The 71,480-nt window shown below is 37.2% G+C and overlaps 7 protein-coding genes, 1 long non-coding RNA gene and 1 pseudogene across 10 annotated transcripts; 1 reads left to right on the top strand and 8 right to left on the bottom strand.

Annotated features, from left to right (window-relative positions):
- Window positions 1-1,114: 1,114 nt before the first annotated feature.
- LOC131300851 (uncharacterized) lies at window positions 1,115-2,115 on the bottom strand. Its single transcript, XR_009191083.1, has 3 exons — window positions 1,518-2,115; window positions 1,278-1,440; window positions 1,115-1,202 (listed from the first exon to the last, which is right to left on the bottom strand). It is a non-coding gene; the product is annotated as an uncharacterized LOC131300851 (long non-coding RNA).
- A 2,208-nt stretch (window positions 2,116-4,323) lies between these two features.
- On the bottom strand, window positions 4,324-5,480 carry LOC131299770 (uncharacterized acetyltransferase At3g50280-like; the record flags this gene model as incomplete). The annotated part of the gene is made up of 1 exon (XM_058325347.1): window positions 4,324-5,480. A coding segment is annotated over one exon (1,107 nt), but the record flags the coding sequence as incomplete, so codon positions are not given.
- A 9,861-nt stretch (window positions 5,481-15,341) lies between these two features.
- On the bottom strand, window positions 15,342-17,045 carry LOC131300844 (uncharacterized acetyltransferase At3g50280-like; annotated as a pseudogene).
- A 4,756-nt stretch (window positions 17,046-21,801) lies between these two features.
- LOC131300845 (SUPPRESSOR OF GAMMA RESPONSE 1-like) lies at window positions 21,802-28,500 on the top strand. 3 transcript variants are annotated; one of them, XM_058326853.1, is made up of 6 exons: window positions 21,802-21,944; window positions 23,805-23,946; window positions 25,786-25,972; window positions 26,557-27,041; window positions 27,543-27,792; window positions 28,113-28,500. In XM_058326853.1, the coding sequence occupies exons 1-6, from the start codon at window positions 21,937-21,939 to the stop codon at window positions 28,163-28,165; spliced, it is 1,125 nt and encodes a 374-aa protein (XP_058182836.1). In that variant the 5' UTR covers window positions 21,802-21,936; the 3' UTR covers window positions 28,166-28,500. The 3 variants fall into 3 exon arrangements, with proteins under 3 accessions (XP_058182836.1, XP_058182834.1, XP_058182835.1); XM_058326851.1 differs by having other exon boundaries at window positions 27,543-27,965; XM_058326852.1 differs by having other exon boundaries at window positions 21,807-21,944; window positions 27,543-27,956.
- An 8,426-nt stretch (window positions 28,501-36,926) lies between these two features.
- Window positions 36,927-37,444, bottom strand: LOC131300849 (small polypeptide DEVIL 4). Its single transcript, XM_058326858.1, has one exon. It carries the CDS (start codon window positions 37,294-37,296, stop codon window positions 37,156-37,158), a length of 141 nt encoding a protein of 46 aa, XP_058182841.1. The 5' UTR covers window positions 37,297-37,444; the 3' UTR covers window positions 36,927-37,155.
- A 4,287-nt stretch (window positions 37,445-41,731) lies between these two features.
- Window positions 41,732-42,289, bottom strand: LOC131300848 (small polypeptide DEVIL 4-like). Its single transcript, XM_058326857.1, has 2 exons — window positions 41,941-42,289; window positions 41,732-41,908 (listed from the first exon to the last, which is right to left on the bottom strand). Exon 1 carries the CDS (start codon window positions 42,163-42,165, stop codon window positions 42,022-42,024), a length of 144 nt encoding a protein of 47 aa, XP_058182840.1. The 5' UTR covers window positions 42,166-42,289; the 3' UTR covers window positions 41,732-41,908; window positions 41,941-42,021.
- A 2,779-nt stretch (window positions 42,290-45,068) lies between these two features.
- LOC131300847 (small polypeptide DEVIL 4-like) lies at window positions 45,069-45,591 on the bottom strand. Its single transcript, XM_058326856.1, has one exon. It carries the CDS (start codon window positions 45,469-45,471, stop codon window positions 45,331-45,333), a length of 141 nt encoding a protein of 46 aa, XP_058182839.1. The 5' UTR covers window positions 45,472-45,591; the 3' UTR covers window positions 45,069-45,330.
- A 7,940-nt stretch (window positions 45,592-53,531) lies between these two features.
- Window positions 53,532-54,101, bottom strand: LOC131300850 (small polypeptide DEVIL 4-like). Its single transcript, XM_058326859.1, has one exon. It carries the CDS (start codon window positions 53,976-53,978, stop codon window positions 53,841-53,843), a length of 138 nt encoding a protein of 45 aa, XP_058182842.1. The 5' UTR covers window positions 53,979-54,101; the 3' UTR covers window positions 53,532-53,840.
- Window positions 54,102-59,679: 5,578 nt separating this feature from the next.
- On the bottom strand, window positions 59,680-66,634 carry LOC131300843 (serine/threonine-protein kinase STN7, chloroplastic). The gene is made up of 10 exons (XM_058326850.1): window positions 66,130-66,634; window positions 65,941-66,027; window positions 65,086-65,208; window positions 64,863-64,961; window positions 63,483-63,651; window positions 63,309-63,402; window positions 62,609-62,702; window positions 62,458-62,514; window positions 60,254-60,667; window positions 59,680-59,983 (listed from the first exon to the last, which is right to left on the bottom strand). The coding sequence occupies exons 1-10, from the start codon at window positions 66,556-66,558 to the stop codon at window positions 59,822-59,824; spliced, it is 1,728 nt and encodes a 575-aa protein (XP_058182833.1). The 5' UTR covers window positions 66,559-66,634; the 3' UTR covers window positions 59,680-59,821.
- Window positions 66,635-71,480: the final 4,846 nt, after the last annotated feature.

The raw sequence follows: 71,480 nt of genomic DNA, 5'->3' as shown, positions 1-71,480 counted from the left end.
GTAAGTATTATTTCTTGATTCGTAGGGGCGAAACTGTGCAGTTAAACAGTTTCGTCCCTACAAATCAAGAAATAATACTTACCGATATTCTTTGGAGCTGATTTTTACAGGGTCCCATAAAATATTATTCTAAAATTTATGGACATTTTTCTGTATGTTTTTGAGAGCCGGGGTGAGCCTCATAAAAAATATAGTGGATGGATGGTAGTATATGTAGCATCTCTTTTTTTTTTTTTTTTGTGTGTGTCCTGGAAGTCATTAATTACCGTAGTACAATTTTGTTTCTATATATACTGTATGAAGTTGGGATAGTTCATTGGTGAAATGACTGAACAATTTTGTTTCTGTATAAGCGGACAAAAATTTAGATATATACAAAAACAATGTATGCAATATAGGTACACTAGCGAATGTTTGTGCCAACACATTTTGAAGACAACTAAAGTTACTGGTCGAACAATGAGCAAAAGGAGGACATGATGAAAAAAATGGGTAGGAACAAACTAAACTTTAGTATATGTGTAGGACAAATCGAGGTGCAAATAATATTCAAGTTTTACACAAATTTTCAAAATCCATAAATCATGTACTCAACACACGTAATAAAAATTAACTACTGTCAAACCAAATATATTTTTCTAAAACTTAACCTCACAAATAAAATGTCATTATGAAATTTCCAATATCTTAACGAAGCTCTTATCACGATGACCTCATTATCTCTTTGTTAGTCTTCGACTTTCCTACATAAATAAGATTAAGAATTATTAAATTCCTTGCAAATAAATATGAACTGGCAATGAAATCAAAACGACAACTTATCATCCCTACAATAAATTTTAATCGTTTATAACTTTTGAAAATGTGTCAACATTCTTTTTACCAATCAATTTTAATAGAAAAGTCACCATAGGGGTACAATGGTCAAGGCATCCAAATTTTGGAGCAAGAATAATAAACACGTATGGGCATTCATAAAATTGAGAAATATAGTCTTTGAGCATTTGCACCACATTATCCTGACAGAACATCACAAATAAAGATATTACTATATTATTTTAATTATATACAGTGTGATTTATATACAGCTTTTTAATATTTACCTTTAACATTAACATTGTAAGATGAATTCTGCCTTCGTATCCTTTACCAAGAGTTCCATTGAGCCAGTGAAGTCTTTCACGACTATCTTTACATTATATCTTCAATAAATGCGAATTTAAACCATTTTAGATGTGTTACATATAAGTTGTAATACTCATTATAAAAATGATTACCTGGTTACAGTTTGCACATTTTCTTGTCCGCAATGATTACACATAAACCAGCTGCACTGATCTTCAAATTGGTTTATTGGTTATAACATGTATTGCATAAATCAATCCATAGGTGTTCACCATTTATTTTTTCAATGCGGCCAATAAAGCGATAATAGTTTACCTACGATAAAATTCCAAGTGTAGGTATGTAATGATGCCAAAATATTAACCATGAAACCATGTAGGGGAAAATCTTACATTGGCCCGAAACGCAAATTGGTTTATTCGAATTCTCCTGGCATTTGAAATTATTTATGCCTGTGGGAGCGAAAATCCATATATGTGTGCGGTTCCATGCTATCGACTTTTGTACATTTACGTCTTCTACAAACCTAGATGAGCACGATTTTTTTAGAATAATTAATCGAACAAAAAATACTAATCTCTATCTAGTGAAAGACTAAAAAACATAAAAAAAATTGATTCGCTCAATATCCAACTTACCATTCAAGAACCTCGTCTGTACAAATTGTGTGGTTAACATATAATTTGCTCTTCTTGCAAGTACTAAGGTATGGACCTAGAAGTAAAAATTTCAAAATTATTAATCAAGTTTTTAAATTATTATTAAAAAAAATTCACACGAGTTCAGAGAAGTATTACCATGAAAATCATCAACCTTCAACTCTGTAGCAAACAAAACATTATTTTGGTGCAGAGTTTCAAACAGACGCATCTCATCTCTCATTGCAAATTCATTTCACAAAGTAAGTCGAACAAACGTCATACTGTTATTAATTTGCCAATAAAGAATAGAGATTAAATTCAAATTATTGTAATAGATTTTACGCGCACAAATGATAAGACCACATCTCTCACATATAGCTAAGAAAAAAAAAATTAACTTATTGGAATTAAAAATTGGTGGACTTTTATTTGCTCAGTATTCTAGGTGTAATATGTAAGTAATATAGCCATAGAATAACGTAGCTATCAATTGCACATAGTTGTTGGCAAAATGATAGATATCTTGTAATCTTATACTGTAAGCCCAATGAAGGGGTGTCCTATCACATGTGATATATACATATTCTACTCTTGTATCATTAGTAAAACATATTTTGTAGTGGTACGGTACTAGATTGAACTTCTCATTAGTTGGTACAATACTGACTCATTTAAAAAGGTAATACTGACTCATTTAAAAAGGTAGATCCTACCCTCGTAAAGATGCTCCCTGGAATAGTATACTTTTTCGGGCCCTACACTTGCCTGCATAGCATCACCTTATAGCAGTAATTTTTTTTAAAATTACACACATTATAATAAAAATTTAAACACATTAAGATATTACTACTCATTAATTGCCTTTAATAAGATGTTATATTACCTGGTCATCAAGTAAAACCAATATCAGCATTGCATGGGGTAAAAGCTGATCAAACACTTCTACCATTCTTACCAATTGACTTTTGACTATCCATGTAATTCCATTTAGATGAAAGTCAGCAAAATGAGAATAAGCAACAATTATATCACCTACACTCCATCAACATTTAACAAAATATAGAAATGAACAAAGCGATATTTGCAAAACATGAAAGAACAAAACTGCTACTAACAAAATATACAATGCTTACCATTTGATGAGCTACTATTTAAATTTGACACTCCACTTAATCTTTGAGCTTCCCTTTGTGACTAAATAATTTTGGGTGGCAGTTGCAGATTATTTTTTCACACCTATGTGCAAAACAATTTGGGTTTAATTAATTTTATTGTCTATATATATATATATATATATATATATCGGGATGGTTCAAGAGACACCCAAAAAAACACCTAAAAAAACACCTCAAATCTAAATCTCATAGTTCCCAATCAAATTTTTATGATCCGAACCGTTCAATGTGTGCAGAATGTGATTTTAAGGGTGCCCGTGAAAAATTAGCAAAAAAAATGACCGGGAAAGGCTTCATTTGAGCAGTTTTTTTTGAACCGTTCAATAAAAAACTGTTCGAAACTGTTCGGATCAAGCCCTTCCCGGTCATTTTTTTTGCTGATTTCTCATGGGTACCATTAAAATCACGTTTTGATCACATTGAGCGGCTCGGATCATCAAAATTTGATCGGAAACTATGAGGTGTTTTTTTAGGTGTTTTTTTGGGTGTCCCCGGAACCGCCCTATATATATATATATTAAAATTCAGGTTAAAATGAATATATTTTTAGGCATGGTGCAACGTGAGATTTAATTTAATTAGTGACAATTGGGTAATTAATATTGTTTGAGAGAGAGAGAGAGAGGGAGAGGGAGAGCCATAGAATTTATGGGGTAAATCAATAATTAAGATTTATAGAGAGATAAGATTCAAAAAACATTCTCTCTTATGTATAAATTTACTTCTATCTTGAGCAAAAAATTATTTCCACCTTAGGTGGAAACTCTATGGTTTCCACCATGCATTGCGGGTTCCGCCGTGTATTTTTTTCAATAATCTAAACCGTTCATTTTGTAGGGCTCACAAAATAGTACATATTCACAAAAAATTAGCTTTATTAGACATGCATAGGTATATAAAAAATTAAATCTTAATTTATAAAATAGACGACTATGGATAGTTTAACTTTAAACTTATCTACCGTCGACTTTTTAAACCAAACTTCAAATTTTTATATACCTATCCATGTCTGATAAAGTTAATTTTTTGCGAAAATGTACTACTTTGTGAGCTCTACAAGATGAACGGTTTAAATTACTATAAAATATGCATGGTGAGACCCCCAATTGATAGTGGTGGTGGATGGAATTTACACTCCTAATATTTTAGTTTATTTTGTTAGCTATTTATTACTCCTATCTACGTGACTGTTCAATCACTCTGACTTCGTACGAGAAAATTCAATGTAGACTATTCACAGTTGCTTGTGGGTGAGATGGGGTGGGGTCGATTGTGACACAGAGACCGTCAAGTTAGCTGCAGCTGGTTCTAAGGCACCATCCATCCATCCAAATATCTGCATATCTTCCGCTATTTCCCCGTCAAACAAGTAAAACGGGGAAATAGTGAAAAGAAACCGGATCAAATGGTAGTAACAGCCACCATAAACTCTTTATACATCCTCCCCCATTGAAACCAACTTCTCAGGAGCCAAGCAAACTTCAACGTCGATACTCCCTACCTCCGCCCCCGGAAAAAGCGTCCTCATCCCATCAATCTTTTTAGCGGAGCCACTCCGCACCGCCACCGGTTTCCCCCATCCGAAGTCATTCCCGTACATGTCGAACCGCGGGGAACTACTGGTGACCAAACAATTCTTCGGGAAAGCACCCCATTTCGGCAGCTTCGGGTTTTCCAGCCAACACTTCCAGAAATTCCTCACTTGGTCGCTTGTTTGCAATGCGATTGCCTTGTTCATTTCCAAAGCTGCCCAACCAACTCCCTTCTCGAGCAACTCACCCGCCGTGATGGCGATAGTCGTCGGATGAGCCTTGTTCCCGAAATACCCTTCTGGTAGTGAGGGATCTTTCAACCTCCCCCTTGCACTTATTTGAAGCGCGTACGTCACCACCTGGTCAGAGGGAATCGATCGGCATTGAACCACAGACACCCATAGATGAGCCAATAGTGCCTGGAGGGAGGAGATAGTACTGGTGCCCGCCTCCGGATTGGCTTTGGCTTTCTGTGCTGCGATTTTCGCTTTCGTGAAATGGAAAACCCTCTCTTTCAACGACGGTGGGATTCGTGGGAAGTAGGCGTCCTCCATTTCCTTCAAGGTGAAAGGGATGCGGATAGGGCGACCAACGCCGGTGGGAAACCAACGCTCGTAAACCGAGGGTTGCAAAATGCTGCTTGAACCACGGGAAATTGCCGACCAGGAATTGAAGAAATGCCAAAAGGATAAACCGTCGACGACTGCGTGGTTCATGGTACAACCGATGAAGAAGCCGTCGACGAGCTTGGTTACTTGAACCGCAAGCAAGGGTTTGGAGATACCTTCGTAGTTAGGAAGTCCATTGATGAGGGGGAAGAAAGAGTGGACAATCCGAGGCACGTGTATCGGATCGAGGACATCGCTGAAGGTGACATTGTCGACGATTGCGTGGATGAAATCAGCTCCAGCGTTGTTGCAGTCAATGAAGAACGATGAGGTGCTGTAGTCGAACACGGTGAGGCCGAGGTGGCCGGCGAGGGGAGAGAAGAAGTACTGAGCTCGGGAAAATTAGGACTTGAGATGATCGACGATGGTGGTGATGGTGGTACTTCGCAGTAGTTGTTGTTCTTGTTGTGATGGTGTGGGTTTGAGGAAGAGAAGGCCAAGAGAGGGGAACCGGAGATCCCACGGAGTTAACTCAATCCTATCAACTGATTCACCAACGGGACTCGCGGTTTGGACTGTAGTTGTAGAGATGGACCGAACTTCCGCCATTTTTGGTCACTCTTAAGCTTCTACGGTTGATACTTGATACAGAGCTTGTGTTTCCTTGGTGTTTTGTCCAGCTAACAGGGCAGCCAAGAAATATTCTACCATGCAAAAAAAAGTAATGATTTGATGGTTTATTGGGAGGAAAAATTATTTGGTGGTATTGAGATATCGCTAGCTGGTACTCCAACATTTTTATCCATCACACACTTTCGTGAACACACTTGGCGGCATTGCCCTAAGACCACTAAATAAAAAAGTTGTGCTAAAATTTTTGGACTTTTTCTTGCTTTGTCTTTATTCAAATATTGTTAGTCTTTGTTACATTTGCGCTTAATTTTTGTGAACTATTGATTTGTCTCGTTAAAATTAATTAAAAAATAAAAAATCATGAATTTTACAAAAATATTTTTTGAAATAATCAAAATAAAGTCCAAAAAATAATTGAACATGTATGGATTATCCAAAAACGGACCCCTTTTTTTAAATAATCAAAATAAAGTCAAAAAAATATTTGAACATGTTTGGATGATCCAAAAACAGACCCCACACGGTCCTGTCATTGGGCTCTTATGTTTTTCAGGCCCCGTTCTCTTGAACTTAACTTAAATTTGGGAGCTTTGTTCTTATTTGAATTTTTTTCGCATTTGTTAGTTTTGCGCTAAATTTTTGTAGATTATTAATTCGTTTCAACGAGAGGAATCAGAAAAGTAAATTGTTTTTTACTTTTACCCAAATATTTTGAGAAATAACCACTTTTATTTTTTGCCTAAAAAGTGATTATTTCTCAAAATATTTGGATAAAAGTAAAAAAAAATTCTTTTCCGATTTCTTTTGTCGAGACGAATCAATAACTCACAAAAGTTTGACGCAAAACTAACAAATACGAAAAAAAAATTCAAATAATGACAAAACTCCCAAATTTAAGTTAAGCTCAAAGGAAAACGGTGCAGTGTCAAGAACCTTGGGAAAGGTGCCTGTATTTCTCAAAAACCTCGAAGAGAGTAGAGCAATTAACTGTTCCATTTAATGAAACAAAATTTATGGCCAATTTAGCAAAATGATTGTTTTTTGGGGAACATAAAATGGCGATGCAGAATAAAAATATTATATTATTTAAGAAAAAAAATATTTAGTTTTCATTATTTTTGCTGTAAATTCTTGTAGGAGATTCTAATTAATTGCCATTTGTTTTGGCAAGTTTTATTTTATTCTCTAGTATCCAGATTTTTGATTTTCATAATTATTGAGTTAATTAGCGATTTATTGGGATTCAGCTTCCTGTTTTGCTAATTCATTTTCGGTCTTAGTTTTCTAGAATAAAATAAGTTGTAGGTTGATATTAAAATTTAGTTGTTATATTGAATTAAAGAAAAATGCAGAGTTTTCTCATTATCGTGTGTTCGAAGTGGGAGTACCTCTATTTCGTACCCATTTGCGTTTATATTTCAAAGAGAGAATTTTGAGCATAAGCAAGTTCATGATCTCTTCTTGCAAACTCTTTTGTAAAATGAGTTTGCGCTGCTTCACTCATTTTGTTGTTTTTACTTAACTATTTTTGTATATTATTTATAGGTTTTTGGGTCAAATTTTCGTAATTATAAAAGTATAATTGAAACATCATAAAAGTATAATTGAAAGTCAAAAAATTTAGTCAGCGAGAGACACAACATTTATGACGTGCACACGCAACTAACATTTTTTTTTTGTTAGTGGAGGAATACAATACTCCTACTAATTTCACGGTGGTTTTCTAACTTTTGTTAGCGTGACTGATCTTATTAAATAACGATGGAATTAAGTTCGGTTGACGTACTCAGAGCAGCAAAGGTTTCTATTGAATACCTTATTGATTTTGATAATAACAAAACATAATTTATTAGAATGAAATATAATTAATATTGTGATATTTGTTACTCATTTGAATTAATATTTTTTATGTAGGATTTGGATGAAGTACACATGGAAAAATTCTACACCAATATTCCTATCTCCAACAGTCAAGATTAAAATTAAAAGGAGAAAGATTAAGAACAAATCTTCTCCTAATGTGTGATTGGCTATAAGAACTTCTATGGAATGCAAATATCAATAAAGGAGGAAGCTAGAAGATTTCTTGGAGCTTTATTATTTTTAACGGCTAATTGAAGTCTTGATTGAAGTTTGTGTGAAGAAGGTTGATTGCTTATATATTGAAGATAGAATTGTTTGGAAAGGCAAGATTGGAGGGCCATCTTTCAAACGGCTAGTGGAGCAAAAAAGGGATGGATTTTTGCAGTTAAGAATTCATGCAATCAATGCCATATTGTATTGGATAATCTTCCCAATATGGTGAGTGCTTCTAACGTTCAATTTGTAAAGAATATATACAAGTGAAGGGAGAAGAAAAAAACAGAGAACTCTGGAAGACAAATTGCCGTGAGCCGTCAATTGAAAATCTATCAGTCATACTCAATTTTTCATCTTGATATCTATACTCTTGTGTGAGAGAGTTCTTAGTTTGAACCTTATTGTAAAAGGGATTATTTTCTAGTGATATATGCTTTACAAATATTACAAGCTTGATTTTTATATCATTTAACAGCCTTATCTGTTCCTGTTGCTAAGTTCTAGTCATGCAATTGCTATTTCTTTCTGCCCGTTTAATTCTTTGTTTCTGGCGCGTGTCTACTAGCTAAGGAATCAGTTTTGAAGTTGCTTCGAAATGATAAATTCCTTCCTCTTGATGCCTTTTGTTACAGCTACGAAATTCCTGGTTGTTATTATTTGGTTGTGAACTTTGCAGACCATCATGGTTGGTTGACAGCAATAGATTTGCAACAAAAATCAAAAGTGCATCTGGCTCATGCGATCCTGAAAGCGTGAACTGGAAAAGCAACCCTGCTAGAGCTTGCCCTAATTGCCACTATGTCGTCGACAACAGTGACGTAAAATTTCTCTCCTTTAATTTGGTCTTAAATTACTTGCATGTGGGTGCTGATGGTCATGAGATTTGAAATGTATACGTGAATTTGGATATCTGCATAGCAGATGTACATGTTGTTCTTTTTTTCTTTTTCCTTTTTTCATCTCACTTTAACTAGGAATGTTGGAAAGTGGTCAAAAAATTTTAGTTGGTATCTGTGAAACGCATACACATTAAGGAGGTGGCTGTAAGTCCATGATTGACATCTGTGCTGAGCACAAATACGACGAATGGGAGAGAGATTGAACGTTCTAGCTAAGAGAGAGAGTGGCAGTTGAGTGTTGTTAACAGCATTATAGAGTTGTGTAGGCGATGTATGGTAAAGCTTGTTTGATGCAAGGGGTAGTTTGTTCTAATTATAGAGGTTTGGTTATGTGCCAGAAAAAAACTTTGTTGAAATATTTCACCCTCTTGTTGGTTATTGGTCAGTGGTCACTAGTCAGAATGAGATCGGGTAGTTAGGACATAACTCATGAATTTATTGGATAGTGTTCTGTCTGGTTGTGTGGTCTCTTTCTTAGTAGGTCTAGCTAATCGAGAATTATGGCTAAACCTGTCTGTGGCCTCTGAGCCAGGAAAGCTCGAAGTGTCATGGGGCCAGGGGTGAACCCATCACAGGGCACGTGGAGTCACGTGTACTCACGCTCTTAAATTTTTTTTTCCGATTATATATATATATATATATATATATATATATATATATATATATATATATATATATTATTTATGTTAAATGCATGTAAGTAGTTGTTTGTTAGTACAATGGTACTATAGTGCTCCCTTTCTAAACAAGAGGTTGTGGGTTCGAGACTACCCCATGCTCTCCTGCAAGGTTTTTTCCCAAAAGTCTACTGAAAATGTGTGTGTGTGTGTGTGTTTTTTCCCAAAAGGCAGTAGAAAATGGTAGTGCATACCTTGTTTTTTTATATTATTCGTGGCTTCGAGTCTACCGCACATTGCATTTGTATACTTTTTGTCCCCAAAACTGTAATAGTAGAGTTAGTAATAGAAAAATAGATGATGGACATGTGATAATATTGTTTTAATGCATGTAGTCAAGGTGTGCAAGTTTGTCCAAATAACTAATTATTAAAATACATATATACTTTAAAATTATTAATTTATCATGAATGCTAAGATTATTTTGGAGTAAATGTATTTAATTCTTGGGTCCGCCACATCATGGGGCTCATGAGTTATGTCAAAGGTTCTTGCACACCTTGACGGTTAGGGCCCTTCCTTTTTGAAAAATCCTAGCTTGCCTAGGTATATAAATATTTGCTATTACTATTTTTTTAATTAATTAATCCACCAATCGATAAATAAATCAATCGTACGAACGAAAGCAATATACAGAGAACGCCAAGATATACGTGGAAAATCCCAAACGGGTAAAAACCACGGGAATGAATCAAAGCACTATACTCAATGTGTAGTTACAAGTAATTTTACCTACGATTTGAATCCTCACAATCGCCCTAAGTCCTACTTGCCGAATCGCTCGCTCACTACACCCAGTGCTTGATTGCCGCTGCCTTGAATCCACAAGCCTTCCACAAACTTTCGGAAATCCACCGAAGAATAACTCTAAGTTTGTTTAAATAGAGTTGTGATTACCTCTTGGAGTTTCAGTGTAGCTTGAACAATTGAAGAGGAACTCCAAGATTCAAAGATAAAGAAACCACTTGGTTGATTGAGGTTTAAACCCACGCATGCATGTTGCCTGCCGCTTTCTCTCTATTTTTCTCAAACCCCAGGCCCATATCTTTTGGCTGCTCTATTCCTCTTTGTAGTCTTAGGAGACCACATGTCCTCAAATAAATTACACCTTCTAGGCAATGTAAATCTCGTGCCTTAAACAGATTATTGCTTAGATTAAATTCCGATTGGTCGGTAAAGTCAAGCCTTGCAATTACCGAATGATCTTTTCCATGTGCGGCAAATCCTTTCTTCTTAAGAACAAATCTTTCCTTTTCTACCTATACGAAACACTCACTCTCAATTACACAAAATTGATTTCCTTCCACTTCCTAAACAGACACTCTATAAACAAAAATAAAATACAACTCGATAAATGGGGATACAAATAAATATGTGTTTTGTCGTGGAATTTGCCAACACTGATAGACCATAGCATATGGTCCTAACAATCTCCCCCTTTGGCACTTTCATGACAAAACACATTTGACAAGAAAAACCTATCCCCTAACAGATTGCGGCCATGTCTGGTGTGAAGCTGCAAAATCACTAAAAAGCTCAATATGTTATAGTCAACAAATTTCTCCCCCTTTTTGTCATGGAAGGACAAGGGCAAAGTAATCAATAATAGAAAAAAAAATATCAATAGAAACGTATCATTCCAATGAATCAGCCAAGAAAGCTAATGAACTAATAGCATAATAAAACGCAATGGAACGAGCATGAACCAACATCATATGTAAGCTAATGAACCAGCAACCCGAATAAAAAACAATGAGACAATAATAAGTTACTACGCATTAGGTAAACTGGACTCAGATATTCGTAACCCAATAGAGATAGGTCCAGATCGAAAACCATTAGTAATGCAACTTCAGACACGTACCAAAACAATATCTTAATTCTATCCAAACTCCAACTAACCCTTATAGATAAGAAGGGGGCAACTTCTCAAGCATAACAAGCAACAAGTTGAAAACCCAATAAAATTTAAACCATGAGAAAATATCATCCCGGGAAGCAAAAAATGCCAACTGAATGATAACAAAACCATATATTACAATGTGACATACCAGCGAGGACATGTTTTTGGATATGAGTCTCAATGAATATGATTATTCTTAAAAATGCATGAGCAGATTTTCATGAAAATCAACCATGGATTAATCTAGAACTAATTTGCAACATGCAACATGAGTCTAAGACAATGTGAGTGTGTGACACATCATAAGAAATTAAGATCATCAGTCAAGGATTAGAGAATTCTCGTGTAACCCTGGATTGTCAAACACTCTCCCCTTTATGAAGTCAAACCATGCATATCAATACGTCCCAAGAATTAGGTACAACTCCCCCTAATGAATGAATACTCCCCCTCAATCAATTAATCTCCTTTTTTTAATGATAACAACAATGTATTCTTTTTTACCCCACTGCCATTTGACGCAAATATTGAGAGTAAGAATACCTTATACGCAATGTCTGGTTACTAAGCAAGTGGTCCAATAAGGATGCCTTCACAAGGTCTATCCATTTTTTGACCCGAACGCTCAGAGAGAGAATACCTCACCCTAATTGTCCGGTTACTCAATGAATGCCTGGATAAGCATTATAGTCCCACGCATAACACATGTATATATATTTTTTAATCAACTGAACGTATCCACACAACTATGCCAAAATGGTCAATCATTGAGGGAGTGCATGAGACATGCCCAAGTACAGGAGAATCAACTTGCCTCTAAAAAAAAATCTTGCTAACTTTGACGCGTAGAGGGAGTGCATGAGACATGCCCAAGTACAGGAGAACCAACTTGCCTCTAAAAAAAAATCTTGCTAATTTTGACGCGTAGAGGTGGGGATCACAGAATCATGGAACATGCCACATTTAACTTCCAAATACTTCGCATGAATGTAATCATGAAAGGATGTGCATGCATTGTTTAAAAAGAACGCTCATATGAATGAATCTCATAGCCAATAACTAAAATCCTCAAGGCATGCCCAAAGCAAAGAAAAGGAAAATCTTTTTGTTTTTTTGTTTTTTTAAAGTAAATAGGCCAGAAAAATAATTCAAAAAAAATCTTTCCTTTTCTTTAAAAAAAAATGAAACAAGCTAAGAAAGCAAGACCAAGCTTTTAAAAAGCGAGGTTAACTCCTCCAGATAATCCATTGTCATCAAGAGGATTGGAAGGCAAATCTACATGAGTTTTCAAGTCCGTTCTTCTCACCCAAATAAGTCTAGTTTTGACCTTTTCAATTTTTCCAACTTTGGGCACATGTTTAGGAATCACATTGGTAATCTTTCTATAAAGGATCACCCTACGCCTAGGTTTTTGACTTCTATCACAACCATAACCGCAAAATTTGTACCTACCCTCATTGTTATTAACAGGATGACAATTAGGAGGAGCATTAGGGTACCCATGAAGTTTAAAGCAATTTCGCCGAATATGACCCTTCACACCACAAAAATGACACATAGGCACATGCTTATCATGATAATCATGAGAATACGCTACATGTGTGTGTGAAATATTTGGTGAATGCAACTTTCTACAATGAGGTCTAGATTTCATGTGAATAAGATGATCATAATTATCCCTATTGTGAGAAGCATGAACATGATTAGTGACGGGATAGCCATGCAATTTGAAGCATTTAGGTCTAATGTGGCCTCTAGCTTGACAATAATGACATGTAGGAATGCATTTAGCAGTATTAGCCTTTTTCATATTATTGGGCTTAAACTTAAAAGAGTTTACCTCACCACGCTTGGTGGTGGTATTTTTAACCGTTGCACTTTGCATGTTTGCCTTCGGAGAATTTGGCTTTGGCTTTATGCGAGCATCTTCAACATTATTTTCTTTGATGGGCAACTTTCCTTTATTTGCCACGGGAGGAATGTGAGTAGTGCTATTTGGCTTAACAAATATCATTTTTTCTCGCGCCTTTGACGACAAAGCCTTCTCCACATAACCAAGTCCACCTCCATCCGATGTCACCTTTTGAGATGCCAAAACTTCATCTAAAATTTGTGAACCTGCATTCAATTTCTTAAAAGTAGCATTGGCCTTGTCAAGTTTAACTTGCAAATTTGCTACCTTTGATTCAAGAAGCTTGTTAGTCTTAATAAGGCTAGCCATATCATTTTCAACATTCATTTGTTTTCGCTTAAGCACACCAAGTTCATGCAACGCATCAATTCTCTCTTTCTCACATTGTTTTAGCTTTGTGGCTAACCCTAAATCAGGTTTTTTCTTAAAAGAACGTTTAAAACTTTTCATAACCAAAGCCATAGCTTCCGTATCATAGTTATCTTCTCTATCGCTAGTTCGGTTAGTCTCATCCTCACAAAAAATATTACTGGTACTCTTACTGTCAGATAGAACACTATTATCACCGGGAAACATAGTTGTAGCACATGCTACATATTTGGAACTGTCAAAAATCGGAGGTTTGATCATAAATTTTCCTTCTCTTGGTGAATCAATAATAGCAATTTAAAAAAAAATAAGGATCCGATCTAGGAATAAACCTAATATTACGAGCGACCTGCTCTGATACCAATTGAAAAATCCTAGCTTGCCTAGGTATATAAATATTTGCTATTACTATTTTTTTAATTAATCAATCCACCAATCGATAAATAAATCAATCGTACGAACGAAAGCAATATACAGAGAACGCCAAGATATACGTGGAAAACCCCAAACGGGTAAAAACCACGGGAATGAATCAAAGCACTATACTCAATGTGTAGTTACAAGTAATTTTACCTACGATTTGAATCCTCACAATCGTCCTAAGTCCTACTTGCCGAATCGTTCGCTCACTACACCCAGTGCTTGATTGCCGCTGCCTTGAATCCACAAGCCTTCCGCAAACTTTCGGAAATCCACCGAAGAATAACTCTAAGTTTGTTTAAATAGAGTTGTGATTACCTCTTGGAGTTTCATTGTAGCTTGAACAATTGAAGAGGAACTCCAAGATTCAAAGATAAAGAAACCACTTGGTTGATTGAGGTTTAAACCCACGCATGCATGTTGCCTGCAGCTTTCTCTCTATTTTTCTCAAACCCCAGGCCCATATCTTTTGGCTGCTCTATTCCTCTTTGTAGTCTTAGGAGACCACATGTCCTCAAATAAATTACACCTTCTAGGCAATGTAAATCTCGTGCCTTAAACAGATTGCTTAGATTAAATTCCGATTGGTCGGTAAAGTCAAGCCTTGCAATTACCAAATGATCTTTTCCATGTGCGGCAAATCCTTTCTTCTTAAGAACAAATCTTTCCTTTTCTACCTATACGAAACACTCACTCTCAATTACACAAAATTGATTTCCTTCCACTTCCTAAACAGACACTCTATAAACAAAAATAAAATACAACTTGATAAATGAGAATACAAATAAATATGTGTTTTGTCGTGGAATTTGCCAACACTGATAGACCATAGCATATGGTCCTAACACTTTTGACCGAGGTGCATGAAAGGAGCCTATCACACTAGCCATGGTCCTATGGTTTGTCCCTTGTAATTTCATTTCAGTTTCAGATTTTGTGATGGTGCAGACGAATGTGATTTTCTTTTCTTTGGATAGTGAACAGTCAAACTGTCAGTTCAAATGCAATGTGAATGTTTTGCTCGAAAGCAGATGGAATTTAAGAAACTCGTCAAGACAACTGGGCACGGCTATGAACTCTTTTCTTATATATGACAATCATATATGCATTCATAGGAAGTATAGTGATGGGCGATAGCTATGTAAAGTTTGACATTTTGCTGACATAGAACGGTAAAAAATAGTTTTTAGGTCTTCCAGATGTAGTAGGGTGAGTTTTTGCAAGATTTCCTATATGCATGAAGCCTGCAGGTTCCGGAAATCTAGTATTTGTGTGATTTTAAGGTCTGGTTGTGGCCATAGGTTTATTCTAAGGGTTTAGTTTTACTTCTTCCAAAATATTTCTGAGATTCTGAAAGACAAGCGCGCATAAGGTCCAAAATACTTCAAACCAAGTATTTTACACATTTTATGAAAGCTGACCGTGAGTTTTTTTTTTGGAGTTCCGGATATACAATAGTAGCTTATTAGTCTCTTCTGCTTTGATCCGTAGGTATCTCGAATCACTTTGCTCAATAGACTCTGGTTTGGGCATATGTCCAAGTGTCGGACTAGCCCAATTCTTATGCTAATTCCTCGATCGAGGCGAATGTTACAGTTTTGGCTTCAAACAGACACACAAGTAAACGAGAAAATAGTGAAACGAAACCAGATCAAATGGTAACAGCCTCCATAAACTCTTTATCCTCCCCCAAGGAAACCAACTTCTCAGGCGCCAAGCAAACTTCAACATCGTTACTCCCTTCCTCCACCCCCGGAAAAATCGTCATCTTCCCATCATTCTTGTTAGCGGAGCCGCTCCGCACCGCCACCGGTTTCCCCCACCCGAAGTCATTCCCGTACATATCGAACCGTGGCGAACTACTGGTGAGTGGTGGCCAAACCATTCTTCGTGAAAGCACCCCTTTTCAGCAGCTTCGGGTTTTCCAGCCAACACTTCCAGAAATTCCTCACCTGGTCGCTTGTTTGCAATGCGATTGCCTTGTTCATTTCCAAAGCTGCCCGACCAACTCCCTTCTCGAGCAACTCACCCGCCGTGGTGGCGATAGCCATCGGATGAACCGTGTTCCCGAAATACCCTTCTGGTAGTGAGGGATTTTTCAACCTCCCCCTTGCACTTATTAGCAACGTGTACCTCACCTCCTGGTCAGAGGAAATCGATTGCCATCGAACCACAGATACCCATAGATTAGCCAATAGTGCCTGGAGGGAGGAGATAGTAATGGTGCCCGTCTCCGCATTGGCTTTTGCTTTCAGTGCTGCGATTTTCGCTTTCGTGAAATGGAAAACCCTCTCTTCCAATGACGGTGGAAAGAAGGTATCCTCCTTTTCCTTCAAGGTGAAAGGGATGCGGATGGGGCAACCAGCGCCGGTAGGAAACCAATGATCGAAAACCGGGGGTCGCGAAATGCTATGGGAACCGCGGGAAATTTCCGACCAAGAATTGATGAAATTCCAAAAGGATGATCCGTCAACGGCTGCGTGGTTCATGGTACAACCGATGAAGAAGCCGTCGACGAGCTCGGTTACTTGAACTGCAAGCAAGGGTTTGGAGATACCTTCGTAGTTAGGAAGTCCATTGAGCGGGAAGAAAGAGTGGACAATCCGAGGCACATATATCGGATCGAGGACATCACTGACGGTGAAGTTGTCGACAATTGCGTGTATGAAGTCAGCTCCGGCGTTGTTGCAGTCTATGAAGAACGACGAGGTGCTGTCGTCGTGTTGGGTGATGCCGAGGCGGCCGGCGAGAGGAGGGAAGAAGTTTAGAGCATGGGAAAAGGAGGACTTGAGATGATCGACGATGGTTGTGGTGGTGGTACTTCCCAGTAGTTGTTGTTCTTGTTGTGATGGTGTGGGTTTGAGGAAGAGAAGACCCTTTTGGCTTGGGCCAAGAGAGAGGAGCTGGAGATCCCACGGAGTTAACTCAATCCTATCAACTGATTCACCAACGGGACTCGCGGTTCGGACCGTAGTTGTAGAGATGGACCGAACTTCCGCCATTTTTGGTCACTCTTAAGCTTCTACGGTTGATACTGGATATATACAGAGCTTGCTTGGTGTTTCTTACGTGTGTTAGAGCATGTACACCAACTAAATGTATTTCACCTACCAAATAATCTATTTTTTTAATTTTATTTATTCAAATTTCTCTCAACCCCACACCAATCCTCATCCTCTCTATTATTATCTCTACTTTTATAAAATAATATAAAGTATTCTATAAACAGTAAACTAGAGAGACCGAGGGGGAGAGAGAGAAAAAAACAATAAATTAATGTATAACTACGAATAGTTCCTCCGTAGTTTCCTCGAGCAATTCCACCAAAGGTATTTTACCTACCAATTTTTCTATTCTGCTGCAATTGATTTTTTTGGGTTTGGTTAGGTATTTTACCTATTTTATCACATATAGCACATGCCCCTATCCATCCACCTAACAGGGCAGCCGATTGAGACCTTCCGGTGGTAATCTAACTAAACTAGCTGACATACTAGCTAACATTCTACTACCATGTACAAAAAAAAAATAATAATAATGATTTGATGGTGCTGTGGGAGGAAAAATTATTTGGTGGTTGCTGGGTGGTATTCCAACATCTTTATTCACATTTTTGTGGGTCACACTTGGCGGCGGTGCCCTAAGACCACCGAATAAGGTTGGGTTGTTCAGCTAAATAAGTAAAGTGACTTATTTTTTTGTTCTTATTTAAATTTTTTTCGCATTTGTTAGTTTTTCGTCAATTTTTTTTGGAAATTATTGCTTCGTCATGACGAGAGGAACCTAAAAAGAAAAAAAATTATGATCAAAATCTAATTTTTTTTAAATAAAGACGAAAAAATTGACTTATTAGCTTATTTTTGTCTTTATTCAAAAAAATTAGGTTTTGATCGTAATTTTTTACTTTTTAAATTCCTCTTGATATGACGAAACAATAATCCTAAAAAATTGACAAAAAATTAACACATGCAAAAGAAATTTGAATAAGAACAAAAAAAAAAGTCACTTGGCTTATTAGCCGAACAATCTTAAAATACTTGGGATTTTTTCTTGTTTTGTCTTTATTCAAATGTTGTTCGCCTTTGTTAGATTTGCGCTTAACTTTTGTGAATTACTAGTCTCCTCAAGACCAATTGGAAAAATAAAAAATCATCAATTTTACAAAAGTATTTTTTGAAATAATCAAATAAAGTCCAAAAATAAAATTGAACATGTTATCTGGGTGGGATCCAAAAACGGACCCCACACGGTCCCGTCGTGGGGCTCTTGTTTTTTAAGGGAAAAAAAACGGTGCAGTTTAAAGAACCTAGGGAAAGGTGCCTGTATTTCTCAAAAACCTCGAAGAGAGCAGAGCAATTAACTGTTCCATTTAATGAAACAAAATTTACGGCCAATTTAGCAAAATGGCTTATTTTGTTTGTTTTTACTTATTTTTTGTCTTTATTTGTTCTGGGTCAAATTTTTGTAATTATAAAAGTATATTTAAAAAATTAGAATAATTGAAAGTAAAAAATTCTAGTCAACGAGAAACACAACATTTATGTCGTACTCAATGGGGTGAATACGAGCCGAACTGAGTCGAGATTTGGCGAGCTCAAGCTCGGCTCGTTTACCAAACTAGCCAAACAACTCGAGTTCAAGCCTTAACGAGCCGAACTTAGTCATTTATTAAACGAGTCCCATCGAGTCGAGCTTTCCTTAACGAGCCGAGCTTTTGTCGAATAAGCCGAGCTTCAGGCTCATTTAGTAAATGTGCTGAAAACTCGAGCTTGAACTCAACTAGTTTACTAAATGAACCTAGCCGAACTCGCAAGCTGCTCGATTCGTTTATAGCGCTAGGTCACTGCTCTTACAACTAACTTTTTTTATTATTATTAGTGGAGCAATACAATACTCCTACAAATTTCACGGTGGTTTTCTAACTCTTGTCAGTGCGACTAAACTGTGATCTCTTATTAAAGGGAAAATTTCACGTAGGCACCTGAACTTTCATACAAATCACACATAAATATTTGATTTTTCTTAAATTTCATATAAACGCCCGAGCTTTCTAAAAACTCATCATTTCAACACATGACCTTTCCTAAATTTCATATAAACACCTGAGCTTTCTAAAAACTCATCAATTCAACACCTGATCTTTCCTAAATTTCATATAAACACCTGAGCTTTCTAAAAACTTATCAATTCAATACCTGCCGTCACCCCTTCGTCTAAAACCAAACGGAAAAAAAGTTAAGTGCTCCAATTTTTTATTTGTTTGAACCTGTGCGAAGATCTTATTTTTCTGATCATTTTATTCTAAAGAATCATAATTAATTTTTGACTCTAAAGTTCTCGTTAGTCGGCCCTAAGAAAGTCGTAGAATCAAATATCTCTTAAAGCTAACTAACGAGAGCCTTAGAGTCAAAAATTAATTATGATTCTTTAGGATATAATTATTAGAGAAATAAGATTTTCGTACTGGTTTAAACGGATTGAAAATTAGAGCACTTAATTTTTTAACCATATTTTTTAATATATAAACGATCTATACATGGTTGAAAAATTAATTGATCCAATTTTCAATTTGTTTGAATCGATGTGAGGATCTTATTTCTCTGATCATTTTATTCTAAAGGGTAATAATTAATTTTTGACTCTAAGGCTCTCGTTAGTTAGCCCTAAGAGATATTTGATTCTACGACTTTCTTAGGGTTGACTAACGAGAGCTTTAGAGTCAAAAATTAATTATGATTTTTTAGGATAAAATAATCAAAAAAATAAGATCTTCGTACCGATTTAAACGGATTGAAAATTGGAGCACCTCATTTTTAACCATATTTTTTTAATATATAAACGTCTATACATGGTTGAAAAATTAATTACTCCAATTTTCAATCCGTTTAAACCAGTGCAAAGATTTTATTTTTCTGATAATTTTATACTAAAGAATCATAATTAATTTTTGACTCTAAGGCTCTCGTTAGTTAGCTTTAAGAGATATTTGATTCTACGACTTTCTTAGGGCCGACTAACGAGAACTTTAGAGTCAAAAATTAATTATGATTCTTTAGGATAAAATGATCAAAAAAATAAGATCTTCGCACAGGTTCAAACAAATAAAAAATTGGAGCACTTAACTTTTTTTTTGTTTGGTTTTAGACGAAGGGGTGACGGCAGATATTGAATTGATGAGTTTTTAGAAAGCTCAGGTGTTTATATGAAATTTAGGAAAGGTCAGGTGTTGAATTGATGAGTTTTTTGAAAGCTCAGGTGTTTATATGAAATTTAGGAAAGGTCAGGTGTTGAATTGATGAGTTTTTAGAAAGCTCATGTGTTTATATGAAGTTTAAGAAAGGTCAGGTGTTTATGTGTGATTTGTGTGAAAGTCAAGTGCTTAAGTGAAATTTTCCCCTTATTAAATAACGATGAAATTAAGTTCGGTCGACGTACAATTTTAGAATGTAATCGGTTATTCGTCACGATGAAATTTACATATCTCGCAGCAACAATCATAATTCAAGATAAAACAGGTAATATGCAATCAGGGACGGAACCAAAATTTTACCCTAATAGTGGCGAAATACAGTATATACAAAAAAATAAAAATACGCATTACAATATAAATAGTCGTCGACTCTACAAAAAATTTAAAATAACATAAGAAAAATTATAGTAAATGATATTTGTCATTTGCACAAAGAGTATGAAAAAATACTAACTTTATTTTATTAGGTTAAAAAGTTGTTTTAGGGTTAAAGTGTGGAGTTTTTTTGTTTCCTTAATTACACCTCGTCCTTTCTATTATTTTATTTTGGCCTATTAAATTTAATTTTGAAATACCTATTGTGGGCCTCCTTTCTTGAAAAAAAATAAAAAATATAGGACTAGTACATAACAAAAAAATAAGGAAAAAAAATCTAACGGTAACGAGATTATATAAGTTGGGGATAATTTTTTTTATACACATAATAATTACGATTTCTAAAATTCTTGTAGTGGCGACCGCCACCACTAGACCCTCTAGTTCCATCCTTGATCCAATACATTTCGCATACCGCTTACTAAGATTATTCTTTTTTCTTTTTATAATAATAATAATCTGTTAATACTCACTTCATCCCATCAAGTTTATTGACAAATTGTTATTGTAGCGTTCCGCAATCATGATCGTATGTTTGGTTCAAAGCCATTGAACAGATTGACCACCATACAAATTGAAAGAATTAAAAAAAAAACCCAACAATTGACCCGTAAATACCCAGGTCCCAAAAGTACTAATACTGCGGCCATGTGCCGATGATGAGAATTGAGAAGGGACCCCACAGAGGTGCAAGAGGTCAAGGTGTTGTTTCACTTACTTTTAAAATTTTTAAGGCTTTTTTTTTCTAATTTTGTTCTTACACAAATTTTTATTGTGTTTGTTGGTTTGCAAATCACTTTTTTGATTTTTCAATTCGCCTTTACGAGGTGAATTGAAAAGTAGAAAATTATAAAATTCAAATATTATGAAAAACAACCATTTTTTGGCAAAAAAAAGTCAAAAAAATTAATTTTAAGTAAAAAAATTATTATTTTTAATTTCTTTCGTCAAAATAAATCAATAATACGGAGTACACAAAAATTTGGCTCCAAAGTCCAAACTAAATAATGTCAAAATTTCTTTTTTTATCAAGCGGAAAATCAATGTGAATATTTTTTGAATGATAACAAAATGTGCTAAAAATTAGGCGGGTCTGAATTCTTCTTCTACTACCGCCACCCCCACCCCGAGGTAATGAAGTCGCTTCTCGTAGAGTATTTTGCTTGGCCGTCACTTCGCCTTGAAGTAGAACCGTACCAGCACGTTTTCAAATTTTAAAACCAATCGTGACAAGGATAAACGTGGGAAGTTCCTAAAAAATACTCGTAGGGAAGCAAACCTCTGGTAGACGATAGACGGTTCTGATGATCTAATCGCATCTCTCACTCTGTCTCTGTCATGGCTAGGTATGCACTTCTCTGTCTCTCTGTGTGTGTGTGTGGGGGGGGGGGGGGGGGGGGGGGGAAAATATGTACGCACCTTTGCGATGAACCCGTTTTGAATGCTATATTCGTGTATCAAGAACGTCAAGACGCACTCTTACTCAGTTCTGAGTCGAATGCTCGAATCGCTGCGCATTTGGTTCATTGGGTGGGCTTGTGGTAGTGTAGAAGAAAATAGGAGCCTTTCTGTGCATGGGTTTGACCCATCAATAATCATCAGTTAAGCTTCTATTAAAGCGATTCTGACCCTTTTGTTTAATGTAGTAGACCAGATGGTTTATGGGTTTGAATCACGTTCCAAGGGTTTTGGTTTGGGTTGTGATTTTAAACATACAAGAAGAATAGTGCACTCAAGTATACACTTTTCCCTATTGATACTAACTTGGTTAACTTTTATTGTTTATTTGTCGCTTTGTTTTGTATATGTACGCACCTTTGCGATGAACCCGTTTTGAATGCTATATTCGTGTATCAAGAACGTCAAGACGCACTCTTACTCAGTTCTGAGTCGAATGCTCGAATCGCTGCGCATTTGGTTCATTGGGTGGGCTTGTGGTAGTGTAGAAGAAAATAGGAGCCTTTCTGTGCATGGGTTTGACCCATCAATAATCATCAGTTAAGCTTCTATTAAAGCGATTCTGACCCTTTTGTTTAATGTAGTAGACCAGATGGTTTATGGGTTTGAATCACGTTCCAAGGGTTTTGGTTTGGGTTGTGATTTTAAACATACAAGAAGAATAGTGCACTCAAGTATACACTTTTCCCTATTGATACTAACTTGGTTAACTTTTATTGTTTATTTGTCGCTTTGTTTTGTACATGGGTGGCATCCCCTTGATGCTTCACAACAACAACAACAATAGAACCCATCTAGTCCCCAATCATTCTCGGTATGGGCGGGAGAGGATTAGAGACGGACCTAACCTTTGGCAATTCATCCCCTTGATGCTTGTTTAATAAAATTTTATTACTTAATTAAAACAGATGCTAACTTGGTTAATGCACTTAGTAGCTAGGTCCATATTGGTTAATAGACTTGATCTTTGCGGTATGTAGGAGCTTTTTTCTTAGGTTTGAACTTTGAACTGAGTCAAGGTTGTTTTGCTTTTATCGTTATCATGTTCTACTTTCAACAAGGTCAGGTATCTTGAGTTTTAGTTTTGGGATATCATGTAGCCTGTTTAATAATGTGACTTAATAATATTTCAAATGTCCTTTCCCCCTCTAAAGTAAATAATATGTTATAATCTCTTAATTAGCTCATTCTTTTTCCATTCTTTCTGATGACTGGAAAAATTTTAATCTGTTATTGTGAGATTATATGCAATGGCAGCACTGCTCTGCCTTAAGGCTTTGGCATAAAATTGTTCTTTTCACCAATTGTCTTTCTCCTTCACCGATCAGGCGATCACCATCTTATACTCTTAATAGAACTGTAAAAACGAGACCCCTTACGTAACAATGTGGCATTTCGTAGTAATTAATGTACACTTCTTGAGGTCTTGTGATGTTTGGCTGTTCGGGGTACCACAACCCTTTGAACCTCCAACAAGGGGCGAGTAAGCTTATTTTCTAGTGATATATGCTTTACAAATATTACAAGCTTTACTTTTATATCATTTAACAGCCTTATCTGTTCTTGTTGCTAAGTTCTAGTCATGCAATTGCTATTTCCGCCTGTTTAATTCTTTGTTTCTGGCTCATGTCTGCTAGCTAAGGAATCAGTCTTGCAATTGCTTCGAAATGATAAATTCCTTCCTCTATCAGCCTTTTGTTACAGCTACGAAATTCCTTATTGTTATTATTTGGTTGTGAACTTTGCAGACCATCATGGTTGGTTGACAGCAATAGATTTGCAACAAAAATCAAAAGTGCATCTAGCTCATGTGATCCTGAAAGCGTGAACTGGAAAAGCAACCCAACTAGAGCTTGCCCTAATTGCCTCTATGTCATCGACAACAGTGATGTACAATTTCTCTCCTTTGGTCTTATAAAACTTGCATGTGGGTAATGATGGTGAGATTTGAAATGTATACGTGAATTTGGATATTGTACAGCAGATGTTCTTTTTTTCTTTTTCCTTTTTTCATCTCACGTTAACTAGGAATGTTGGAAAGTGTTTACAAAATTTCAGTTGGTATCTGTGAAGCGCATACGCATTAAGGAGGTGGCTGTAAGTCCATGACTGACATGTGTTGGAAAGTTGGACATGTGTCAGACTCTGTCCAACATATCTCCGTCACTTATCCAGACATGTAAGTTAGACAGTGGCAAAAATTGCATCATCAGTTCTGAAGACAAATAGGACGAATGGGAGGAGAGATTGAACATTCGAACTAAGAGAGAGAGAGAGAGGCAGTGGAGCGTTGTTAACATCACTATAGAGTTGTGTGGGCGATGTATGGTAAAGCTTCTTTGATGCTAGGGGTAATTTGTTCTAATTATAGAGGTTTGCCTATGTGCCAGAAAAAACTTTCTTGTTTTTCACCCTCTTGTTGGTTACTGGTCACTGGTCAGAATGAGATCAGGTAGTTACGACATAACTCGTGAATGTATTGGATGATGTTGTGTCTGGTTGTGTGGTCGTTTTCTCAGTAGGTCTGGCTTATCGTAGAATTATGGCTAAACCTCTGTCCGTGGCCTCTGAGCCATGAAAGCTCGAAGTTTCATGGGGCTCATGAGTCATGTCAAAGGTTTTTGCACACCTTGGTGGCTAGGCCCTTCCTGGTTACCGAGGTGCATGAAAGGAGCCTATCACACTAGCCATAGTCCTATGGTTTGTCACTTGTAACTTCATTTTGGTTTCAGCTTTTGTGATGGTGTAGACGAATGTGATTTTCTTTTCTTTGATTGTGAACAGTCAAAGTGTCAGTTCAAATGCAATGTGAATGTTTTGCTCCAAAGCAGATGGAATCTAAGAACCTCGTCAAGACAACTGGGCACAGCTATGAACTCTTTTTTATATGTGACAATTATATATGCATGCATAGGAAGTATAGTGATGGGCAATTGCTTTGGAAAGTTGGCATTTTGCTAACATTACGGCTCAGAACGGTAGAAAATAGTTTTTAGGGCTTCCAGATGTAGAAGGGTGAGTATTTGCAAGATTTCCTATACATGAAGCCTGCAGGTTCCAGAAATCTAGTACTTGTGTGATTTGAATGTCTGGTGGTGGCCATAGGTTTATTCTAAGGGTTTAGTTTTACATCTTCCAAAATATTTCTGATATTCTGAAAGACGAGCATAAGGTCCAAAATACTTCAAACTAAGTATTTGACACATTTTATGAAAGTTGACGGTGAGTTTTTTTTTGGAGTTTTGGATATACAATAGCATGGATTGTTCCATGAGTCGAGAAGTAAAATGACCTTGGCATTGGATTGCTTGGTGGCTTATCAGGGTTCCCTAATTTGTTTTTGTATGAGAACTTGCCACATTTGTGGTTGATGTTCAATGTTCATGCATAGGATCTGATGCAGAGTGCAGACTACTGAAGTGAAAGAATATTTCAAGTCATTTTCATCATGCTTTGAGGAAGACAGGAAGTTATTCTCGGCTTTTTGTTTGCCGCCTACCATGTGGAAAACACTCACTCCATGGTTTCTTTTTTTATTCCACAACAACATTTCTTTGCATCCAGTAACACAAAAAGAAGTTAAAATTAGAAACACAAAAGCATAATAGTAGCTAAACAATGAGAGGAAGTGATTTATCTTTGTTATAAATCTTGATCACAAGAGTTGTGTTCTGGCTTGATCTTTGTTTTTAGAACCAGTTAGAGCATTTGGAACCTTTATGTTTCCAGGTGGCTCAAGCTTGGCCTGGATTACCCAGAGGTGTGAAATTTGATCCATCTGATCAGGAGATTCTATGGCATTTGCTTGCAAAAAACGGTGTTGGGAATAAGGAACCCCATCCTTTTGTTGATGAGTTCATTCCAACTGTTAATGAAGATGAAGGAATTTGTTACACCCATCCTCAGCATTTGCCAGGTGAGTACAAGCATTTAGCTTATTAGTCTCTTCTGCTTTGTTCCATAGGTATCTTGAATCACTATGACCATGTTCTTTTTGGGACTCAAGGCTCAACCTTTTCTCTCTGTGCACGGTCCCCAATAAATTTTCTGTCAATTAAAACTCTCATTTCTCTCTCTCTCTCTCTCTCTCCACTCATTACCTAAACTCCAAAATCTCAAAACGAACATGGTCTATATGCGCAATAGACTCTGGTATGGGCATATGTCCAAGTTTTGGACTAGCCTAATTTAGTATAATTCTTATGCAAATACACTGCACCCTGAACAATGTACGTGTCTTTACTAGTATATTTGTGTTACTTTCTATAGTGAATTTTGTCTCTGATATGTCAGACATACTACTACTATACTAGTAGAATAGCTTAGTGTTAAGCTGTAAACTTGAATGTTAAAGGTGCTTTCTTGGTGAGTGTCCTACAAAACATGTTGGACACTTATTCCACCCCTTGCTCAAGCGTGTTAGGCACATGTACTTCATATATTTTGAAGAGTCCATGTGACGTAGTTGAATTATGAGAGTTCTAAATATGGTAGTTTTAGGTGTTCGGCAAGATGGAAGTGCTTCTCATTTCTTTCATAGAGCAATCAAGGCTTATAATACTGGAACTCGGAAGCGTCGGAAGATACATGGTGATGATTTTGGCGACGTTCGTTGGCACAAGACTGGGAGGACCAAACCTGTTATTGTGGATGGGGTTCAACAAGGATGTAAGAAGATCATGGTTCTTTATGTGACCCCAATCAGGGGTGGGAAAGCGGAGAAAACCAATTGGGTGATGCACCAGTATCACATTGGCACTGGAGAAGATGAAAAGGAGGGGGAGTACGTTGTATCCAAGGTATTTTATCAGCAGCAACAAATCAAACAGACGGACAAATGGGAACAAAATTTGCCTGATGACATTGATCTCATTCATGGAAAAGTGGATCCAGTGACTCCTGAACCACCTCGGACTGAAAGACGATTCTCTGGCTTTGACCTAGGAAATGAGCCAACCATTACTTGCATAGCTTCCGCTCCTCAGGTAATACAAACTTTTAACTGTTGTCCCTATGGCCTTTCCTTTGGCGGCTACCTAAGATATGTAAGTACCCATGTCATGTAGTTTCAGGGATATACTCCCCCTATAGCTTGTTGTAAGTGTTGCTTTGGCATATTGACTTTTCCTTTCTCTTTTCGTTTGGCACTGAAAACATAAAACTAGGTTAAATTGACCAATTTCGGTGGTATGCTCCTATACCTTCTTCAAATTTGTTGATTTGGCTGTAACATCATTTTGACCACAGACAGAAGAGATATTTTGATTAAAAAGATCAAATTCAGGTCTGCACTTTGCAGTTAACTTCTTTTTTTCCCCCCCCTCTCTCCTTGTCATGTTTCTTTTTGTGGAAGAAGTTATCAGAGGATTGTTCATGTAAGAGAACTTTTATGTGGCTGTCGCTAACTACCTTTTTGAATTTTGCTTCTACGTAAGGCTCATGCAGAAAAAGAATCTAACAAGTGTTTTTCGCTTTAATTCTTTAAGCATCATGAGATGGGGCATGTTGAAGAAAAAGAGCAAGCTCCATTTGGAAACCCCAATTATCAAGAGATTCATGAATCTCTCCTAGCGGCGAAAAATGATGCCGATCAAGTAGAAGATAATGATGATAATCAAACTGGTGAAGACCCAAAATGGTGGGAAGGTGAGTCGCAGTATCTGTTAAATTCACAACAACTCGTGGAAGGGCTGCCTTTGTGTGATGATCTTCTCCAGAGCCAGTCCCCTACTAGAGGTGAGAATGAAAATGGAGAATTGAAGGTCAAGTCATGCCTTTCTGATTATGCTATCTTAGGACCTGAGTATTTAAAGAAGGACCTAGTAGAATGCCAAGATTTGGTCCTTGACGCAGCAAACATTGAACTCGATACACCTCCTGAATTCCGGCTGAGCCAAATCGTATGTTCAGTTATCTTCTCTGCTATCTTGCTTTGTTTACCATCGTTTGTTATTATTTTTTGCGTTAATTTATTTATTTTTGGTTCTGATGCTCACTTGATCTTCTCTTTGCAATTAATTTTTCCTGATTGGTATATTTCTCGTGTTTTTTTCTAGGAGTTTGGTTCGCAGGAGAGTTTTGTTGCTTGGGGTGGAAGCTAGGTGATTGACTAAAGCACGGGGAAGCGTCTTCATTGCACACATTGTACAAAAGTGCCAGTAACAAGATTTTTGTGAAGATCTAGAACTCTCTTCGTGACAGAGCGACGCTGGTTTTTTGACCTATTCCTTTTGAATTAGATTGAAGTGTCTAATCCTTTTGCTTCCTGTAATAGACTCAAACAAAAATTTGCTGTCTATATGGTTTTGGGGATCTTACATATTGCATGAAAGCCTGAATTGTAATTGTTTCATGCTCATCAGTTATGTTGCAAGTCTATAGGACATCCATAAGAGACTTTTTGTCCGGGCTTTAGTCTAATGAGGAATATGATCTTTCTTCTTAGCTCGAGTACAAAACTGAGGTGGGACATTTGGTGATTGGAATTAGTGGTGTTCTATCGATATCAACAAAAACCCAAGTTGATTGGTTGCATTTTGAGTGAAAGCACAGCTTGGATTCCAGCATTCATTGAACCTAGAGATAGCCTTAACACTTAATGGTGTTGGTCCTGAAAATGGCTTGGGAGAGAGACCATGTTTCCCACCCTTGATATGACAGGGGTCCCAAGTGCTTGTTCATGAGCAACATCAGTGCTTGTGGTGGGGATACTGGGTGAATGCCCTTCCAAGCAGAGTGGCAACATGTTGAAGGGAAATGTCTGGATAAAAATAGATGAATGTGCCTTTGGATGTGGATGTGGATGTGGATGTGGATGTGGATGTGGTTGTGGTTGTTTGCCTATCTGGTTGTACCCCTTGGCTTCCATCTGAGGGGGAGGTTCGGCGTTCGAGTCTATAGAGAGATGCCAAACCCCTTTTGTTGTTAATCCACAATTTTCCTCTAATCTCCCGATGTATACTATATCCGCAAAAAAAATAGGAATAAAATAATGAATAGATGCTCTTTGAGTTTAGATGGGACATGGTGTATTATTGAAGAGTTTTGATAGTGAAATTTCAGGGTCTCTCTTTGGATGTTGTGTGTGAATGTGAACAGACATAAAGGACCTTGACAATCTGTCCAGTTTGGCTCTTTATTTGGGGAGGTGATTTTGGATATGGCTTCTAAGAAGAAGAATAAAACTCCGAAACTGACTCGTAACTCGATGTGATTTCGGAGAAGCTGTTCCAGGCCTGAAATATGATTTTGGAGGGGTTAGAAGTTAATTTTTGCTAGTTTGCTACATAGACACATAGCTGTAAAGTAGTAGTATGAAACTTCATGGAAAAGAGAAGGCCTGAAATTAATGGGTTTTATTAAAACCTAGGAGAATGCTACACTCGTGGTGTTGGCAGTTATCATTGGACGACAAGAGAGAAGGACTGCCATAAGAAAGATAGTATAAGCGTAAAAAGAAAAGGCAGTTTGTTTTTGGCTAAGTTAAAGGGTGGACTGGATTGAACTAGTGTAACGGCCCTTCAGTTAAAGGGTGGACTGGATTGAACCAGTGTAACAGCCCTCGATCAATTGGAGAACCTACTTGACCTATAATATTCGGACTTAAGTCATAGTTGACCCGACCGCGGAAGAAATATTGATCTGTCCCACCGGTCCTCCACGCAATTGCTTGGAAAATCACCCTTCAAAACATTGAGAAATGAACTTAGAACCACAAAAAAAAAGAAGAGGAAAATAAACAGTGAGGAATGTGTTCAAGCCCATTACTCTCATGAACCCCATCCCATTCCATTTGGGTTTCCACTAATAAAAAAAACATTGAAAACTTAACGCATTTTATCATCTTGTTTCCATTAACAAAAAAATTTCAGTATTTTACCATTTCGTTTCCACTAACAAAAAAGTTATCAACAAAAACTTTTTTTGCTACAGTAACTCTACTCATAATCTCATCAACAACTTAAGGGGTGTTCCCGGTAGTAAAAAATTTGTAGATTTTTATTTGTGGTTGAGAAGTAGTTAGGTGTTTCCGATTGTTAATAAGTTGTTGATGAGTTTGTGAGTAAAGTTACTGTAGCAAATTTTTTTTTGTTGACAACTTTTTTGTTAGTGAAAACGAGATGGTAAAATGTGTTAAATTTTTAATGTTTTTTGTTAGTGGAAACACCTTCTTATTCACTACCGAAAACACCGAACAACTTCTCAATTACAAATAAAAATCTATAAATTTTTCACTATCGGAAACACTTAATGTAGTACAGTTTGCTTTTAGTTGCAACTACTTCCTGTCCAAGATGCTGTGGTCCTGTACGTATGTGGATGGGGCAAGACTTGAAATATGCACGCATGTATATACAATGGCGTACATATATACACAGGGCCGAAATATATATCACGGTGGAGATTATTTTCTTATAAAATTTAGTTGATCGGACATTTGTAGCTGCCTTATTAAATTACATTCAGAGAAATGTGCCCGTATTGCGGAACTACCAATGTCCGATGGTCTAAGATTCAATATTTTTTGATAGTTTAAGGTGTTCAAATCAGATTACAGACACTTCAATGATGATATTATTCCGTGATGTGTCCAATGGACATTACATGTCTTTCATGGTTTTGCTCCCAAGTGGTTTGGGTGATCGAAAGATCCAAGGTTCGAATCACGCATTTGACGGTCCATCAAAATTTGGTCTCTTGCTAAGCCTAGCTATCTTCCACTGGCCGTTAATGAGGTGGTATAAATTATTATGACTTTTGGTCCCTTCTGAAGCTCACCACAGATTTAAGTCGCTGTAACTAGCCAAGAAAAGACTATTGACTCATCAAATTGAAGACTGGTAATTTACCCACCAAAACAAGCTACTGGACACAATTCAAAACAAGCTACGGGACACAATTCAATTTCTGGTCTGTTCCGACCAACTAACGATTCAAATTTGTAAGAGCTGTCGTCCGTATCGAAATGAACCATTGAAACGACAGCGATATACGGTATAATACGGCGAGTGCAGTAGCACCTCCATTCCGATATCTCTAACGCAGCAAGATTACATCACAACGAGCTGGAGATTAAGAAAATGTGGGTGCCTGGGTGGGGACCCATGGTTGCTCAGAAACGAAAAGAGAGAGAGGAGTGGTGGGGTTTGAGACAGAAGATGAGGAAATGCACGTGGGATCGATAAGGGGCTGTCCATTTGACTGATCCACCATTTGTCGGGTGGTGCGGGGCCCCTATTTGTTTGATTTGATTTGAGTTTGAGGTGGCGGTTTGGTGGGCACCTCAAACTGTGTGGTGTGGCCGACAACAGAATAAAATTTTGGAGATTCCAGCTTCTCTACTCTACTGTACTCCCCCCTGCCCTGCCCTACAGTTAAAACTTCTTTTTACTACTTTTTTTTTATGTGAAATTATTTAACCATAAACCCGTATCACCAAAGATTGTGAAACATGGAAGATTAGTATCACTGCAAATTTTAGTTATTTTTTTGTGATCAGACTGCAAATTTTAGTTTATGATGGAACGATCTTCTCTTCTTGTTTTGTATCTAAAGTAAAAAACAATTATAATTGTTGTTTTAATTAATTAAGAAGAAGAAGAAAAAAAGAGAGACCGACCAACTTATTGTTTTGGAAAAACTTTTTTCAAGCCAAAGTCATGTTTGGCATGCGATCGCAAGAAATGACCTTCACTTATTGGTCATTTCTCAAGTTAAAAAAAATTATTTTGTCATTTCTCGAAGAAAAATTTGGCACAAGAAACGGAATGATCAGAAATTGCTATATCATCGGTATTTGTACGTTGTTACATTTTTCTTTCTCTGGATTTCTGTAAAATGATTAAGTGATCCAACGACCAGGATAAGTCAAGGTAAAGAAAAAACGACTTTTGACGCTATTCGACAATTTTACCAAAATTTGATAAATTCCTATTGCACCAATAATTTTGGCTTGAACAAAGTGATTCAAACCCCTTGGAGAGGGCTCTAAAAGTTACATTAATCAATATGATTGTGGGGTAAATTTGACCTTAAAAGAACATTTAAATACAACTGTCTTCATGAAGTTCAAATGAAAATCATGAATGGTATCTATGTTGGGATTGGTGGTGATCATTACAAAAATTGATCATTATTGGCTTTCGGCATATGCACTTGATACCTACTTAATTTTCAAGCTTAACATAAAAAACGTGAAAGGTACTTGTGAGTTTTTTCCTGTGTAAAAAACAGGAAAAGAAATTAACGTTTAAAAGTGTATTGAAATATGTAAAAAATATATTAAAGCAGATTGAGAAGTGTAAAAAGTGCATTGCAGTGTGCGTTTTTTTTTCTTCCTTTATTGATAGGCGACAACTCATTGAACTGTCAATAGAAGGACAATTTGCACTCATGGGACGAAAACCATTTCGTAGGGCGATATTGAAAATTTTAATTTAATTCTTTTCATATTTGTAGAGCATTTTTGACAAAATTGAAGAATTACATCTCAGGAAATTGTCGATACCATGTATCAATAACGTATGAATGGTATCATAATTCAACGTTAAATCATTGTAATCCGCTATCAAAGATTAATACATTGATTTTTTGCTGATGGAAAAATAAATAATGCAACGTTAAATCACCATGTTACAAACAGAACCCTACAATTAGGATACTAGTTTTAAAAACTAAAAAAGGTCAGTGACATTTTAGAAATTTCAAGAGGCGTAACAGAGTAATTTTGAGAAAGATTTATCCTGTTCGGTTTGAGTTTTGAGAGAAATTTTTGCAAGTAAAAAGTGGAGAGAGATGAATAGAGAAAATTTATCGAAGATCATGCGCAAAGATTTTGAGGCCCAAAACGAACAGTAGCTTCGACCATCAACATTTTTGCCACTTGTCTACCAACAGAAGACAACCTAATTTCATTCTGCAGCTCTTCCTTTCTCCATTGTTTTGGGCACCTCTGGTTTGCAAAAGCTTGAAAAAAGGTTAAAAACAAACAAAAGGCTACAGTGTTAATTGCAGGTCCTTTCCTTACCGTACACGTGGCACACGTGAATATGAGTTGGACTCAATAATTCAAGGACCCACAAAAGAGTTTTCTTCGCCCGCATAACGCCAACAACAAAATTATTGATGAGTGTGAGTGGATAGACCCAACTCCAAGTACCACATACCCTACGTACTCGTGAAGAATTCGGGTTTCACATGAATTTAAAAAAATATTGATAAATTTTAAAATTTTAATATATGAGTTTTATAAAAAATTAGTTTTAACAGATATCGATAAGTATTATTTTTAGATTCGTAGAAACGAATCTGAACAGTTGAGCACCCAAGAATCCAGAAGTAATAGCTTATCGATATTTGTTGAAACTGATTTTTTATAGGTTCCTATAAAATAATATTTTAAAATTTATGAGCTTTTTTTTAAATTTTTATAAGACCCAAAATGGATCCACATGAGTGTAATGTAACTATGTAACGTAGTATAGTATAACTATGTAGCGTGAAAAGGTCGTCTACCTACCTTTTCTGTTGGAGCAACGCCGCATCTTAATCGTATAAGTAACTCATCAGTTGTTGGGTGGGAAATTAATCACAGAAACAAAGACAGCAGGGTTTTAAGTCTAGTCCACCTTAGGTCCCATTCTATTGCATTGAAAAGATGAGAAAATTATTAATTTTTTTTTTGTGGTAATTTTGTGTGTTCAGTTATCAAGATAGTTGTCGGCTTTCAAAGTTTTTTTTTACTAAGAAACTATTTCTTGCAGAATAGGTCCTGCTAAAAAGATGAATTTGTAATTTTCTTGCAAGATTCCTTATTAAAAGAGCAAACACAGGAAACAAAATTTTATTTTCCTTCCTTTCACCTTACTTTGATTTTCTTGAGAATCCATTTTATGCACAACATTCTTGACAATTGAATCCGCGTAAGGGATTTTGGCAAACAATTTTACGCCTTTAACATATGTTTTTTTATCAAAGGCTAGGAGTGGTTTTAAACATGAAGAGTGCTAGGGACAAAGAAAATGGGCAAAGAAAATACCATTAAAGTATACATAAACGGCTCAGATTCACTGTGCAGTGCATTTGAACCGTTCCTGTACACTTTAAGGGTTTTTTCTTTGTCCATTTTCTTTGCACCTAGCATTTTTCTTCAAACATGCTAATAATGAAGAGAGAAGTAAAATTTAAAAAAAAAATGCAAATAGCGTGGAACTAATAAACATGGAGAACTATTTTGGTCAGGGGCCTTTTTGATTTCCCAAGTTAAATTGTCATGTAATAGGGAAAAAAAAAGAGGAAGAAAGAAAGAAAAAGATGATCAAGAATCTTTCAAGTAAAGTCTTGGCACGCGAGCATGCAATTCAGATCGCTTTATATATTAGCGTACCGTCAAAAAGTTTTCAGGAACGAAATTTTGTCGATTTACTGGTTTGAATTGTGTGATTATGAGATTGATTATCAGGACGCCTACTTTATATGATTAATGGGCCTTTATTATGATCTAAAAATGTGAATATGAATAAGCTAGAACCATGGAAGGGGAAAAAAAGAAAGAAAGGAAGAAAGAACAATATCATTTTCGGCACGCGAGCATGCAATTAATTAGACCTCTCTTTTTTACACGCCGTCAAAAAGTTTTCAAGAACGAAATTTTATTGACCAAATTAGAGGTTTGAATTGAGTGATTATGAGATCGATTATTAGGATGTCTACTTTATATGATTAATGGGCCTTTATGATTGATCTAAAAACGTGAAATAAGAACCATCGATTTTAATGTAATAGAAGGGGGAAAAAAAGAACGGGAAGAAAGAACAGTAGGATTTCGGCACGCGAGCATGCAATTAATTAATTAAGGCCTCTCTTTTTTTGCACGACGTCAAAAAGTTTCCAAGAAGGGAATTTTATTGACGAAAATAGTGGTTTGAATTGGAGTCATTATGAGATCGATAATTAGGATATCGACTTTATATGATTAATGGGCCCGTAAGATGATCTGAAGATGTTTTAGGGACCCTCGTTAACAAGAACTTGGCCCCCATTAGCTTGCTTTTTCCTCTGTTCAAATGATTTAGGTTGAAAACTTGGGTTTGCTTTATATGAGCCAGTAGCGATCATCTAATGAATTTTTAGTCAAAGATTAGCTAGGATTATATAGATCGAGTATAAAAGATTCGAAAAGATAAGCAAAAAGAAAATGGGCCCGCCAATAATCCATGCCCATTTGCATCATCATCATCTCCACTAAGCGTCATTGATGACAGACAAAGCTTGGGCAGTTTAAGTGACTGCTTGAATCTAAAATTATCTTTTGCCCTTTTGGATTGCGGATCGATCTTATAAGAAAACAAAAGAAAATCGTTATGGTTTTTTCCTAACTACTATACTTACTCATTTGGTTTGAGTATTTTAGTGAGAAAGTATGAGAAGAGTATAATTAAAAATCAATGAGGAATCGGTTTTCGCCGTGCTCGAGCCAACGACGTGCAAGCAAGAACTAAGGATACTAGTGTGGTGCCAACCAACACTCGTCCGATGCTTAAATCTGTCGATTTGTAGAGTAGAAAGGAAAAGAACCCGATCAAGCATTTTGAAAATAAGAGTTGCTAACTTGCCATTGCATCAAGGGGTGATTTTATAGGCGCTTTGGAGGTTGAGTACCATCAGGACCAGAATCCTGAGATCTCGGGGTGTAGATAAGGATGGCATCGGCCGGGTCTAGTAGCCTTAGCTTTCCTTACCCCCCCTTAGAATTAGGAACACCCCCCCATCGGTCTTGGACTGATAATGACCATCTCCATAGAATAAAGTTTGTCTCTGTAGGGATAGGAGGTGGTTGCAAGGAGTTTTTACCCGCTCATGACCCCTTTGAGACGACTTTCTTAGCTACAGTGGCGTGGGCTCGTGCTCGCCCGTCTACAATTCGAGTAGGAATTAGTCTAAGATGAGCTCTTCTTCTTTGTCGTCAATTTATACCTGTCAACGAATTTGTTTGATTGGCTCTTCGCCTTTCTCACCGTATTGAGTTTAGGTGAGAAAATCAGAAAAAAAAACTCCGTTTCTTATCTCACACATTTTTCACCATTCAAGAAAAAAGGACCATAAAAATTGGGCCTTTTGGACTGTCTTGGCAGTACTAAACATTTGCCAAGTAAAAGTAAACCAACCCGTTCCACTAAGGTTCTTAAAAAATAAGTAGTTTATTTTTAATTTTTAAACTTAAAAATAATGTATCTACAAAAATAGTTTTTTATTATTTTTTGCATCATTCAAAAGATCTCATCGAGATCTATCAAACAAGATTCATATTGCACAATAAATTATATCAATAAGCCCATTATTTTTAAGCTTGAAAATTACAAATAACTTATTTATTGGAATAAAAATCTTAGCGGAACTGAGCCGATGTCTATATATAGTTTCTCATATTTTTCTAAGAACAAATTCCAACACTCCTAGATGGTTATGGGCGTATTCATTCAATTAACTAAAGATTTTTGATGCCATGACCAATGGATGCACAATTCTCATCTTAGCCAAACAAAAATTTCCAGCTTCCGAGGACTTTCTAAATTTAGCAGGTGAAAAAGGTAAAAGGCGCTTTTCTTAGCTAGTGGAGTATTGTCGGTTGGAGTTGCTAATCCTCCTCAGTACTCATCAATCTTCCTTAATTTCCAACAAAGCTCACCTCTTCCTCTGTCAATTTGGTTTAATATTCATAATCCTCGTTTAATACTTTGATGTTGCCTCAGTGATGAACTAATCAGAGGGAAATCAAGAACGCCGTTGATTTGGATCTTAATGAACCCTTCCTTGCAAATTCATCACACGTTCTGGATAAAAAGAAGAATTAATGGAACACTCTTAACTCGTTAATCAAAAACCATAGGTTTCATAATTCCTCCAAAGCCACCCGATTTACAAGAAGCCAAAAAGTCCGGTTGGACCAAAAATTGTTACTCTCCGGAGAGTTTCTAATTTTCTAATTAACATCCGCTGATGCTATTTACACCTCCTAGCTAATAATAAAAAAAAAAGCTAAAAAAAGAAACAGAGAAAAAAAAAACGACGCATTGTCGCCGCCGTTGACGATGGAATGGATTAATCGTGCCAGCAAAGAAGCATGACCACACATCGCCTGATGATATAGAGCCTGGTCCGTTGCTCTTTGAGGACCCCTCCCAGGCCTCTGCCTGATATCCTCCTCTTTGACCCTCCCATGCTGCTGCTGCTCATCTTCATCTTCTTTCTGTCTAGGAGAGAGAGTAGAGAGAGAGAGAGAGAGAGAGAGAGAGAGAGAATGTGGGATTGAAGGTGTTCTGAATTTTCAATGGTATTGAATTGAGTTGATGCTTGAAGGGAAATTGTGAGGGGTTGTTTATATAGAGAGTAGATGGGGATGTGGCCATCCTGAGTTCGTCTTTTATTGGTCTAGTAAACAACCAACGATGGGACATCAAAGGGCGTGCAGTGCCCCCCTCCCCCTGCCCCTTCTGGCTCTCTCTCATTAGATAAATACTTCGTGGGTCCCACGGCCACCCCCAACTTGAGATTCCATACTCAAAAAAAAAAAAAAAAAAAAAAACAGAAAAGAAAAAACCTCTCCCTCATGATGAAGAAGGTCCATAGAGTGTGCTAATGGACTACGAAATTAAAGTGCATCTCAGTGAATTGTATGGAGCTCTCGTTACTATGATTCAAACAATTTATCTTGCGAAAATTGGAAGAGTAGAATGTTTTGGAAAGAACTTGATTGATCAGTTATCGCTACAAACTTGATTAGATGGTATTTTTTATGGGCAAAAAAGACAAGTAGATTTTCGTTATGAGTTGAATAATAAACAGTAAAACAAATCTATATTGTTCAATTGGCTATTGAAGTTTGATTAAGTACAACGAGCAGATTGTGCTGATGAGATGCCGATAGATCATACCAAGATGCACTATAACCGTGTTGGCATAATAAGCGAACTGCACGGGTTCTAGTCCCCTCAAAAAAGGAAAATCTGATAATTTTTTGTTTCGCTGTTGAAATTTTATTCGTTATGATGTGATATAAAACAATGAAACAATTGGCACCCCATCCATCTCTTTCTCTGTCATCCATATGCCTAAGGTGTGTAGGCATGATCACCCACCAACATACAATGGCCCTCCATGAGGAAGCATACTTGCATTTTTTTTTTTTTATTATTGTGAGCTGCGCCCCTTCAAGTTGTTCATCATCATTGAGTTGATAAATATTCGGCCGGGCTTGTCCATTTGGGATACTCAAAATTCCTGCACACGGTTTTCAATAAATGTTCTCGATCTATCTTTCTCCACTCTTACACTTTTAAACCCTCTCTGAAAACCCAAAATGAACAGCATTAATTTGTACAGCTACTATTTGATGAAATGGATTTGTCTGTGAATTTGTTTCCAGTCTTTCGTTTGATCCACGTGAAGTGGCAACAATGGGAGGGTACGTACAATATTGGCCAATTCATAGCAGCAGTTTTTGTAGTACAGATATTTAAGACATTGGCGTAACACTCCTACGTACAAAACAAATAACTTGAATATATATTCTAAAGTTCAAGTTCTTAGATTAGATCATGTCAAATTGGGAAGATTTCTTAGCTAAAGTATTCCCAGAAGTCAATATAGAAATCAGAAAAGATGGTGGCGCGCGCAATAGGCAAAAATGGCTTGCATGATCTTAGAGTAAATTTAGTCGAAACAGCTGTGAATGAGATTGTAAAGGATTCAAGAGGGTTCTCACCAGCTAGCGTCCTAATTATTTTTTCTGATTCCCATCGAAATTAACCACAAACTTAATGGAACAATTGAATCTTCAGCTTTGAATTAATGGTTCTATTCCTTCAAGCATCCTTTGGTGGAAACCCCGGGTTTTGGCCAAGTAGCTAGACATAATAAAACAAATAAGTGTTTATTCTTCTTGAGGTCGCATGTTAGAATTTCACGGAGGCCAAAATTTCATATCTCGGGGCCAATAAAGCGTTTGCCCGGTCTAACTTAAGGATCCTAAAATTAGTCGAGATGTGCGTAAACTGGTCTAGACATCTTGTTATCAAAAGAAAAAAAAAAGAAAGCATCCTGTGGTACTGGAAGTAGCACAGTAGGAGCATTGATATCAAACACAAAGAATCCATAACAAAAGTTGAACAGTTGAACTTCCCAGAAACCGGAAAGCTAGAAGGGAGGGAAAGGATCAAAATAATGGTCAAAAACCCCCTCACGTGAACCTCCAAATACCGTGCCAAATTCTTGAAAAGAATAGTACTAGACTACTAGTACTAATAATAAAGAGCTCAAGAAAAACAGGATTTCAAGGCTATGAGTTGTAAACACAGATTCAGCTGGTAGAATAGTATTATTACAATGACAATAGTACGAAATCCAACCTAAGTGACTGACTGATCTTAATTAGCTAATAGCAAATCCGTACGTTAGAAACCAAAAACAAAGGCAATGCGCGAATGCCCAGCTAGCTTCGTCTCGTGTTCCTCCTGTTAACCACAAACTGTCCTAATAAACAATTTAATTTTAGTCATACAAGCTGTCAATTTTGGTTTAAGAGCTCGTCATTATGCGTATGTTAAAACAATGCTCTCGTGCGGATGGAATTTTTGATCGGATCCACCATTGTTTTCCCTTTTAAATAAAATATTCACGAGTGGATCCCCCAGTAAGTTATGTGAATAAGCAATGATCCTCAGTGCTACATAGTCATATGTAGGAGATTCTGTCACTCCTATATCTGGATCGGGTGATTCTATCACTCCTATATCTGGATCGGCCGGGTTTAAGTCTCACGGCATATTCGAATTCAGCGTGAAAGCAATTATGAGAACTTAATCTCAATTCTCAAGCATATGTTTGAGCGTGGATGTTTTAAGTATTTAGCCATTGAACTAGACTGTCCAATTGGTGGCAAGTCTACCATTCATACGAATCAATCAAAGGGAACAAAAAAAGGTCCACCATTCATACGAGAGGAGAAGTTTGGCTTCTTTATACTTCAAGCCTATTTAATGAGCTTCAATAGAAATTCTTCAAAGATCCGCAATCAAGTAACCTAGGATATGGTTCTAAGGTGGAAAAAATTCTTATCGAGCCAAATTCAAACCCTAAGCTTATAGATTCTACAAGTTTAAAAACACATTCAACTTTAGCTTCCACAGATAATAGGTGATCGATCGATTCAAATGAATACTGATAGCTTGACACATTTTGTAACCCTAAACGCGGACCCCACTCACATTTTGGTACATATTGTGAATTATATGAGGGAGAGGCACCCCAGCTTAGTGAATTCCAGCATATCAGAGGAGACAACCAAGTGATCAAAGTAGACTTTAAAAAGCACCATAATCGAAGTGTTCCAGCCTTATTTTGAAGTTGTTATTCCATGCTGGGTTTGTTGTACTTTTGAACCTTAAAAAATGGCGATAGTTGTACTGATGAAGAACGAGAAGGCCAGGGTTGCACGTGAACGTCTCGTGACTGACAGTGTCCTTGCCCTTGGTATGCTCGACATATTCCGCAACCCATTACTCCTTTCTAATGTTTTGAGTTATTTACTTTAATTAGTTTCTCCATCACTGACTTTGTACTTGCTGTTTTTATTTGTTAATCAACTCAGACAATGTTCTAGTGGCAATGAGTTAGCATTTGCGACAAATTACGTACCCATGTGGAAACCGGGGTGGTCCGGGCGGTTTAATTAGATATACAGTTGTAATCTCACATGCATGTCTTATTTCGGTAGATTATTGCACGGTTGAGAGGAAATTTGTATGAAGCACACACTTTCACTATAGTAACCGTCAATGATAGTGCATTTACTGTCCGAAACAGATATATCATCCCGTCAATGCATGCTCCATCTCTTGGCAGTATAAATAGTAATTGCTGATTATGAGATAATGATACGTATAAGTAACCAGAGGAAGGTTGAATTCATTATTAGTACTCTAAATCACGAGGCATTGTTTGTTTTGGGGTCTAAATCATATGGCCTTGTTTGTTTTGGTTTACTGCACGCTCAATGTATTTGTTGGTAGCCTGGTTATGAGTGAGCAAATGATAAATGGAAGTAAACGAAAATGATTCATTTTCTTGATGGCCTAGGCCAGATGCCGATGTGCGCGCCTAAAGGTTTTGTGTAGATTGTATTATACGTGAAACTGAGATAGCTCTCGTAAATTTGCCCAAAGGTTTTCGTCTTCGAATTGGATATATACGCTACAATATGCCTCGATGATCTATTATTATTATTATTGTCATGTATATAAATTGAGGATGATGCTTGGGCGAAAACTTCGTAGGGAGCAATCCCGGCGCTCCTCGTTCTGTTTTTATTCATTGAAGTCTAGGGACGATCGTTGATCGAGAATACGAGGTCTCCGTTGTTAGGCAGATGGCATAGGAAGTACATATACGTACGTACATGTGAAAAATCTTTTACTTCAGTCAAGGTCTCTAAAACAAAATGGAAATGATGTGAATGGCTAAGTTGAACTATAAGTTGTTCTTTCCACTGCCTCGATCTCAGTATGGTTTCCCAAGTACAGGAACACAAAACAGAGAAGAATCAACAGTAGATTTCTATAACACTGATTCCTCTTGTTCCTTTAATTAAACATCATCATTATATATGAATCAGTGTGTAACAATGGACCGTCACAAAAATTAAGTTTACTGTAACAAAGGTTTCATAATTAGTCCAAAGCTATCTGATTTACAAGAAGCCCAAAAGATCAATTGGACAAAAAAATTTTACTCGCCCAAAAGGCCAATTGGACCTAAAATTGTTACTCCCCAAAGTCTCTAATTCTCTAACTAATATTTTTTTTTTGACATGAATTCTCTAACTAATAACAGCCGCTGCTATTTACCCTCCTAACCAAAAAAAACAAAATATCGCATTCATCGCAGCCACCATTGATGACGAAGTGTGGATTAATCGTGCCAGCAAAGAAGCATGACCACACATCGCCTGATGATGTAGAGCCTGGTCTTTTGTTCTTTAAGGACTCCACCTAGCCCTTTGCTTGATATCCTCTTCTTTGACCCTCCAATGCTGTTGTTGCTGCTCATCTTCATCTTCTTTCTGTCTACGAGAGAGAGAGAGTAGAGAGAGAATGTAGGATTGAAGGCGTTCTGAATTTGGATGGTATTGAATTGAGTTGAGCTGTTGAGGCTTGAAGGAAAATTGTGAGATGTGGGGTTTGTTTATATAGGGAGTAGATGGGGGATGTGGTCATCCTGACTTGTATATTGGTCTAGTAAACAACCAACGATGGGACATCAAAGGAGAGCAACAATTAAATTGTACCTCGGAGAATTTCATCGAGCTCTCGTTGTTGTGATTCAAATCGTTCATCTCACATAATCGCAGGTTAGATCGTTTCCTGAAAATTTCGAATTGATCAGTTATCGCTACAAACTCGACCGGACATTATTGGTTATGGACAAATCGATGGCCAATATGATTTATAGAATAAACACTGACATAAATCTATCTCGTTCAATTGGCTATCAATGTGCAATTAACTTAATATTTAGTACAACTAAAGGGCATAACGAGCTCCATGAAGTAAACGAGTCAGATCATGTTGATGAGATCCCTATAGATCATATCAAGATGCACTATAACCCTGTAGTGTAACTAGCGAACTACAGGGGTCCTTGTACCCAGAAGAAAGAAATTTTATTAATTATTATTATTTTTTTTTGGAAAATTGAAACAATTGGCACCCCATCCATCGCTTTCTCTGTCATCCATGTGGCTAAGGTGTGCAGGCAATGGCATGATCAACCACCAACATATTGGGTCGGCCATTACCCTCCATGAGGAAGCATACTTGCATTGTTTATGAGCTGCCCCCCTTCCAGTTGTTGATCACTATCATTGAGTTGATAATTCAAATAGTTTATATTTATATGTGAATTTGTTACCAGTCTTCTGTCGTGTCCACGTGAAGTGGCAATATATAATAGGGGGTTTCGGTTGAAATCCTAGTTAATTAAGAATATTGCTCATCTTAACTACCTTCAAAAAGTTTAATTACTAGTAATTATTAGTAGCTGATATAATTGAGATTCCTCATCTCTAATCTTGATTTTGACTATTTTATCCAAACATGTGCGAAGGTTGGACAAATTATGATGGTGCAACCCTAGCCAAATGGTCAAATCTAACAAACTTGTTTAGGGCTGTATTCTTATTGAATGGATTCTTTGCCTAATTATGTATGACAATCTAACTCCAGACGCTGTGTTTGTGCCTAAGTTTTTAATACACTTATATCGTTTATCTTCCGTGATCTTGAGCATTAATTATATATTTATCAAATCTTGATTTTAATCAGATATCGATCAATGTACGTCATGACTATGGACTTACCTTTGATTTAATAGTTGGTATTGTACAATATTGGCCGGCCAGTTGATAGCCGCATTGCTAGTATCGTTATTGAAGACATAGGTATGAATCATATGGGCATGCTTAAAACTCCTACAAAGCAAATAACTTGAAGACTGTATTATGTTGGGAATTATTTTGAAGTGAAATTCTTAGTTTAGATCATGTCAAATTTGCAAGATTTTGTAGCTAAAGTATTCCCATGAACTCGATCGGTATAGAAAATTAGAAAGAGAGTGGCACAATAGGCAAAAATGGCTTGCGTGAGTTTAGAACAATTTAACTTATCGCTTCTTCTTAGTGTCTTAATCATGAATTCGTTGTTTGTAAATTTGTTTTGATTTTTCGTCATAAAATTTAAACACCTCTGCCTTGTCTTGACCAGAAAAAGAAGAAGCAGCGGTGATATTCGTAGACAATTAATCCACGATAGCAGTAGTCAAAAATCTGGTCTTCCATGATTGGAGCAAGCACATGAATACAAGATATCACTTCACAAGAGTGTACATGCACGGCAAAGAAGGCAATTCAATTGACATTTGCATAGTCACAAGATCAAATTGTTGACATTCTCACCAAGCCACTCAAGCATGAAGTTTTCTTCAAGCTAAAGAACCCTCCTTGGAGTTATTTGGGCCTCCAAAATATATTAGACCAAGAACTAAATCATGTTTATGATCCAACACCCTCCCTTAAACTTGATTTAATATATCAAGCCCAAATATAGAAGATATTTTTGAAGGAGTCTTAATATCTAACTTCTAGAAGATCTAGAAGCTCAATGTTAAAATATCTATGGAGTATATTTTTTAGAGCACATGTACAAATCTAGATTAATTCTCTATGAGAAATATCTATAGACTAGAACCATTCATAGAGTAGTATAAATAAGGGTGATTTTTAGTCAATTTTTAGACAATTAATTTTTGTTAGATTCGAGTGGTACTTTTTTCATTAATCATCTGCCTCAACGAGAGGAGGCTAAAAAGTACAAAATTATGACTGAAAAAAAAAAAACTAATCTAATATTAAGACTTCTTTTCTTTTCTTTTTTGGAGGGAGGGGCAAAAAGTGCAATTTTAGTTATGAAATTATGACTAAAAAGTACGTGCTGTAAAAAAGTTTTCAAGAATGAGATTTTATGGCACGCTAGTATGCAAAAGAGTTGTAATTGATACTTAAAGGACGAAAATGAGACTCGGATGAAACTAGTAGGACCATTTCTATAAATTTTCCAAAAAATTACTACTTGTATCTTTTTTAATCATTTTTCTACAAACAAATTCCAACACTCCTCAATCGTATAGGCATTCATTCAATTAACTTGCGATTGTTGATGCCATGAGTCCATGACCAATGATGCAGAGTTCTTTTATTAGCCGATCAAAGTTTTCGAGTTTATAGCGACTTCCTATACTTGGCAAGTGAAAAAGGTATTAGCCACTTTTCTAAGCACAAATGGAGAGTCGGTTGGAGTTGCTCCTGCAAACCCTCGAATTTTTGGTACTTATTTTGCTTGTACCAGAATTTCAATACACTTTTAACCATTAGACTGCATAAAAAATCTTGAGCGACGACCAGATTCAATAGCCAAAAATGCATCGCAATACCAATACGAAAAAACTAATATTGTTACAAAGCTATCTGATTTCCAAGAAGCTCAATAGGTCAATTGGACAAAAAAATGTTACTCGCCCAAAAGGCCAATTGGACCTAAAATTGTTACTCTCCAGGGTCTATAATTCTCTAACTAATATCAGTCGATGCTATTTACACTCCTAACAAATAAATAAATAAAAACAAAATATCGCATTCATCGCAGCCACTATTGATGACGAAGCGGATTAATCGTGACAGCGAAGAAGCATGACCACACATCGCCTGATGATGTAGAGCCTAGTCTTTTGTTCTTTAAGGAGTCCTCCTAGTCCTTTGCTTGATATCTTCCTCTTTGACCCTCCCATGTTGCTGCTGCTCATCTTCATCTTCTTGCTGTCTAGGAGAGAGAGTAGAGAGAGAGAATGTAAGATTGAAGGCGTTCTGAATTTGGATGGTATTGAATTGAATTGAATTGAGTTGAGCTGTTGAGGCTTGAAGGAAAATTGTGAGATGGAGGGTTTGTTTATATAGGGACTAGATGGGGATGTGGTCATCCTGAGTTGTATATTGGTCCTGCCTTGTATATTGGATATTTAATTCCTACTATTACGTAATAAATGAAGCCTACCGATTGACCAAAAAATAACCAACGATGGACATCGAAGGAGAGCGACAATAAAATTGTACCTCGGAGAACTTCATCGAGCTCTTGTTGTTGTGATTCAAACCGTTCATCTCACGTAATTGCAGGTTAGATCGTTTTTGAATTTTTTTTGAAATGATCAGTTATTGCTACAAACTTGACCGGGCATATTGGTTATGAACAAATCGACGGCCAATATGATTTGGAGAATAAACAGTGACATAAATCCATCTCATTCAACTGGCTATCAATGTGCGATTAAGTTAATATTTAGTACAACTAAAGGGCATAACAAGCTCTATGAAGTAAAGGAGTCAGATCATGCTGATGAGATCCCGATAGATCATATCAAGATGCACTACAACCGTGTAGTGTAACTAGTGAACTACAGGGGTCCTTGTCTCCAGAAGAAGGAAATTTGAATTTTTTTTTTTTTTTGCTGTTAGAAATTTGATTAATTATATCATAAGTTATGATATGAAAAATTGAAACAATTGGCAGCCCATCCATCTCCTTTCTCTCTCATCCATGTGGCTTAGGTGTGTAGGCATGATCACCCACCAACATCCTGGGTCGGCCATTACCCTCCATGAGGAAGCATACTTGTATTGTTTATGAGCTGCTCCCCTTGAAGTTTTTCTTTTTTGGGTAACGGAGATACATCCCTATAGTCAGGCCACAAAATGGATCCGATTGCACAACCCAAATTTCTAAGGAATCCAGCGCGATCACACCAGTCACGACTTTTCACTTACTTCAGGGTATTCACCCGATGAAAAATCAAACCCCAAATCTTGAAAAGTACTTCCAAAATTTGGACATCTGCCCGAACTACTGGGTAACCCGGGTATGTGCCCCCTTCAAGTTGTTCATCATTGAGTTGATAATTCAAATAGTTTATATTTATCTGTATTTGTCTGTGAATTTGTTACCAGTCTTCTGTTGTATCCACGTGAAGTGGCAATAATAGGAGGGTTTCGGTTGGAATCCTAGTTAATTAAGAATATTGCTCATCTTATCCACCTTCAAAGAGTTTATAATTACTTAGTAGCTGATATGATTGAGATTCCTCATCTAATCTTGATTTTGACTATTTTATCCTGCCTTACATGTGAGGAGGAGGGACAAATTACGATGGTACAACCCTAGGCAATTGGTCAAATCTTACAAACTTGTCTAGGCCTGTATTCTTGTTGAAAGGATTCTTTGTCTAATTATGTATGACAATCTCCAGACATTGAGATCACAAAAAAATCTCCAGACATTGTGTTGTTACTTGGTTTTGATTGCACAAAATATAGCTTATCTCCTATGATCTTAAGAATCGGATTCGTACCAATATATGTCTATGGATCTTGATTTTAAATGTAGATCAATACGTATGAAGGTTTTTGATGGGCCTGTTAGATATTACATGGTATAGTATTGGCCAATTCATAACTGCATCGGTAGGTCCACTATATAAGACATTGGTATGGTCATGAATAAGACTCCTCCAAAGCGAATAACTAGAAAAGATGGTTGCACAATAGGCAAATATGGAACCTTTTTTAGTCAAAAAATTTAAACACTTTCGCTTTGTCTTGACTGAAAAACTTAGAAATGCAAAAAGAATATAGATGGAAATGGAAAAAGGTTCCCGAAAGCCAAAAAAAAAATGGAAAAGAAAAAGAAAAAGCTAAAAATCTGTCTAGACAATTGAAAATCGTGAATATTGATTCAAAACTAACAAATGTGACAGAAAAATAAAAATAAACTGATATAGTCATGACTCATGACGGCTGCTAATGAGATTGTAAAGGATGCAAGAGGTTCTCACTAGTGTCTTAAATTTTCCTCCAAGTTGTTCATATCGATCATTGAGTTGATAATAGGAGGGTTTCGGTTGAAATAATCCTATATAGTTAATTAAGAATATTGCTCATCTACTTAACTACCTCCACAAAGTTAATTTATTACTAGTTTGTAGCTGATATAATTGAGATACCTCATCTAATCTTGCTTTTGACTATGATTACAAATTAATTATGATGGTACAACCCCAGCAAAATAGGTCAAATCTTACACACTTGTTTTTTTTTTTTCTAAGCAAAAAGTTTTATTAATCTTTGAAGAAGAGTACAAATTAAGATTAAATGGATCTCGGGCATACCAGCAAAAACGTCACCCAAGAACCAACATCAAAGGAAGGCAAAAAGACAAACTGACCAAAAAACCTGAAACCTACGACAAAAACCAACAATGACAAAAAAAAAAAACCCTAAGCAAAACTTGAAACCAATAGCCAAAAATCAAACCAAATGCCAAAGAGTAGACCAACCCAAAGGAAACACAACACAAAGCCAATAATCCTCGAAATCATTAGCCTCCTCCAAGAGAATCATCTTCATCCAAATCATCGAGAGCATTAATTGTGACTGCTCTTTCATATTCCAATAAATCATCTTCATCCAAATCATCGAGAGCATCTTACACACTTGTTTATGGCTGTTTTATTTTTTTTTAATCGGCAAATTTTTTTTATTAATCATTGAAACAAGTTACAACGATTAAATGGATCCAAAGAAACATGGCTTCACAACAAGAAAAAATAGGCAATCCAGCAAAGTTAGATTCCTAGCCCACGACATTCATAAGTCTCTAAGGACCCGGGAAAAGGGGAAGGGATACCAACCAAAAGTTCGAGAAAGGGCCAAAAGCCCATCCTAAAAAAAAACTGAGATAGACCCAAAAGGCTCATCACAACCCACTAACCCAAAAGTACTCAAGCCCTAATTAATGCTTTCTTTGCCTAATTATGTATGACAATCGCCAGACATTGAGATCAAACAAAAAAATCTCCAGAGAGATTGTGTTGTTTCTTGGTTTTGAAAACACTAACATAGTTTATCTTCTTTGATCTTAAGAATCGAAGTCGTACTAAGCAGTCATATATTTAACAAATCGATCTTGATGCCGATAGAAAAAAAAAAAAACAAATCGATCTTGATTTCAGATACTGAGCAAAACGTATCGGGATTATAGATGACCGGCATTGATACGGTCATGCATAAGACCCTGACACAGAGCAAATAACTTGAATACTATGTCATATTAAGAATTTTTCTAGATTTAAAATTCCTTTTTTCTTGGCAAAAGAAAATTCATTTATCATAAAACTCGACAGAGGATACATGAAGAGAGTATTTAAAAACTAGCATAAAGCTAGACGTAAACAAAAACAAAGAGCAAAATTCTTAGATTAGATCACATCAAATTGGGAAGATTTCGTAGCTAAAGTATTCCCGTGACTCGTCGTAGAACATTAGAAAACATAGTGGCACAATAGGCAAAAAGTGGCTCAGCTATGTTGTTTGTAAATTCGTTTTGATTATTCGTCAAAACATTTAAACACTTCTTATTCGTTGACTGAAAAAATTAGAAAAGTAAAAAAGATATGAATGGCAGAAAAAGATACTAAAAATTAGCTGAAAATCTGTCTTCACAATTAAAAATTGTAATCATTAATCAAAAATTAACAAAAGTTTTCGCAAAATAAATATAGACTAATTTAGTCCAAGCGGCCGCTAATGAGATTGTAATGGATGAAAGAGGTTCTCACCAGTGTCCAAATTTTTGTGATTCCGATCGAAATTAACCACTAACTTTTTTTTTTGCTTGGCCATTTTTTTTTTTTATAATCTTTGAAGTTGTTACAAACACTAACGGAGCAAGGATCCAAGAATCCGAGACCCAAAACCGATATTAGCAAGAAGCCAACCAATGATACATCCATTGGGACAAGTCCATAATACCTATTAGGCCAAGCCTAGCACCTAAAATAAAGAGGAAAAGAAAAAGAAATTAGAATTAATCCTACAGCCATCCCCCCTTCCACCGGCCGTAGCCCGGCCGCCGCACCACGGACTCCTCCAACTTGTAGCCACCAGAGTGTTGCTATATGTAACGACAAGGGGGAGGGCTAATTCATACGGAGTTATGTTCCGGTTTTAATTGAGCTCTTCGCAAGTGAGCGTTGGGATTGAGCCACCACAATTAGTTGAAGTATGCGTAAGTTAGCCGGAACACCTGAGTCATAAAAATATCTCAAACTGGCCTTGTTCGGTTTTAGACTAAGATAATTTCAAGGTTATGAGCTGTAACACAGATTCAACTAATTAGTCATATAAGCTGTCAATTTTGGTTTAAAAGCTCGTTATTCTGTGTTGTTAAAATAATGCTCCCTACTCTCGTGCGGAAGAAATTTTTGATCGGATCCACCGTAAATATATTACGTGAACGTGCGATGACCCTCAGCACAACACAATCATCTGTAAGAGATTCTATCGCTTCTATATATATCTGGGCCGGGGTTTAAGTTTCACTGCATATTGAGCGTGGAGATTCAAGTATTTACCCATTTAACTAGCCATTTGGTACACAGTAAGTCTACCATTCATATGAGAGGAGAAGCTTGGCTTCTTTATACTTCAAGCCAGTTTAATGAGCTCCAATTTAACGAGCTTCAATTGAATATTGGTGTTTGCCTTGTATGACCGAATTATTATTATTATTTTTTTGCGTCGATATATCTTTGAAGATTAATGAAAGTATCTTTCATTAGTCTTCAATTTTGTTCTGGCTATAAATTTCGCATTTGATTCAATTGCCACTTCACATCCGTTGAAGTCCTCAAACTTGATGAGGAATCATAGATTCACCTTTAGAGACAAGCGGTATTGCCCTTGTTCATTTTGTTGTTGCCTTTCTTTTCACTCTCTGTCGAATTTCGATTGATGAAAAAAATGGGTAAACATCCCCTTGGTAGTAAGTCTATCATTCATACGAGTCGATTGGGGTGGGGGGTGGGGAAGACAGAGTCCAACATTCTTATGCGAGGAGAACCTTGACTTCTCTATATTTCAAGCCAATTTAATGAGCTTCAATAAAGATTCATCACGACCAGCAATCAAGTAATTTTTTCGCTAAGGGTTCTTAAAAAATAAGTATATATATAGTTGCAATTTTCAAGCTTAAAAATAACGGACTTACTGAAATAATTTTTTGTTCAATATGTTATTTTTTAAGTTTGAAAATTACAAATAAGAACTTTTGTAAGGACCCTTAGAGGAATGGCTTCTTAGTTCTTTCTAGTATGGTTCTAAGGTGAACAAAATCCTTATTGAGCTAAATTCAAACTCTGAGCTTTTAGATTCACAAGCTTGAAAACACAATATTCAACCTTGGCTTCTGTCGATAATAGGTGACTAATTGAAACGAATACTGATAGCTTGATTTGCATCGTGGCCTAAAGACTGATCCCAGCTCAGTGAATTCAACATACGTTGTGTGAATTATTTATTAGGGAGAGGCACCCCAGCATAGAGATATCCAGCAGATCAAAGGAGACAACAGGCGATGAGAGTAGACTTCAAAAAGCACCATAATCGAAGTGTTCCAGCCTATATTTTGAAGTTGTTCCATGCTGGTTTTGTTGTGCTTTTGAACCTTAAAAAATGGCGATACTGAACAAGAAGGCCAGGGTTGCACGCGAAGGTCTCGTGACTGACACGGTCCTTGCCCTTGGAATGCTCGACGTATTCTGCTACACATTACTCCTTTCTATTGTACTTGAATCATTTTCCCCATCATTGACTTGGTATTTGTGTTTATTCATGGGAATTGATTTTGTCATTCCACTTTTTGTTTGTTAATGTCACTCTCTTTCTTTCACAAAGCAAATCATCTAAATAAGACACAAAGAGGAGTGTCATTAACAAAAATTTGTCACTCCCCTTATTTATTAATCAACTGGGACTTTATCATTTTCCCCATCATTGACTTTGCATTGGTGTTTATTTATAAATCAACTTGGACTTTAATCATTTTTCCCAATCATTGACTTCTTTTTTTTGTCAATCGATAAATCAATTTGGATTTTAATCATTTTTTCAATCATTGCCTTCTTTTTTGTCAATCGATAGAAAAGATCATTTTCCATCGGATATGAAGTACAAAGTATAAATCCGAGACACTACATCCATTGTGAGAGTCCACGAGATTAATAAGCCCAACAACTCAACCAATATAAGAAATAAGCCCATTACATGCTAGAAACAAAGAAAGAAATGAAAAGTCCTCTAAGGGAAGAACAACCATACGCAGGTGAAAAAACTCGAACTTCTGACTTTCTAGTGAGATGCAAGAATTCTGACCAACTGAGCTAGCCCAGTTGACTTTGGAGTGTCATTAACAAAAATTTGTCACTCCCCTTATTTATTAATCAACTGGGACTTTAATCATTTTCCCCATCATTGACTTTGCATCGGTGTTTATTTATAAATCAACTTGGACTTTAATCATTTTCCCAATCATTGACTTCTTTTTTTTGTCAATCGATAAATCAATTTGGATTTTAATCATTTTTTCAATCATTGACTTCTTTTTTGTCAATCGATAGAAAAGATCATTTTTCATCGGATATGAAGTACAAAGTATAAATTCGAGACACTACATCCATTGTGAGAGTCCACGAGATTAATAAGCCCAACATCTCAATCAATATAAGAAATAAGCCCATTACATGCTAGAAACAAAGAAAGAAATGAAAAGTCCTCCAAGGGAAGAACAACCACACGCAGGTGGAAAGACTCGAACTTCTGACTTTCTAGTGAGATGCAAAAATTCTGGCCAACTGAGCTAGCCCAGTTGACTTTGCATTGGTGTTTATTTATAAATCAACTTGGACTTTAAACATTTTCCCCACATCATTGACTTTGTATTGGTGTTTATTTATAAATCAACTTGGACAGTGTTCCAGTGGCAATGAGTTAGCATTTGCAACAAATTACCCATGTGGAAACCAGCTGGGTGATTCGAACGGTTTGATCACATATATTACCGTTGTAATCTTACGTGCATATCGTACATCGATAGGCTATTGCAAAGTTAGAAAATTTGTATGAAGCACACACGCCGTCATTATATTAGCAGTCAATTGTGGTGCATTTACTGTTCAAACATATGTCATCGCGTCACTGCACGCTCCATCTCTTAGGCGGTCTAACCAGTAATTATTGATTATGAGATAACGATAGGTACAAGTAACGAGAGGAAGCTCGTATAAAGCGCATGTCATTCATCGTTGGTACACTGAATCATAGTATGTTTACTGCACTTTTAATGGATTTGCTGATAATCTGGTTATGAGCGAGAAAATGATTAGTGCAAGTAAATCAAAATGACTCATTTTCTTGATGGCCTGCCTAGGCCAAGGCTAATTGGCCTAGATTTAAAGGTATTGTTTAGATTGTGATATTTGATTCATTGAAGTCTAGGGACGATGCAGAAGGCATGGGTATATCTGAGCATATTAACGTTCTTTTAGTTAAAGGTGGAGCCAATGTAGGCCCGTCGGGGCCACGGCCCCCACTGTATTTTTTTTATTACTTGAATCAAATCAATTATTGTTTTTTATATAGTTCAATCAACTCATCCAAATACGCTCACCCACGTAAAGAACATCATGTTCAATAACTCAAAAATAGAGTGAACATGATAGCATTATCTACTTTATTTAGGATTCGTAATAGGTGGATGAACAAAATACTGCTTCAAAAAATCTGAAAACTCCCATTTATTTCTCGTGATGTAACACGCAAGTCACCATCGTATTGCCAAAAAGCATCAAGTTATGGGTCGGTGGGATATGTGAATTCGGTGTCACTCTGGCTAAGCCAGTGTCCTCTTTACATAGATTTAAAACAAAATGGAAATGAATGAGAATGGCTAAGTAACATAAACAGGAACAGAAAGTAACATAAATAGAGAAGACCCAAAATTAGATTTCTTTAACACATTCAACCTCCTGTTCCTTGAAACATCATTACATGAATCGGTATGCTACAATGGACCGCAAAAAATGAAGTTACAGTCGCGTAGGTTTCATCATCAATCCAAAGCTAGCTATCTGATTTAGAAGAAGCCCAAAAGGCCAATTGGACCAAAAACTGTTACTCTCTTCAGAGTCTCTAATTCTCTAAATAATAATCGCCGATCGATGCTATTTACACCTCCTAATAATAATAAAAAAGAACGCATTCGTTGCCGCCGCCGCTCGATGACGAAGTTGGATTAATCTTGCCAGCGAAGAAGCATGACCACACATCGCCCGATGATGTAGAGCTTAGTCTTTTGCTCTTTAAGGGCCCCTCCTAGCCCTCTGCTTGATATCCTCCTCTTTGACCCTCCCCTGTTGCTACTGCTGCTCATCTTCTCTTCTTTTTGTCTAGGAGAGAAGGAGTACAAGAGAGAGAGAGAGAGAGAGAGAGAGAGAGAGAATATGTAGGATTGAAGGTGTTCTGAATTTGAATGGTATTGAATTGAGTTTGAGGCTTGAAGGGAAATTGTGAGATGGTCCGGGGTTGTTTATATAGGGAGTAGATGGGATGTTGTTTTAACTTGTATCATATGTATTGGTCTGGTAAACAACCAATTAATGAATAAAATAGTTACTCTTCCGGACAAGCATGTGACATCCACCGGCTCTAATTACAAAAAATAATTTGTGGGTCCCACCTCTACCCCACTTGAGATTTCATACTCCATCCCATATTCCCATTTCCTTGACGATGAACAAGGTCCATTAAAAAAAAAAAAAAAAAAAAGGTCCATCCAAGACATGCGCTTAAGTACTGCGAGATTAAGGCTCTGTTTGGAACCTATAGAAAAGAAAGGAAAGGAAAGGAAAAGAAAAGAAAAAGAGAGGGAAATAGGAGGGAAAATTTACAATTCACTTAACTTAAAACTTTTATTTTCTTCTATCTTTCTCTCCTAATCAAACAATGGTTGGAAAAAAATTTAATTTTCTTTTTCTTTCCTTTCATTTCCATGAGTTCCAAACAGAGCCTAAAGTGTATATATCTCGGTGAATTTTTTCAAACTCTCGTTGTGATTTGAACCGTTAATCTTAGGTTGATGGCAGAGTAGATTGCTTCAGGGCAAATTCTAATTGATTAGTTGTTGTTACAAACTTGATCAGATGCTATTGGTTATAGACAAATAGATGGTCAGTATATGATTCAAAGAAGAAACAACAAAAGAAATCTATCTTGTTCAGTTGGTTATCGATGTTCGATTGACTTAATTTTTAGTACGACTATAGGGTGTAACGAGCTCTATTAAGTGAAGGAGTCAGATCATGCTGATAAGATCCCGACGGATCATATCAAGACACACTATATGTATATTAGCAAACTACAGGCTTCCTACTCCCCTAAAAGAAGGAAATTTGATTACTTGTTTATTTTTGGCTGTTGAAATTTGATTAAATATGAAATTGGCACCCCATCCATCTCTTTTCTCTCTCACATCCATATGGTCAAGGTGTGTAGGCATGATCACCCACCAACATACGGTCGGCCGTTACCCTCCATGATACATTGTTTATGAGCTGCCCCCCTTCAAGTTGTTCATCATTGTTGAGTTATTATTTTTTTAATCGATAGAAGAGATCATATATATATATATATATATATATATATATATATATATATATATGAAGTACAAGGTACAAAGTCGGGACACTACATCAATTATGAGAGTTCACTAGACAATCAAGCCGAACAACTAAACCAATACAAGAAATAAGCCCATTATAGGATAGAAACAAAGAAAGAAAAAACTCCTGTAAGAGAAGAACACCGACACTCAAGTAGGGAGATTCGAATTACTGACCTCTTAGTGAGATGAATGCAAGAGTTCTGACCAACTGAGCTAGCTCCAATTGGTTATCATAATTGAGTATAATACTGACGCAGTGGAATTAACAAAGAGATTAGTTGCGTACTAATCGAACGAATGATAAGCTCGAGTCCACGAGAGAAAAAGACAAAGTCTCAATATTATTGATAAAAAACTGCTTCAACATTATGTTACAACCCATTTTATAGGAAAAAGGCGTAACCCTAGCAAAACCTTAACTCAAAAACGAAAATTCTCAAAAATTTGGGAAAAATAATAAAATTGGAAAAATGAAAGAAAAACATGACTTTCCCAAAAAGAATAATTTTCTACGGAATTATACGCTAAAAATTATTAACAAAATAAATATTTTCTAAAACCGGAAAAAACGTCCAATTGGAGGCCTAATCGAAGGAATTAGGCCGAAAAACACCATTGATCATTTAGTTGATGAATAATGACCGCAGCACGAAAATAAGTTAGCCCACCAAGTTTGGGCTCGATCCGAGCTCGTCAGAAAGTTGTCAAATTGGGTAATTTGCAATTAAAAAACGTTTGGACTTCCGAGGCTTCGACCGGTCCAATTGATCATGAAATTGGGTTTCCATGTGTTCTACATCAAATACATATGTTTATTGGATCCAGTCTTTTGTTGGATCCACGTGAAATGACAATTAATAATGCGATGGTTACGGTTGAAATTAATCCTACTTAAGAATATTGCTCGCGCGTCTTAATTACTACCTAGCTCCACAATTAAAGTTTATTATAGTAGTAGTTTTGTAGCTGATATATATAATTGAGATACCACCTAGCTCGATCATCTAATCTTGCATTTGACTAGCTAGCTATGTGATTCTATACACGTGAGGAGGTTGAACAAATTATGATGGCACAACCCCCTGGCAAATATAGGAATCTTATTATTACAAACTTGTTTAATAAATTAATTGATGTTTTCTTTGCCTAATTATGCATGGCAATCGATCTCCAGACATTGAGATAAAACAAAAAAATCTCTAGAGATCGATTGTGTTGCTTCTTGGTTTCGATTACGTACATGCACTAACAAAGTTTATCTTCTTTGATCTTAAGAATTGAAGTCGTACTAACTACTAAGCATCACATATTCATCAAATCTTGATTTTAGATACTGACCATGTACGTACGTATCAGGATTATGGATGGACTTTTGCTATATTTGTTGATATCGTACAAGATCGATAGGCGCATATCGAATACCGCTATTTGAGACATTGGTACGGTCATGCATAAGACTCCTACAAAGCAAATAACTTGAACACCGTGTCATATTAAGAATTATTCTAGCGTTAAAATTCCTTTTTTTTTTTTGGCAAAAATTAAATTCAATTATCATTAAACTCAACAAATGGTACATCGATAGAGTATTTAAAAACTAGCATAAAACTAGACATAAATTAACAGAAACAAGTTTCATTAAAATCCGGACCGTCCAAAACACTTTTGGATGATCGCGATTGGTTGCTGCTGTAAAAAACTCGTTCACGATTTCCCTGTGAATATGTTTCTCTCGTCGAACAATTTAATCTTTTTCCTTGAAAAAATGGTTCTATTCCTTCAAGCATCGTGTGGTGGAAGACTGGAAGCTCCCCTGTAGGAGGCAGTAATCTCAATAAAAAGATCGAATCCTAAACCCCAAAGGGTTTGCTTGGTGGTTAAGACCTGAGAATCCTTATAAGGGAGAAACTCCTACCTAAAATTTTAAATTCGAAATCTTCCAAGTGCTATCAATTTTTTGGGAGGGCTAGTTCATATATACAGAGTTATGCTCCGCCTTTAATTGGGCTTAATTTCCGCAAGTGAGCATTGGGATTGAGCATCAGAATTAGTTGAGATATGCGTAAGCTGGCCTGGACACTTGAGTCAAAAAAATCTCAAACACAAAGAATCCTAAACAAGTTGTGCAGTCAGCTGAAATTCCCACAAACAGGTAATTAGCTACTTTGTGCGAACGGAAAGGATCAAAATATAACGGTCAAAACCCTCACGTGAACCTCCAATTACCGCCCCAAACTTGTTCCGCTAAAGTTCTCATTTTTGAGAGACTTATTTTTCGTTTTATGAGACAAGTTAGTTAGTCTCTCACAATAAAACACCTTTAATTCAAAAAATAAGTATTTATTTCGCTCAGTGGAACGGGGATAATTTCAAGGTTATGAGTTGTAACACTGATTCAACAAGTAGAATATTGGAGAATTATTATGATGAAAAGAGCTCGAAATCCAACTGATGACTGATTAGCTAGCTAATACGTCCGTACTTAAGAAACCAAAAACAAAAGCAATGCGCCAGTACCCAGCTTGCTTCGTCTCGTATTCCTCCCGTTAATCACAGACTGCCATTAATTAACCTGTGTCCTAATATACAATTAGTCATATAAGCTGTCAATTTTGGTTTAAAAGCTCGTCATTATGTGTTGTTAAAACAATGCTCCCTACTTTCGTGCAGGAGGAATTTTTGATCGGATCCACCATAAATATATTATTTGAACGTGCGATGAGGCTCAGTACCACACGGTCATCTGCAAAAGATTTTGTTGCTCCTATATCGAGGCCGGGGTTTAAATCTCACTGCATATTTGAAGCGTGAAAGCGGTTATGGAAACTTAATCTCAAGTATAACGTGGAGATTCAAGTCTACCATTCATATGAGTTGATCAAAGGGGAAAAAAAAAAAACAAAGTTCCACCATTCCTATGAGAGGAGAAGCTTGGCTTCTTTATACTTCTTAATGAGCTTCAATAGAGACTCATCATGACCAGCAATCAAGTAACTAAGTTCTTTCTAATATCGGGCCAAATTCAAACTCTGAGCTTATAGATTTTACAAGCTTGAAAACACATTCAACCTTGGCTTCCATGGATCATAGTAATAAATTCAAACGAATACTGATAGCTTGATTCATTTTGCAACCCTTAATGTGGTCTAAAGACTAATCTCATTCACATTTCTATAATTTCAACGTACGTGTTGTGAATTATTTATGTGGGAGAGAGGGACGCCAGCTTAGTGAATGCCAGCAGATCAAAGGAGACAACCAAGTGATGAAAGTAGAATTTAAAAAGCACCATAGTCGAAGTGTTCCAGCCTTATTTTGAAGTTGTTCCATGCTTGGTTTGTTCTGCTTTCAAACCTTAAAAAAATGGCAATAGTTGTACCGAACAAGAAGGTCAGGGCTGCACGTGAAGGTCTCGTGACTGACAAGGCCCTTGCCCTTGGTATATATGCTCGACATATTCTGCAACACATTACAATTTTCTAAGGTTTGAATCATATACTTATTAATCAGTTTCCCCATCACTGACCTTTTTATTTTTTTATTTCTTGATAATCTAAAAGAGTGGGATGGGGCAACCAACGTAACAACTCTCTTTAGGCGTGACCATAGGGGCTTCCTGCCCGTCAATAGAATGTCCGGTTCGAGCCATAGCTACCATCCAGGAGGACGGGCCGTCACCACGGCACCACTTTAGTGCACAGCTGGTGAAAAGTCCTCCTCTTTGGTCCATAGACAGTTTTCGAGCACCTGTCGGGACTCGAACCTCCTACTTCTTGTTTATTTATTAATCAACTTCGACATTGCTTCCACTTAAATTAATCTCCAAATTAAAATGGCTCCAGAGGCCATGAGTTAGCTTTTGGAAACAGATTTGCCATGTGGAAACCTTGGGGATTTGTACAGTTTGTCAGTTTGATCAGATATACAATTGTAATCTACGTGTTTATCGTACTTCGCTAGACTGCCACACAATTAGTTATAGTGTGTCTATTGTACGAACAGGTCAGTTTAAAAAAAATTTACGGATAGATATGTATCATCGCGTCACTGCACGCTCCATTTGTCAACAGACTGGACTCTGGACACAGTATCTGGCATTAAGGAGTGAGATAATTAGAAGTTTTAGTGAATGACATGACTCATTTTCTTAAGGGCCTAGGCCAGATGCCAATGTGCCTAGAAATGAAGATTTTGTTTGATCTATGGTGTTTTTGTTCATTGAGATCCAAGGACGATGCAAATGACATTGGCTAGTGCATGTATGGGCATACGACACTTCTTCAATTTCAGTCAATCTCTCCATAAGATGATTGAAATAAAACTGAATTGCGATAAGTTGAAGTCTAAGTTATTCTTTTCCAGCCTCTCTACATAGTTTCCTAACAGGAAAAAAAGTAACATGGACACAAAAAAAACGAAGTAGATTTTCTTTTACATCCATTGCTCGTATTCTTTTAAACATCATTATATTCCATCGAATCAGTATGTGACGATGGCCTGCACAAAATTTAATTTACAGTAAAATTCAAAAAAAAGTATTGTATTTACAAATTTCATTCTTCTCTGGGAATCCACCTGCTCCACCATAAGCTCTTCCGGCGTTGGTTAAGCTCATCCATACTCTCATTTATAGTTCTCATAAACTTCCTTTGGAGCCGTAGAGCCGAAGCCAGAGCATTCCTCTGCGGACTTGCCTTCTTCTTTGGCTCTATTTCCTGCATATGGTAGAAGGGAAGAGGAAAAAAGTTGTCAAAATTCAGCCATATTTGGCAGTGATTTCAGAATAGTCTTGCAGAAATACTTCATTAGATAGACCTTCTTTTTTCTTTTTTCTGAAACCTAGTTTTACTGACTTGTCTGTCTAACAATGAGAAAGAATACTCAATTTTGTCAAGAGATAAGAATCAAGTTGCAAAATCACGAGGTTTCTGTTTTCAGAAATAGCTTTCTAATAACTGTTTGGAGCAAATATATTGGATACTGACTCTGAGCTCCTGAAGCTGAGCTTCTGTGAAACCACCATCTTGCTTAGTTCCTGACTTTGCCATTAACTGAATAACCCACGAGGCAGCTTCCGAGTAGTCCTGTTGAGTAGCTCGGAAGAGTTGCAACCGTAAACTCTGCATAAAGGACAAGGCCAAAAGGCCTTCTCTGTCGAAGTAAGGATGTGCTAAAGCAGCTTTTGCGCTGGTTCTTTGGCGTGCTTTGTACCGGACCATTGATGTTAGAAGTTCCCACCCTATTCCCCCATCCAAATCTAACAGTTCAAAGCCCCTTCTGAGTTCAGAACTGGCACGGGGTTCTACCGTCTTTCTCCAGGAAACCAAATTGTATTCGCATCGTTTTAGCTGACGGTTGAACTGTATGAGATTACTGTCGCTACGTAATGATGGGAATGCCTGTGTAAGGAAACTGTCAGAATGTTGAGTAGTGCCCAAATACCAAACTGGACGCACCTCCATATTTGTTATTAGTAGATATTCCACATTTTGGCCAGATAAACTATGTCTCTACTTCCCGGAGTTTCTCAGGTCATTAAGAAATGAGGTTTCCAAGTTTACATATACTAACATCCTGAATTATGAACTTCCAAGTTGAAACTCACAAGTCACAACTTTGTGGACCTTTGTGGCTATGTGTTTCTTCCATTAGTTTACTACCTCTCCCCGTTCTGTGCATTTACTGTTGGAATTTTTGGTGAAGGAATTTGGGACATTCGGAGAGTCTCCCGAGGTAACCAAAAGGTCCCTCCTTGGTTCATGTCATTGAGCAGTTAATAGAGTGGCTGGTTAATACCCCAATGATGTGAGATTCATTGCAAAACTGATTCAGCGGTTCCATGTAATTATTCCAGCTTCTACGTATCACACAAGTTTTTCGGATTCCATAAAACAATATTCAGAATATTCGTTCTTGGAGTGAGAGAGGCATAAAGGTTCAGTCCGCCAAGGCATTCATCGGTGGTGTTCTGTTGACCGTGGTCCTAGCCGCTTTATATTGGGAGACAGACGTCGTTGCTACCTCTGGCAAATCTGTTTTATGGAGAGTGTGTATCACATGACTCAGTTTGCATATTGTTCTGTTTAGCGTTCAGGTAATCTGTAATTTCAGTTTATTGTTAATGAAATTGTTCTTTGGAATTTTGCCGGTTGTATTTCATTTTTTCCAATGAGTCCAGTGACACAATCTCCTTAAAACAAATTTGCCACCTCACCGAGGGTGTTAGAGGTAGCACCAGCGTCTATCTTGCAGGAAACAACCACTAGGATCACGATCAACAAAACACCACCAAAGACCGCCTTGGCGAACTCAACTTGTCTGCCTCTATCTCTCCAAGAACAAATATTCAGAATATTTTTGTATGAAATCCAAAAAACTAGTATGACACATAGAAACAGGATGGCAATTTATACACAAGGGGGTGACCTCTGAGTTGTATAGCCAGAATAAATGCATGAAACCGCTGGAATCAATATTGCAATGAAACTCACATCGTGAGGGTATTAACCAGCCGCTCTCAACTGCACAATGAACAAATGCAATTAACGAAGGAGGGACATTTCGGTTGCTTTGGGAGACCCTCCAAACGCCCCAAATTCATTCACTGAAAAAAACAACATTTTCAAGCTTACAGATGTACTAAAATCACATCATTTTCAGCAGTGTGCCCAGCTAAAGAAATTATCACTTGTCAGTTAACATCTTGCTTTCTTATGAGAGAATCTTCCCACATAGGTACGGGAAGATGGATGTTGATAACAGACAGAATGAATTGACACAATTTCCGTCAAGTTTCCTTTCGATCTTCTTTGAAATAGGAGTTTACTTTCATAAAGTTGTCATCTTTCATGATGTCTTGCCAGCTCATTTGTTTCAGCATGGATTTTTCATCTGGCATATCTTGCGTGTACATGAGATTTGCTATAGCACGGTCATACATTTATCCATACACGTATGGAAGTTGTAAGTGGGGGTGTGTGCATATATGACTATTTCATTCATAGAAAACATAGTAGGAGGTTTATTTCATTCTAGAACATGAAGTAAAATTAGACACTAACTTTCAAAATCAGGAGTATTTTGGCGTAATCATGACAACTATGGATGATTTTCTGCTGTCAAGGAGTCGAATGCAACTGTCTAAATACCTAAACAAGAGTGGCAGGCTCGTCTTGAATAAGTCACTTACCATTTGTAAGAATATAAGGCCGGCACTGTAGCTATCAAATCTATCTGGTAGATTCATCTGTCAAAGGATCATATGATCACTAACATGGAGAAAAATCTAGGTAACAGAAACAAGTGAAATAAAGCTGGGAGAGTTCCCGATGGAAAGGGACCTGCCACAAAACCGGGGAAAGTGCAGTTGCCACAGGCGCCGAAGGAGCAGATGGAGTTTGAGTGCTCATAATGTATTGCTCAGGCGCAGCATATCTGAGCAGACAGGACAAAAAGGTCATGAAGAAACTTTCAAAAGAAATTAGCATCTGATTCCATTCAACTTGAACACTCCATCTCATAGCTACATCGGACAAGAAATGAAGTTATAAGTGGTCTAGTCTGGCAGAGAAACTGAACAAATTCAGCTTCAGCCTAATTCTGAATATAGTTTTGATGCTAGAAAAACTCGTACAACTATTTGACAAACTCTTGAAATATGATTTAGATTTTGAGTTAAGCAACGTCTCAAATAGCCCAGAAAATATCCCTTTAAACTAGAATCTCTTGGTGTGAAACGTGAACTTCCTTAGCATGCAATCCATAAAGTGTTGACAAAGACCAGACCAAACTAGGCCTTATGCCCCAATTCGTTGGGTTCACAAATTAACCACATCGGAAAAAACATAGACGTACCATAAACATACATGCGCTGCACAACTCCAGAATACGGAATACAGATGTTTATTTATCAGTCAAGATGAACACCGAAATGACATGAAGTGCATCAAAACTGTATATTTACAACCTCCAAGTTTGATCTCAGATTCTCTCCGTCAGAACAACTACCTTCCTCTATCATGTCAGGGAAAGAAATGGTACCTTGGGTCCAAAAGAAACTCCTTTGGGATATAGTTGATGCCGACCCTCAAATCCGCTGCAGCACCAAGGTCAATAATCTTGAATGTGCGAGATCCTGCTTTAAGTTACATGGAAATGGCTAAATATTTACCTCAGAAACAGTGGAAAATGGCTTGACTGACATGCAGCATTTACCTTCCGAGAAAATAATATTCTGTGGCTTTATATCTCGGTGGACAATCCCTGTTGTGTGAAGACCATCCAATGCAAATAGAAGTTGTCTCATAATTGTCTGAATGATTCTATTTTCCCTTCCCAACCCCTTTGGCAAGGCCTGAACTTCACCTAGAATCATTGCTTCCACCTGACAAGGTTTTGAAACAATATGAGACTGCTATTGTACGGATTTACCAAACAATCTGTGGCTTATGAACTTGAATTAGAACTAATTAGTAACTTAACTGTAATATTAAATGGATAAGCAGAAAATCATACGGAATACACCTAAAGGCCAGTGCTTAAGGGGGAACACATTCTCTTATGGAGGGTAAGGAAAGCTAAAAGAAACACTGTACCTCTACTATATATGATGGTATGTGACTGACTGAACCAAATTTTACAGATACTAAATTTGGCACATGTACTAATGACAAGGGATTTGGCCTGTTACGAATATGCAAACACCCAATCTGTGAGTGGAGAATACAACTAGAAGAAAAGACATCCATCATTTTCCAAAACAATAACCAATGTGGTTTCATCCTTTACTTCGGCTTGGGTTCCACTCCCGATAGAGACTAGGAAGTCACATAACAAGGTAGTCAGTTGTGGGCTGTTGGAGTTTGTCCCACATCGGTTAATTACTCCTCCAAAACTAGTATATGAGCTTGGGGCGGCCTCTCCACTCATAGCCAATTGGCTTTGAGTTGGGTGCTTTAACATGGTATTAGAGCTAGGGTTTCGGAGAATTTGTTCCCCCTTGTTTGTGCCTTAAGTGCACCGTTGATTGTTGGGATGGGATCCATGTGTTATGGAACATTTGTTTAACTCTCCACGTGCGAATTAGGGGGCCGCATTGGCGAGGGAGTGTTGGAGTTTGTCCCACATCAGTTAATTATCCCTGGGCAGCCTTTCCACTCACAGCCATTTGGTTTTGAGTTGGATGCTTTAACATGGGAGAAAGAGAACATTAGATATTTGTGTACTCATTTAAAATAGTCCCTGGGATCCGGTTCAATTCACTACCATAGCAGTGCCAAGCATTCTCGTGAATGACCAAGCTAACCAACACCAATACTAATATTGTCACGCGAAAGAGAACATTAGGTATCATGTGACTCAAAACCATTGTCGTCATTGTACAGAATAGCAATGCCCTTCGGCCCCTACCTACAACCTATAACTATGACAGAGGTCCAGGGAGGGAAAGGCAGAGATAAGAAGCAATAACATATTTTGCACGTATGCTTGAAAGAACAACAAAATTCTCCAAAGGCATCAAATAAATTCAGAGAAGAGACGACTACTATCCGAAAGATAGATGATTCCAAAAGCCTGATACAAGACAGAACATACATTGTAAGGGAAATCTTTACTCAGCATCAAATCTGACAACGTGGCTTCCCCTTCAAACCGCCACAAGAGCCAATATTCAGCTCCTTTCTTTGATGAATTCTGAAATAACATAAGCAAACAAATTTAGTTCGAAAACTTAAAATGGAAAAATGGGTCCAAGCTAATCCTGAAAAGATACCCTTCTATACATATCATACAAGTACTAGATCTAATAGAGCAACACCTCAAGAAAGCCATACAGAAAATCAGCACAGCTGCTCGAACAAGCCCTCCGAACGCGCTCATTCATCCAGATCTCGACTGCACCATATTCAGTAGCCTTTTTCAAGACTAGATCACCTTCTTTCTAGCAACCACCAAAAAAGAAATATCACCGTAGAACGTCAATGGTGGAACATGTTATAAATGGACATCACCATACAAACACGCAACCTAGTGAAGCAAATTGCTGATAGCGAATAGATTATGTTACGCAAGCTACATAGGAAACAAGGCATGCCATCAAAAGCTATCTGTATATCCTACAAATATAGCAATATTTATGCTATAAAAGGTGAAAATGTCTTTCAATGACATGACATCCCCAAACAATTTTTCAATTAGTGCTGGTCCTTTCACAACATTTGAACTGGTACACATACCAACATACTTACATTTCAAAATACATATTATGCATTATATCCTCCACATAAGAACCCAATCTTACGGAATATATTAAACAAATGAAATAATTTCATACTTCTATAAGCCAGGAGGTTACTTTCTATTCAACGTTCCACATTCTTTGAAATAACTATGATGTTGAATGATGGGTTAATGGATTGTGTGACACAAATAACTTAAACATCAATCCGGCACATATCCCGGTCCCGGCAGTCCATCATAGAATGGGTGGAAGGACATAAATTGGTACCTCCTGGATGAAAAATCCTAGTTCCGCCCCTGAACTTATGCATGATCATATGAAGCTTTTTCCCAAGTAGAAGCAGAAGGGTTACTTCAGAACGGGCAAATAGAACAAGAACAACAAAATCAACAAACTTTGACATAGAATTTCCATCAAACAAGTAGTGTGTACCTTTGAAGCGGGATTCTTAGCCAGTGAAACTCTATACACCACACCAAAAGCCCCCACACCCAACTTCTTCCCCAACACAAAATCATCCTATGTATCAATCACACAAAAACCCAAAAACAAAAACATCAATTTCACTGCAACAACCAATCAATAAACCATCCCACCGCTCAAAAATCCAATCGTTCTCACCTTCCTGTAAGTGGGTCTGAACAACCTCTCAACAAAAGCAAGAACAAACATGTCCCAGAACCCTGGGGCCACGCCGGGGGTGGCCCACAGGTAAGAAACTGTACCCAGTGCTAGAATCACTCCAGGGACTGTAAGTGTGATCCCATTTGACCTGGGCAGAGTGCTTCTGTATATTATATCACCACACTCCATCACAGTGCACGGGAGTCCCACTCCAACACCCACAAAGAGGTTGTGAACAAGACCCATTAGTTCCCCTCCAGTGGCATGAACAACCAGTGGTCCGGATTTTCCATGTGGGTTTGGTTCAAAAGAGGGTCTGAGCTTGAGCTTCTTTCCGGAAAATTGAGATGGGCGTTTTGGGTTGAGGGAGTGCAGCTTTGCTCTTCCAAGTCCCACCCCCCCTACTCCTGCTGCAACCGTTGCCATGGCCGTACAACAGCAGTAGTCTCTCTCTCGCTCTCTCTCTGCTGATATTCTTTTTCCCTTTGATTGGTTTTTTGTGACTGTTTTTTTTTTTTTTTTTTGTGACTGTTAATTCAGGTATATTTTGTGGTGCTGAATGGCTTGACTTGATTTGGGAGTGATACAGGCCACAGGTGCCACATAGACGACTCGTTTATTGGGTTGGGCTCCTTTTTGGGTCCAAAAAGGACGGCCCTCTTGAAGAGAAATAAGGTTACATTGGTTATAGGCCCGACCGTAAGAGTGCTAGATGAGCAGATATGGACCAAGATCCCCAAGTATTTCTGTAATCCAGGTCCTTGTTATGAAGACCCAAAAGTCCTCTAGGCATTGATGAGTTGATGGGATTGGCCTTTGTGCCCTGGGATTGGCTTATCATTTTCTTTTTTTTTTAACACATTCAATAACAAAACCCGAAAGTAATACAGATTTCATCAAAAAATATAAGAATAAGCCAAAACTATCCAGATTTCGACACAGGCACCCTTTGCAAAAGCAAAACCGGCGAAATCGCCAGATGAGAACCAATCAAGGCCTAGATAGTAGAGAATCCAAACGGACCGGACCCCAACTCAAACCCGATAAGTGCATATGAAATCTGGACGGCGAGATCCGTTCACCGAAGCAGACCCCATCACCGACAACAGCACCCGGACAAGCCTCAACCCACCAACAACCACAAACAACCCCAACCTCGGACAATCCTCAATAGGCGCCGGATTATTCGCCCACCTCCTCTTCCACACTAGATTTGGGGAAGTCAAACTGGTACCAAACTGGACTGATTTGGGGGAAACCCAAATCAACTGGTAGAAACCGAGCCAAACGGCCGGAAAAAAAGAGAGACAGAAAGAAAAAAAAACTTAACATCAACATCACCCCCCACCTCACTGTTATTCGCAACCCACCACCTACACCCTCTGAACCGTCAGCCCCGCCACCAGATCTTGAGAAAGAGGAGGAGCCCGGACCAAACCAGACTCATAGGCCGCCGGCCGGAGTCAGGAAGCGAACTCAGCAATACTCGAACCAAAACCAAAATTGGAGGAAAGTCTGAAAACAAACCCAAAGAAAAGAGTGGGGGAGAAAAGATGGAGAGGAGGGGAAAGGAGAGATGGAGCTCGGGGGGAGGGGAGAGAGGAAGCGGCGGCCCCCTCCCCCGGAGAAACCAGATCTAGAAAAAAGGGGTGGGTTTTCTTCAGGGAAAAGTAGAGGTGGGTTTCCTGTCAACTCTTCTCATTTTGGGACAAAATTTTTTTTTTCTTGTTCTTCCAACTTTTTCTGTGATAAAAACTCAGTTTGCTTCATAACCCTGTAATTCAATTTTGCCTTCTAGTCTCGTGTATGTATGTAAACTTGGAGCCATCAATGTCGATGATTCATGTTAAATGCCTTAGGTTGGCTATGTAAGTTATACATGTTTTCTACTACATCTAAATTCGTTAGCTAATTTTGAAATTCAGTTATGTCGTTCTCTTAGAATCTGATTAGCACCGGTTCTAAACAGATATTAGTATTTCTGAAACTAGGGACCCCGACTATATTGTCATAGCGTTTTGACTATGTCTGCAAAATGATACACCAGATAAAAAGAAAAAAAAACCATTGTTTATAGTAGTATGTGTTGGGAGTTTGTCCGATGCATCGACCCACCCACTGCGTGCTCAAGGCCCAATTTGCGTGGGAGTAACGACAAATAGTCCACCACATTACTTGGGCCCAATATACATTGAATGACCCATATCCACTTAAAAGGCTAAGCTTTGTAAGTGATAAGTCATCCAATTGTATATTAAGGTCCAACTCTTTTTCTGTTTATCCGATGTAGGACTCAACGTTCACACATGTTCTAACAAATCTCCCCCTCATGTGTGAACCGAACATTAGGCCTTAACCTCTTTCTGCATCCAAGCTCCCCCTTGATTCTGATCTATAACTCTCAACCCTATCTCTCTCGAACTGGGTTTATTCTACACCCACTCAATCGATTCAGAGTTCTCTCAATTGAGAGCCAACGTGCCTAGTCACCGGCACCATGCTCCCCGACGAGAACTCAATGAGCCAACGTGCTCATTCTCGAATTGGGCTTATTCTACACCCACTCAATCAATTCAGAGTCATCTCAATTGAGAGCCAACGTGCGTAGTCACCGGCACCATGCTCCCCGACGAGAACTCAATGAGCCAACGTGCTCATTCACCAGCACCATGCTCCCCGACGAGTCAACTCCATCGACAATGAGCCATCCAATACAGCACTCCAACATCAAGCCACTTTGCTTCATCGAGAGTCACCTTTTTGGACTTTATACCGCTCCACGAGTGTCTTCTGTGCAAACCCATTTAATGGTGCGCTGAGAGTCTTCCCATAGATTGTCAACCATCGGCTCTGATACCATTTGTTGGGAGTTTGTCTGATGCATCGACCCGTCCACTGCGTGCTCAAGGCCCAATTTGTGTGGGAGTAACGACAAAGAGTCCACCACATTACTTGGACCCAATATACATTGAATGACCCATATCCACTTAAAAGGCCAAGCCTTGTAAGTGATGAGTCATCCAATTGTATATTAAGGTCCAACTCTTTTTCTGTTTATCCGATGTGGGACTCAACGTTCACACATGTTCTAACAGTATGTATTTATCCTCCTAGATAATAGATATCTCCTTGCCAAGCTCTAGTTTTCCTTTCCAACACAATTACTCGGCATTTAATACTTCATTAATGCCTCTTTTTTTAGCTGATCATGCCGTCCAGAGAAACAAACATCATAGTATGGTGATCATACTATCATAAGCAGAAATGGTTGATTAATTGCACCTGAAATGGAGACAGTTAATATGCCAAAGGCTGCATCCCAAATCAGAGCTGAAACTATAGGACTGTTATTCTGAATTGTAAAGGATAACAGAGTTTGATAAATAAATTTTAAAAAAATATTTGACTTGCCAAAAACCGCGTCAAGAGGGGGACCTCGGAAGTTTTCACGAAACAAGTTGCAGAGAGACATGCATGCATGATGCGGGAAATGGAACCACTGCGAGCATGGTTCAAAAGTGGTTCCCTTAATTTCGATCCCACATCATGATGTGAGAGACACGCGACTTTGGGCCGTTTGCTTTTCGAAGCAAGTTGATTGAGATCGATGAGTGATGGGACCTTGAAACTAGGACATTATTCGTAGGATCCGTTGTATCTCCTCCAATTTCACTAAACCACATTGAACAAAAAGCAGATATGGATGCCCCCATCCGCGCGCGCTGATCCCCCAGATGTATCGTACCAGATTCTCGGCATTTGATGAATAGCAGGTTCAGCATAGTGGTTACATGTACCAATTAATTAAGCATGGTCCCTGGAGCTTATCAAAGAATGATCAAGCTGGGGGAGAGGAGTTCCTTATCTCAATGCCTTGCATGAGTTACTGGTTGAGCATGATCCTTATCACAGACACGGGCGGAGCAATGTAGGGGCCGGGGGCCCTGCCCCTGGCTATGGCTCCCCGAATATTCGTATTTTAAAATTTTTATTTTGTATATATCCGATTTTGAATATTATTGATAATTATTCGTGTATAGTTACTTATAATCTTAATAATTTTGGTTCGATTTGATAAAAAAAAATTATTTTACATTCCCATTTCTCAAAATTTTCCATAAATAATAAAAAATACGCACTACAGTTGAATTAGCCTAAATAATCATTTTAATGTACAAATGTAATGAATTGGAAAGCAAAAACCTTATGATATAATAAGTGTACGTTCCAATAAAAAATATATGCCTTCTAAGCCGGCCCCCCAAAGTCAAAATCCTGGTTCCGCCACTGATCACAGAATGATCATGCATGTCGAGTATTATCTGTTTATTTCGCTATTTATGAAAAAGAAAAAAAAAGAAGAAGAGGAAAGTATGCATTTCGTTCTTTTCGGTAAAAAGTCGTCATGAGCAGAGACGGAGCTAAAGTGGGGAAGGTGTCACGTGGCACCCCCGCTTCCAAAAACAAAATGATTTTTTTTTTTTGTACAGAGCCTATCTTGGGGTCCTACATAAATAATCATAACCGTTCATAATGTTTAAACAAATTTTCAAGTGTCCTTTCTGGAAAAAAAAATCAACTAATCGGATATCGATAAGGGCTTAATCAAATTATTCAATTATTGATCATTGTGAATCCAGGGACCAAAAATTGTACTTGTAAATAAATGAACATCTTACCGATATTCAACTGAGCTGAATTTTTACTAGTGTCCTTAAAAAATATTTTAAACATAATGAACGACTCAAATCATTATTGATGTTTCACCCCAAGGTGAGTCGTACATTCCATCCATACACTTTTTTTTATCGGCAAATTTTTTTTTTATTAATCTCCGAATTCGAAAAGTACAAGAGATTAAAAGGACAAGGACAAAAGAAGAATAAAATTACTTATGATTTACTGTGAGTAAAATATGAACTTCTCTAGTAAAATATGAACTTCTCTAGAATCTAAAGGTAGGTTAGATAAGATACTGGGTTAATTAATTACTAGTCGTTTAATTATGCTAATTTTGCCAACCACATCTTTACATTCTGACTCCACCCCTGATCGTACGTGAAGTGATTTGATAACCCTTAACCGATGACTTGTCCTGTTTTAGGTCAGATGATCACCTTCAATGTTCATAGGCACTTTGTTTGAGTTTTACTTTTATGATCACAGCAGAGATTCTTATCAAAAATAAATAAATCACAGCAGATTATTCTTCAAAATTTTATTGTTATATTCACATTCTTTCTGTTTGCTTCCTAAAGTATTTAATTCCCTTTCCTTTTTGGTTAGAGTTCATGAAATGAAATCAACGATTTTAACTCTATATAGCACATCAGCCTTAATTTATGGGA

Source organism: Rhododendron vialii, chromosome 9a (assembly GCF_030253575.1).
Source record: "Rhododendron vialii isolate Sample 1 chromosome 9a, ASM3025357v1".
NCBI classification, from domain to species: domain Eukaryota; kingdom Viridiplantae; phylum Streptophyta; class Magnoliopsida; order Ericales; family Ericaceae; genus Rhododendron; species Rhododendron vialii.
The sequence above is the reverse complement of the archived record's forward strand: the minus strand, read 5'-3'. Positions and strand labels throughout refer to the sequence as shown.

Coding starts and splice junctions, on each gene's coding strand:
- LOC131300845 (XM_058326851.1), top strand. Junction 23,947..25,785: donor ATGTCATCGACAACAGTGAT/GTACAATTTCTC, acceptor TTATGTTTCCAG/GTGGCTCAAGCTTGGCCTGG. Junction 25,973..26,556: donor CCATCCTCAGCATTTGCCAG/GTGAGTACAAGC, acceptor TGGTAGTTTTAG/GTGTTCGGCAAGATGGAAGT.
- LOC131300849 (XM_058326858.1), bottom strand. CDS start 37,296: ATGAAGATGAGCAGCAGCAGCATGGGAGGGTCAAAGAGGAGGATATCA.
- LOC131300848 (XM_058326857.1), bottom strand. CDS start 42,165: ATGAAGATGAGCAGCAACAACAGCATTGGAGGGTCAAAGAAGAGGATA.
- LOC131300847 (XM_058326856.1), bottom strand. CDS start 45,471: ATGAAGATGAGCAGCAGCAACATGGGAGGGTCAAAGAGGAAGATATCA.
- LOC131300850 (XM_058326859.1), bottom strand. CDS start 53,978: ATGAGCAGCAGTAGCAACAGGGGAGGGTCAAAGAGGAGGATATCAAGC.
- LOC131300843 (XM_058326850.1), bottom strand. CDS start 66,558: ATGGCAACGGTTGCAGCAGGAGTAGGGGGGGTGGGACTTGGAAGAGCA. Junction 65,209..65,940: donor CTAAGAATCCCGCTTCAAAG/GTACACACTACT, acceptor GGTGGTTGCTAG/AAAGAAGGTGATCTAGTCTT. Junction 63,403..63,482: donor GAATATTATTTTCTCGGAAG/GTAAATGCTGCA, acceptor AACTTAAAGCAG/GATCTCGCACATTCAAGATT.